This window comes from Elephas maximus, chromosome 19, assembly GCF_024166365.1.
Source record: "Elephas maximus indicus isolate mEleMax1 chromosome 19, mEleMax1 primary haplotype, whole genome shotgun sequence".
NCBI lineage: Eukaryota > Metazoa > Chordata > Mammalia > Proboscidea > Elephantidae > Elephas > Elephas maximus.
This window is the reverse complement of record NC_064837.1, coordinates 82,567,088-82,636,323: the sequence shown is the minus strand read 5'-3', so window position 1 is coordinate 82,636,323 and position 69,236 is coordinate 82,567,088.

Below are 69,236 nucleotides of genomic sequence, written 5' to 3'. Positions count from 1 at the left end.
GCTCTGCCAAGCCCTTCCAGCTCAAACTATGTCGTTGCTCCTCTGGAAGGATCCCTGCACCGCGGCGTAGTTTTTCCGAAGAAGCCCTGCGTTTGCAAGAGCAAATGAGGAATTCGTGGCAGGAAAGAGGAAGGAAAGAAAGTTTCTCTCCCTCTGCCTGCTTTGCTCACAGGACCGGATGAAGTCAGGGAGTTCTCCCTTTCACTGAGAAACGTGCGGGCTGCTGTTGCCTGGGCGCTCTCTTCTTTGCAAAAGAGTCTGCAGTTCCACGCTTTGAACCGTGGAAAGGCGCCGGGCTCTGCTAAGACTTCCCCTGCGCTTCGTTTGCCCTGGGCCAAAGCGAGCCTTCACAATAGCTGAACGCTAACACTGCATACTCGTCCCACTTCCAGAACAGGGCTACCGCGAGGCAGTTCTCCGGGGGAAAACGGCCCTTCGCGAAGGGCAGATCTGCCGAGCTCATTGCGGGAAAGCGAAAGCAAAGGACGCTTTTCTCCCTCTAACCGCTTTCGTCAGAGGAACGGGGGAAGTCACAGTGTTCTTTCTCTCCCTGAGATACACACAATCTGACGTTGCCTCTGAGCTCCGTTGCTGGCAAAGAACTGAAACTGACATACATTCCTGTGGGGAAACACAGGGCTTTGCTACGATTTCTCTAGGCAGTGTGTTTTCCCTGGGCCTCACTGTAGCAACACTATCTCGCCAGGGCAACACTGCATGACACTTCCTCTGCCAGGAGAGAGCTGCTGCTTTGTAGTTTGTGCTGGGAAACCTTGTTTTGGCAAGTGCGAATTGACCGCATTCAGGCAGAAAGAAAAGAGAATAGCAAGAGGCCTTTTCTCCCCGGCTGCTCTGCCAAGCCCTTCCAGCTCAAACTATGTCGTTGCTCCTCTGGAAGGATCCCTGCACCGCGGCGTAGTTTTTCCGAAGAAGCCCTGCGTTTGCAAGAGCAAATGAGGAATTCGTGGCAGGAAAGAGGAAGGAAAGAAAGTTTCTCTCCCTCTGCCTGCTTTGCTCAGAGGACCGGATGAAGTCAGGGAGTTCTCCCTTTCACTGAGAAACGTGCGGGCTGCTGTTGCCTGGGCGCTCTCTTCTTTGCAAAAGAGTCTGCAGTTCCACGCTTTGAACCATGGAAAGGCGCCGGGCTCTGCTAAGATTTCCCCCGGCGCTTCGTTTGCCCTGGGCCAAAGCGAGCCTTCACAATAGCTGAACGCTAACACTGCATACTCGTTCCACTTCCAGAACCGGGCTACGGCGAGGCAGTTCTCCGGGGGAAAACGGCCCTTCGCGAAGGGCAGATCTGCCGAGCTCATTGCGGGAAAGCGAAAGCAAAGGACGCTTTTCTCCCTCTAACCGCTTTGGTCAGAGGAACGGGGGAAGTCACAGTGTTCTTTCTCTCCCTGAGATACACACAATCTGACGTTGCCTCTGAGCTCCGTTGCTGGCAAAGAACTGAAAGTGACATACATTCCTGTGGGGAAACACAGGGCTTTGCTAGGATTTCTCTAGGCAGTGTGTTTTCCCTGGGCCTCACTGTAGCAACACTATCTCGCAAGGGCAGAACTGCATGGGATTTCCTCCGCCAGGAGAGAGCTGCTGCTTTGTAGTTTGTGCTGGGAAACCTTGCTTTGGCAAGTGCGAATTGACCGCATTCAGGCAGAAAGAAAAGAGAATAGCAAGAGGCCTTTTCTCCCCGGCTGCTCTGCCAAGCCCTTCCAGCTCAAACTATGTCGTTGCTCCTCTGGAAGGATCCCTGCACCGCGGCGTAGTTTTTCCGAAGAAGCCCTGCGTTTGCAAGAGCAAATGAGGAATTCGTGGCAGGAAAGAGGAAGGAAAGAAAGTTTCTCTCCCTCTGCCTGCTTTGCTCAGAGGACCGGATGAAGTCAGGGAGTTCTCCCTTTCACTGAGAAACGTGCGGGCTGCTGTTGCCTGGGCGCTCTCTTCTTTGCAAAAGAGTCTGCAGTTCCACGCTTTGAACCGTGGAAAGGCGCCGGGCTCTGCTAAGACTTCCCCTGCGCTTCGTTTGCCCTGGGCCAAAGCGAGCCTTCACAATAGCTGAACGCTAACACTGCATACTCGTCCCACTTCCAGAACAGGGCTACCGCGAGGCAGTTCTCCGGGGGAAAACGGCCCTTCGCGAAGGGCAGATCTGCCGAGCTCATTGCGGGAAAGCGAAAGCAAAGGACGCTTTTCTCCCTCTAACCGCTTTCGTCAGAGGAACGGGGGAAGTCACAGTGTTCTTTCTCTCCCTGAGATACACACAATCTGACGTTGCCTCTGAGCTCCGTTGCTGGCAAAGAACTGAAAGTGACATACATTCCTGTGGGGAAACACAGGGCTTTGCTAGGATTTCTCTAGGCAGTGTGTTTTCCCTGGGCCTCACTGTAGCAACACTATCTCGCCAGGGCAACACTGCATGACACTTCCTCTGCCAGGAGAGAGCTGCTGCTTTGTAGTTTGTGCTGGGAAACCTTGTTTTGGCAAGTGCGAATTGACCGCATTCAGGCAGAAAGAAAAGAGAATAGCAAGAGGCCTTTTCTCCCCGGCTGCTCTGCCAAGCCCTTCCAGCTCAAACTATGTCGTTGCTCCTCTGGAAGGATCCCTGCACCGCGGCGTAGTTTTTCCGAAGAAGCCCTGCGTTTGCAAGAGCAAATGAGGAATTCGTGGCAGGAAAGAGGAAGGAAAGAAAGTTTCTCTCCCTCTGCCTGCTTTGCTCAGAGGACCGGATGAAGTCAGGGAGTTCTCCCTTTCACTGAGAAACGTGCGGGCTGCTGTTGCCTGGGCGCTCTCTTCTTTGCAAAAGAGTCTGCAGTTCCACGCTTTGAACCATGGAAAGGCGCCGGGCTCTGCTAAGATTTCCCCCGGCGCTTCGTTTGCCCTGGGCCAAAGCGAGCCTTCACAATAGCTGAACGCTAACACTGCATACTCGTTCCACTTCCAGAACCGGGCTACGGCGAGGCAGTTCTCCGGGGGAAAACGGCCCTTCGCGAAGGGCAGATCTGCCGAGCTCATTGCGGGAAAGCGAAAGCAAAGGACGCTTTTCTCCCTCTAACCGCTTTGGTCAGAGGAACGGGGGAAGTCACAGTGTTCTTTCTCTCCCTGAGATACACACAATCTGACGTTGCCTCTGAGCTCCGTTGCTGGCAAAGAACTGAAAGTGACATACATTCCTGTGGGGAAACACAGGGCTTTGCTAGGATTTCTCTAGGCAGTGTGTTTTCCCTGGGCCTCACTGTAGCAACACTATCTCGCAAGGGCAGAACTGCATGGGATTTCCTCCGCCAGGAGAGAGCTGCTGCTTTGTAGTTTGTGCTGGGAAACCTTGCTTTGGCAAGTGCGAATTGACCGCATTCAGGCAGAAAGAAAAGAGAATAGCAAGAGGCCTTTTCTCCCCGGCTGCTCTGCCAAGCCCTTCCAGCTCAAACTATGTCGTTGCTCCTCTGGAAGGATCCCTGCACCGCGGCGTAGTTTTTCCGAAGAAGCCCTGCGTTTGCAAGAGCAAATGAGGAATTCGTGGCAGGAAAGAGGAAGGAAAGAAAGTTTCTCTCCCTCTGCCTGCTTTGCTCAGAGGACCGGATGAAGTCAGGGAGTTCTCCCTTTCACTGAGAAACGTGCGGGCTGCTGTTGCCTGGGCGCTCTCTTCTTTGCAAAAGAGTCTGCAGTTCCACGCTTTGAACCGTGGAAAGGCGCCGGGCTCTGCTAAGATTTCCCCCGGCGCTTCGTTTGCCCTGGGCCAAAGCGAGCCTTCACAATAGCTGAACGCTAACACTGCATACTCGTTCCACTTCCAGAACCGGGCTACGGCGAGGCAGTTCTCCGGGGGAAAACGGCCCTTCGCGAAGGGCAGATCTGCCGAGCTCATTGCGGGAAAGCGAAAGCAAAGGACGCTTTTCTCCCTCTAACCGCTTTCGTCAGAGGAACGGGGGAAGTCACAGTGTTCTTTCTCTCCCTGAGATACACACAATCTGACGTTGCCTCTGAGCTCCGTTGCTGGCAAAGAACTGAAAGTGACATACATTCCTGTGGGGAAACACAGGGCTTTGCTAGGATTTCTCTAGGCAGTGTGTTTTCCCTGGGCCTCACTGTAGCAACACTATCTCGCAAGGGCAGAACTGCATGGGATTTCCTCCGCCAGGAGAGAGCTGCTGCTTTGTAGTTTGTGCTGGGAAACCTTGCTTTGGCAAGTGCGAATTGACCGCATTCAGGCAGAAAGAAAAGAGAATAGCAAGAGGCCTTTTCTCCCCGGCTGCTCTGCCAAGCCCTTCCAGCTCAAACTATGTCGTTGCTCCTCTGGAAGGATCCCTGCACCGCGGCGTAGTTTTTCCGAAGAAGCCCTGCGTTTGCACGAGCAAATGAGGAATTCGTGGCAGGAAAGAGGAAGGAAAGAAAGTTTCTCTCCCTCTGCCTGCTTTGCTCAGAGGACCGGATGAAGTCAGGGAGTTCTCCCTTTCACTGAGAAACGTGCGGGCTGCTGTTGCCTGGGCGCTCTCTTCTTTGCAAAAGAGTCTGCAGTTCCACGCTTTGAACCGTGGAAAGGCGCCGGGCTCTGCTAAGACTTCCCCTGCGCTTCGTTTGCCCTGGGCCAAAGCGAGCCTTCACAATAGCTGAACGCTAACACTGCATACTCGTCCCACTTCCAGAACAGGGCTACCGCGAGGCAGTTCTCCGGGGGAAAACGGCCCTTCGCGAAGGGCAGATCTGCCGAGCTCATTGCGGGAAAGCGAAAGCAAAGGACGCTTTTCTCCCTCTAACCGCTTTCGTCAGAGGAACGGGGGAAGTCACAGTGTTCTTTCTCTCCCTGAGATACACACAATCTGACGTTGCCTCTGAGCTCCGTTGCTGGCAAAGAACTGAAACTGACATACATTCCTGTGGGGAAACACAGGGCTTTGCTACGATTTCTCTAGGCAGTGTGTTTTCCCTGGGCCTCACTGTAGCAACACTATCTCGCCAGGGCAACACTGCATGACACTTCCTCTGCCAGGAGAGAGCTGCTGCTTTGTAGTTTGTGCTGGGAAACCTTGTTTTGGCAAGTGCGAATTGACCGCATTCAGGCAGAAAGAAAAGAGAATAGCAAGAGGCCTTTTCTCCCCGGCTGCTCTGCCAAGCCCTTCCAGCTCAAACTATGTCGTTGCTCCTCTGGAAGGATCCCTGCACCGCGGCGTAGTTTTTCCGAAGAAGCCCTGCGTTTGCAAGAGCAAATGAGGAATTCGTGGCAGGAAAGAGGAAGGAAAGAAAGTTTCTCTCCCTCTGCCTGCTTTGCTCAGAGGACCGGATGAAGTCAGGGAGTTCTCCCTTTCACTGAGAAACGTGCGGGCTGCTGTTGCCTGGGCGCTCTCTTCTTTGCAAAAGAGTCTGCAGTTCCACGCTTTGAACCGTGGAAAGGCGCCGGGCTCTGCTAAGATTTCCCCCGGCGCTTCGTTTGCCCTGGGCCAAAGCGAGCCTTCACAATAGCTGAACGCTAACACTGCATACTCGTTCCACTTCCAGAACCGGGCTACGGCGAGGCAGTTCTCCGGGGGAAAACGGCCCTTCGCGAAGGGCAGATCTGCCGAGCTCATTGCGGGAAAGCGAAAGCAAAGGACGCTTTTCTCCCTCTAACCGCTTTCGTCAGAGGAACGGGGGAAGTCACAGTGTTCTTTCTCTCCCTGAGATACACACAATCTGACGTTGCCTCTGAGCTCCGTTGCTGGCAAAGAACTGAAAGTGACATACATTCCTGTGGGGAAACACAGGGCTTTGCTAGGATTTCTCTAGGCAGTGTGTTTTCCCTGGGCCTCACTGTAGCAACACTATCTCGCAAGGGCAGAACTGCATGGGATTTCCTCCGCCAGGAGAGAGCTGCTGCTTTGTAGTTTGTGCTGGGAAACCTTGCTTTGGCAAGTGCGAATTGACCGCATTCAGGCAGAAAGAAAAGAGAATAGCAAGAGGCCTTTTCTCCCCGGCTGCTCTGCCAAGCCCTTCCAGCTCAAACTATGTCGTTGCTCCTCTGGAAGGATCCCTGCACCGCGGCGTAGTTTTTCCGAAGAAGCCCTGCGTTTGCAAGAGCAAATGAGGAATTCGTGGCAGGAAAGAGGAAGGAAAGAAAGTTTCTCTCCCTCTGCCTGCTTTGCTCACAGGACCGGATGAAGTCAGGGAGTTCTCCCTTTCACTGAGAAACGTGCGGGCTGCTGTTGCCTGGGCGCTCTCTTCTTTGCAAAAGAGTCTGCAGTTCCACGCTTTGAACCGTGGAAAGGCGCCGGGCTCTGCTAAGACTTCCCCTGCGCTTCGTTTGCCCTGGGCCAAAGCGAGCCTTCACAATAGCTGAACGCTAACACTGCATACTCGTCCCACTTCCAGAACAGGGCTACCGCGAGGCAGTTCTCCGGGGGAAAACGGCCCTTCGCGAAGGGCAGATCTGCCGAGCTCATTGCGGGAAAGCGAAAGCAAAGGACGCTTTTCTCCCTCTAACCGCTTTGGTCAGAGGAACGGGGGAAGTCACAGTGTTCTTTCTCTCCCTGAGATACACACAATCTGACGTTGCCTCTGAGCTCCGTTGCTGGCAAAGAACTGAAACTGACATACATTCCTGTGGGGAAACACAGGGCTTTGCTACGATTTCTCTAGGCAGTGTGTTTTCCCTGGGCCTCACTGTAGCAACACTATCTCGCCAGGGCAACACTGCATGACACTTCCTCTGCCAGGAGAGAGCTGCTGCTTTGTAGTTTGTGCTGGGAAACCTTGTTTTGGCAAGTGCGAATTGACCGCATTCAGGCAGAAAGAAAAGAGAATAGCAAGAGGCCTTTTCTCCCCGGCTGCTCTGCCAAGCCCTTCCAGCTCAAACTATGTCGTTGCTCCTCTGGAAGGATCCCTGCACCGCGGCGTAGTTTTTCCGAAGAAGCCCTGCGTTTGCAAGAGCAAATGAGGAATTCGTGGCAGGAAAGAGGAAGGAAAGAAAGTTTCTCTCCCTCTGCCTGCTTTGCTCAGAGGACCGGATGAAGTCAGGGAGTTCTCCCTTTCACTGAGAAACGTGCGGGCTGCTGTTGCCTGGGCGCTCTCTTCTTTGCAAAAGAGTCTGCAGTTCCACGCTTTGAACCGTGGAAGGCGCCGGGCTCTGCTAAGATTTCCCCCGGCGCTTCGTTTGCCCTGGGCCAAAGCGAGCCTTCACAATAGCTGAACGCTAACACTGCATACTCGTTCCACTTCCAGAACCGGGCTACGGCGAGGCAGTTCTCCGGGGGAAAACGGCCCTTCGCGAAGGGCAGATCTGCCGAGCTCATTGCGGGAAAGCGAAAGCAAAGGACGCTTTTCTCCCTCTAACCGCTTTCGTCAGAGGAACGGGGGAAGTCACAGTGTTCTTTCTCTCCCTGATATACACACAATCTGACGTTGCCTCTGAGCTCCGTTGCTGGCAAAGAACTGAAACTGACATACATTCCTGTGGGGAAACACAGGGCTTTGCTAGGATTTCTCTAGGCAGTGTGTTTTCCCTGGGCTTCACTGTAGCAACACTATCTCGCAAGGGCAGAACTGCATGGGATTTCCTCCGCCAGGAGAGAGCTGCTGCTTTGTAGTTTGTGCTGGGAAACCTTGCTTTGGCAAGTGCGAATTGACCGCATTCAGGCAGAAAGAAAAGAGAATAGCAAGAGGCCTTTTCTCCCCGGCTGCTCTGCCAAGCCCTTCCAGCTCAAACTATGTCGTTGCTCCTCTGGAAGGATCCCTGCACCGCGGCGTAGTTTTTCCGAAGAAGCCCTGCGTTTGCAAGAGCAAATGAGGAATTCGTGGCAGGAAAGAGGAAGGAAAGAAAGTTTCTCTCCCTCTGCCTGCTTTGCTCAGAGGACCGGATGAAGTCAGGGAGTTCTCCCTTTCACTGAGAAACGTGCGGGCTGCTGTTGCCTGGGCGCTCTCTTCTTTGCAAAAGAGTCTGCAGTTCCACGCTTTGAACCGTGGAAAGGCGCTGGGCTCTGCTAAGATTTCCCCCGGCGCTTCGTTTGCCCTGGGCCAAAGCGAGCCTTCACAATAGCTGAACGCTAACACTGCATACTCGTTCCACTTCCAGAACCGGGCTACGGCGAGGCAGTTCTCCGGGGGAAAACGGCCCTTCGCGAAGGGCAGATCTGCCGAGCTCATTGCGGGAAAGCGAAAGCAAAGGACGCTTTTCTCCCTCTAACCGCTTTGGTCAGAGGAACGGGGGAAGTCACAGTGTTCTTTCTCTCCCTGAGATACACACAATCTGACGTTGCCTCTGAGCTCCGTTGCTGGCAAAGAACTGAAAGTGACATACATTCCTGTGGGGAAACACAGGGCTTTGCTAGGATTTCTCTAGGCAGTGTGTTTTCCCTGGGCCTCACTGTAGCAACACTATCTCGCAAGGGCAGAACTGCATGGGATTTCCTCCGCCAGGAGAGAGCTGCTGCTTTGTAGTTTGTGCTGGGAAACCTTGCTTTGGCAAGTGCGAATTGACCGCATTCAGGCAGAAAGAAAAGAGAATAGCAAGAGGCCTTTTCTCCCCGGCTGCTCTGCCAAGCCCTTCCAGCTCAAACTATGTCGTTGCTCCTCTGGAAGGATCCCTGCACCGCGGCGTAGTTTTTCCGAAGAAGCCCTGCGTTTGCAAGAGCAAATGAGGAATTCGTGGCAGGAAAGAGGAAGGAAAGAAAGTTTCTCTCCCTCTGCCTGCTTTGCTCACAGGACCGGATGAAGTCAGGGAGTTCTCCCTTTCACTGAGAAACGTGCGGGCTGCTGTTGCCTGGGCGCTCTCTTCTTTGCAAAAGAGTCTGCAGTTCCACGCTTTGAACCGTGGAAAGGCGCCGGGCTCTGCTAAGACTTCCCCTGCGCTTCGTTTGCCCTGGGCCAAAGCGAGCCTTCACAATAGCTGAACGCTAACACTGCATACTCGTCCCACTTCCAGAACAGGGCTACCGCGAGGCAGTTCTCCGGGGGAAAACGGCCCTTCGCGAAGGGCAGATCTGCCGAGCTCATTGCGGGAAAGCGAAAGCAAAGGACGCTTTTCTCCCTCTAACCGCTTTGGTCAGAGGAACGGGGGAAGTCACAGTGTTCTTTCTCTCCCTGAGATACACACAATCTGACGTTGCCTCTGAGCTCCGTTGCTGGCAAAGAACTGAAACTGACATACATTCCTGTGGGGAAACACAGGGCTTTGCTACGATTTCTCTAGGCAGTGTGTTTTCCCTGGGCCTCACTGTAGCAACACTATCTCGCCAGGGCAACACTGCATGACACTTCCTCTGCCAGGAGAGAGCTGCTGCTTTGTAGTTTGTGCTGGGAAACCTTGTTTTGGCAAGTGCGAATTGACCGCATTCAGGCAGAAAGAAAAGAGAATAGCAAGAGGCCTTTTCTCCCCGGCTGCTCTGCCAAGCCCTTCCAGCTCAAACTATGTCGTTGCTCCTCTGGAAGGATCCCTGCACCGCGGCGTAGTTTTTCCGAAGAAGCCCTGCGTTTGCAAGAGCAAATGAGGAATTCGTGGCAGGAAAGAGGAAGGAAAGAAAGTTTCTCTCCCTCTGCCTGCTTTGCTCACAGGACCGGATGAAGTCAGGGAGTTCTCCCTTTCACTGAGAAACGTGCGGGCTGCTGTTGCCTGGGCGCTCTCTTCTTTGCAAAAGAGTCTGCAGTTCCACGCTTTGAACCGTGGAAAGGCGCCGGGCTCTGCTAAGATTTCCCCCGGCGCTTCGTTTGCCCTGGGCCAAAGCGAGCCTTCACAATAGCTGAACGCTAACACTGCATACTCGTTCCACTTCCAGAACCGGGCTACGGCGAGGCAGTTCTCCGGGGGAAAACGGCCCTTCGCGAAGGGCAGATCTGCCGAGCTCATTGCGGGAAAGCGAAAGCAAAGGACGCTTTTCTCCCTCTAACCGCTTTGGTCAGAGGAACGGGGGAAGTCACAGTGTTCTTTCTCTCCCTGAGATACACGCAATCTGACGTTGCCTCTGAGCTCCGTTGCTGGCAAAGAACTGAAACTGACATACATTCCTGTGGGGAAACACAGGGCTTTGCTACGATTTCTCTAGGCAGTGTGTTTTCCCTGGGCCTCACTGTAGCAACACTATCTCGCCAGGGCAACACTGCATGACACTTCCTCCGCCAGGAGAGAGCTGCTGCTTTGTAGTTTGTGCTGGGAAACCTTGTTTTGGCAAGTGCGAATTGACCGCATTCAGGCAGAAAGAAAAGAGAATAGCAAGAGGCCTTTTCTCCCCGGCTGCTCTGCCAAGCCCTTCCAGCTCAAACTATGTCGTTGCTCCTCTGGAAGGATCCCTGCACCGCGGCGTAGTTTTTCCGAAGAAGCCCTGCGTTTGCAAGAGCAAATGAGGAATTCGTGGCAGGAAAGAGGAAGGAAAGAAAGTTTCTCTCCCTCTGCCTGCTTTGCTCACAGGACCGGATGAAGTCAGGGAGTTCTCCCTTTCACTGAGAAACGTGCGGGCTGCTGTTGCCTGGGCGCTCTCTTCTTTGCAAAAGAGTCTGCAGTTCCACGCTTTGAACCGTGGAAAGGCGCCGGGCTCTGCTAAGACTTCCCCTGCGCTTCGTTTGCCCTGGGCCAAAGCGAGCCTTCACAATAGCTGAACGCTAACACTGCATACTCGTCCCACTTCCAGAACAGGGCTACCGCGAGGCAGTTCTCCGGGGGAAAACGGCCCTTCGCGAAGGGCAGATCTGCCGAGCTCATTGCGGGAAAGCGAAAGCAAAGGACGCTTTTCTCCCTCTAACCGCTTTGGTCAGAGGAACGGGGGAAGTCACAGTGTTCTTTCTCTCCCTGAGATACACACAATCTGACGTTGCCTCTGAGCTCCGTTGCTGGCAAAGAACTGAAACTGACATACATTCCTGTGGGGAAACACAGGGCTTTGCTTCGATTTCTCTAGGCAGTGTGTTTTCCCTGGGCCTCACTGTAGCAACACTATCTCGCCAGGGCAACACTGCATGACACTTCCTCTGCCAGGAGAGAGCTGCTGCTTTGTAGTTTGTGCTGGGAAACCTTGTTTTGGCAAGTGCGAATTGACCGCATTCAGGCAGAAAGAAAAGAGAATAGCAAGAGGCCTTTTCTCCCCGGCTGCTCTGCCAAGCCCTTCCAGCTCAAACTATGTCGTTGCTCCTCTGGAAGGATCCCTGCACCGCGGCGTAGTTTTTCCGAAGAAGCCCTGCGTTTGCAAGAGCAAATGAGGAATTCGTGGCAGGAAAGAGGAAGGAAAGAAAGTTTCTCTCCCTCTGCCTGCTTTGCTCACAGGACCGGATGAAGTCAGGGAGTTCTCCCTTTCACTGAGAAACGTGCGGGCTGCTGTTGCCTGGGCGCTCTCTTCTTTGCAAAAGAGTCTGCAGTTCCACGCTTTGAACCGTGGAAAGGCGCCGGGCTCTGCTAAGATTTCCCCCGGCGCTTCGTTTGCCCTGGGCCAAAGCGAGCCTTCACAATAGCTGAACGCTAACACTGCATACTCGTTCCACTTCCAGAACCGGGCTACGGCGAGGCAGTTCTCCGGGGGAAAACGGCCCTTCGCGAAGGGCAGATCTGCCGAGCTCATTGCGGGAAAGCGAAAGCAAAGGACGCTTTTCTCCCTCTAACCGCTTTGGTCAGAGGAACGGGGGAAGTCACAGTGTTCTTTCTCTCCCTGAGATACACGCAATCTGACGTTGCCTCTGAGCTCCGTTGCTGGCAAAGAACTGAAACTGACATACATTCCTGTGGGGAAACACAGGGCTTTGCTACGATTTCTCTAGGCAGTGTGTTTTCCCTGGGCCTCACTGTAGCAACACTATCTCGCCAGGGCAACACTGCATGACACTTCCTCCGCCAGGAGAGAGCTGCTGCTTTGTAGTTTGTGCTGGGAAACCTTGTTTTGGCAAGTGCGAATTGACCGCATTCAGGCAGAAAGAAAAGAGAATAGCAAGAGGCCTTTTCTCCCCGGCTGCTCTGCCAAGCCCTTCCAGCTCAAACTATGTCGTTGCTCCTCTGGAAGGATCCCTGCACCGCGGCGTAGTTTTTCCGAAGAAGCCCTGCGTTTGCAAGAGCAAATGAGGAATTCGTGGCAGGAAAGAGGAAGGAAAGAAAGTTTCTCTCCCTCTGCCTGCTTTGCTCACAGGACCGGATGAAGTCAGGGAGTTCTCCCTTTCACTGAGAAACGTGCGGGCTGCTGTTGCCTGGGCGCTCTCTTCTTTGCAAAAGAGTCTGCAGTTCCACGCTTTGAACCGTGGAAAGGCGCCGGGCTCTGCTAAGATTTCCCCCGGCGCTTCGTTTGCCCTGGGCCAAAGCGAGCCTTCACAATAGCTGAACGCTAACACTGCATACTCGTCCCACTTCCAGAACCGGGCTACGGCGAGGCAGTTCTCCGGGGGAAAACGGCCCTTCGCGAAGGGCAGATCTGCCGAGCTCATTGCGGGAAAGCGAAAGCAAAGGACGCTTTTCTCCCTCTAACCGCTTTGGTCAGAGGAACGGGGGAAGTCACAGTGTTCTTTCTCTCCCTGAGATACACACAATCTGACGTTGCCTCTGAGCTCCGTTGCTGGCAAAGAACTGAAAGTGACATACATTCCTGTGGGGAAACACAGGGCTTTGCTAGGATTTCTCTAGGCAGTGTGTTTTCCCTGGGCCTCACTGTAGCAACACTATCTCGCAAGGGCAGAACTGCATGGGATTTCCTCCGCCAGGAGAGAGCTGCTGCTTTGTAGTTTGTGCTGGGAAACCTTGCTTTGGCAAGTGCGAATTGACCGCATTCAGGCAGAAAGAAAAGAGAATAGCAAGAGGCCTTTTCTCCCCGGCTGCTCTGCCAAGCCCTTCCAGCTCAAACTATGTCGTTGCTCCTCTGGAAGGATCCCTGCACCGCGGCGTAGTTTTTCCGAAGAAGCCCTGCGTTTGCAAGAGCAAATGAGGAATTCGTGGCAGGAAAGAGGAAGGAAAGAAAGTTTCTCTCCCTCTGCCTGCTTTGCTCACAGGACCGGATGAAGTCAGGGAGTTCTCCCTTTCACTGAGAAACGTGCGGGCTGCTGTTGCCTGGGCGCTCTCTTCTTTGCAAAAGAGTCTGCAGTTCCACGCTTTGAACCGTGGAAAGGCGCCGGGCTCTGCTAAGACTTCCCCTGCGCTTCGTTTGCCCTGGGCCAAAGCGAGCCTTCACAATAGCTGAACGCTAACACTGCATACTCGTCCCACTTCCAGAACAGGGCTACCGCGAGGCAGTTCTCCGGGGGAAAACGGCCCTTCGCGAAGGGCAGATCTGCCGAGCTCATTGCGGGAAAGCGAAAGCAAAGGACGCTTTTCTCCCTCTAACCGCTTTCGTCAGAGGAACGGGGGAAGTCACAGTGTTCTTTCTCTCCCTGAGATACACACAATCTGACGTTGCCTCTGAGCTCCGTTGCTGGCAAAGAACTGAAACTGACATACATTCCTGTGGGGAAACACAGGGCTTTGCTACGATTTCTCTAGGCAGTGTGTTTTCCCTGGGCCTCACTGTAGCAACACTATCTCGCCAGGGCAACACTGCATGACACTTCCTCTGCCAGGAGAGAGCTGCTGCTTTGTAGTTTGTGCTGGGAAACCTTGTTTTGGCAAGTGCGAATTGACCGCATTCAGGCAGAAAGAAAAGAGAATAGCAAGAGGCCTTTTCTCCCCGGCTGCTCTGCCAAGCCCTTCCAGCTCAAACTATGTCGTTGCTCCTCTGGAAGGATCCCTGCACCGCGGCGTAGTTTTTCCGAAGAAGCCCTGCGTTTGCAAGAGCAAATGAGGAATTCGTGGCAGGAAAGAGGAAGGAAAGAAAGTTTCTCTCCCTCTGCCTGCTTTGCTCACAGGACCGGATGAAGTCAGGGAGTTCTCCCTTTCACTGAGAAACGTGCGGGCTGCTGTTGCCTGGGCGCTCTCTTCTTTGCAAAAGAGTCTGCAGTTCTACGCTTTGAACCATGGAAAGGCGCCGGGCTCTGCTAAGATTTCCCCCGGCGCTTCGTTTGCCCTGGGCCAAAGCGAGCCTTCACAATAGCTGAACGCTAACACTGCATACTCGTTCCACTTCCAGAACCGGGCTACGGCGAGGCAGTTCTCCGGGGGAAAACGGCCCTTCGCGAAGGGCAGATCTGCCGAGCTCATTGCGGGAAAGCGAAAGCAAAGGACGCTTTTCTCCCTCTAACCGCTTTGGTCAGAGGAACGGGGGAAGTCACAGTGTTCTTTCTCTCCCTGAGATACACACAATCTGACGTTGCCTCTGAGCTCCGTTGCTGGCAAAGAACTGAAAGTGACATACATTCCTGTGGGGAAACACAGGGCTTTGCTAGGATTTCTCTAGGCAGTGTGTTTTCCCTGGGCCTCACTGTAGCAACACTATCTCGCAAGGGCAGAACTGCATGGGATTTCCTCCGCCAGGAGAGAGCTGCTGCTTTGTAGTTTGTGCTGGGAAACCTTGCTTTGGCAAGTGCGAATTGACCGCATTCAGGCAGAAAGAAAAGAGAATAGCAAGAGGCCTTTTCTCCCCGGCTGCTCTGCCAAGCCCTTCCAGCTCAAACTATGTCGTTGCTCCTCTGGAAGGATCCCTGCACCGCGGCGTAGTTTTTCCGAAGAAGCCCTGCGTTTGCAAGAGCAAATGAGGAATTCGTGGCAGGAAAGAGGAAGGAAAGAAAGTTTCTCTCCCTCTGCCTGCTTTGCTCACAGGACCGGATGAAGTCAGGGAGTTCTCCCTTTCACTGAGAAACGTGCGGGCTGCTGTTGCCTGGGCGCTCTCTTCTTTGCAAAAGAGTCTGCAGTTCCACGCTTTGAACCGTGGAAAGGCGCCGGGCTCTGCTAAGACTTCCCCTGCGCTTCGTTTGCCCTGGGCCAAAGCGAGCCTTCACAATAGCTGAACGCTAACACTGCATACTCGTCCCACTTCCAGAACAGGGCTACCGCGAGGCAGTTCTCCGGGGGAAAACGGCCCTTCGCGAAGGGCAGATCTGCCGAGCTCATTGCGGGAAAGCGAAAGCAAAGGACGCTTTTCTCCCTCTAACCGCTTTCGTCAGAGGAACGGGGGAAGTCACAGTGTTCTTTCTCTCCCTGAGATACACACAATCTGACGTTGCCTCTGAGCTCCGTTGCTGGCAAAGAACTGAAACTGACATACATTCCTGTGGGGAAACACAGGGCTTTGCTACGATTTCTCTAGGCAGTGTGTTTTCCCTGGGCCTCACTGTAGCAACACTATCTCGCCAGGGCAACACTGCATGACACTTCCTCTGCCAGGAGAGAGCTGCTGCTTTGTAGTTTGTGCTGGGAAACCTTGTTTTGGCAAGTGCGAATTGACCGCATTCAGGCAGAAAGAAAAGAGAATAGCAAGAGGCCTTTTCTCCCCGGCTGCTCTGCCAAGCCCTTCCAGCTCAAACTATGTCGTTGCTCCTCTGGAAGGATCCCTGCACCGCGGCGTAGTTTTTCCGAAGAAGCCCTGCGTTTGCAAGAGCAAATGAGGAATTCGTGGCAGGAAAGAGGAAGGAAAGAAAGTTTCTCTCCCTCTGCCTGCTTTGCTCACAGGACCGGATGAAGTCAGGGAGTTCTCCCTTTCACTGAGAAACGTGCGGGCTGCTGTTGCCTGGGCGCTCTCTTCTTTGCAAAAGAGTCTGCAGTTCCACGCTTTGAACCGTGGAAAGGCGCCGGGCTCTGCTAAGATTTCCCCCGGCGCTTCGTTTGCCCTGGGCCAAAGCGAGCCTTCACAATAGCTGAACGCTAACACTGCATACTCGTTCCACTTCCAGAACCGGGCTACGGCGAGGCAGTTCTCCGGGGGAAAACGGCCCTTCGCGAAGGGCAGATCTGCCGAGCTCATTGCGGGAAAGCGAAAGCAAAGGACGCTTTTCTCCCTCTAACCGCTTTGGTCAGAGGAACGGGGGAAGTCACAGTGTTCTTTCTCTCCCTGAGATACACACAATCTGACGTTGCCTCTGAGCTCCGTTGCTGGCAAAGAACTGAAACTGACATACATTCCTGTGGGGAAACACAGGGCTTTGCTACGATTTCTCTAGGCAGTGTGTTTTCCCTGGGCCTCACTGTAGCAACACTATCTCGCCAGGGCAACACTGCATGACACTTCCTCCGCCAGGAGAGAGCTGCTGCTTTGTAGTTTGTGCTGGGAAACCTTGTTTTGGCAAGTGCGAATTGACCGCATTCAGGCAGAAAGAAAAGAGAATAGCAAGAGGCCTTTTCTCCCCGGCTGCTCTGCCAAGCCCTTCCAGCTCAAACTATGTCGTTGCTCCTCTGGAAGGATCCCTGCACCGCGGCGTAGTTTTTCCGAAGAAGCCCTGCGTTTGCAAGAGCAAATGAGGAATTCGTGGCAGGAAAGAGGAAGGAAAGAAAGTTTCTCTCCCTCTGCCTGCTTTGCTCACAGGACCGGATGAAGTCAGGGAGTTCTCCCTTTCACTGAGAAACGTGCGGGCTGCTGTTGCCTGGGCGCTCTCTTCTTTGCAAAAGAGTCTGCAGTTCCACGCTTTGAACCGTGGAAAGGCGCCGGGCTCTGCTAAGATTTCCCCCGGCGCTTCGTTTGCCCTGGGCCAAAGCGAGCCTTCACAATAGCTGAACGCTAACACTGCATACTCGTTCCACTTCCAGAACCGGGCTACGGCGAGGCAGTTCTCCGGGGGAAAACGGCCCTTCGCGAAGGGCAGATCTGCCGAGCTCATTGCGGGAAAGCGAAAGCAAAGGACGCTTTTCTCCCTCTAACCGCTTTGGTCAGAGGAACGGGGGAAGTCACAGTGTTCTTTCTCTCCCTGAGATACACACAATCTGACGTTGCCTCTGAGCTCCGTTGCTGGCAAAGAACTGAAACTGACATACATTCCTGTGGGGAAACACAGGGCTTTGCTACGATTTCTCTAGGCAGTGTGTTTTCCCTGGGCCTCACTGTAGCAACACTATCTCGCCAGGGCAACACTGCATGACACTTCCTCCGCCAGGAGAGAGCTGCTGCTTTGTAGTTTGTGCTGGGAAACCTTGTTTTGGCAAGTGCGAATTGACCGCATTCAGGCAGAAAGAAAAGAGAATAGCAAGAGGCCTTTTCTCCCCGGCTGCTCTGCCAAGCCCTTCCAGCTCAAACTATGTCGTTGCTCCTCTGGAAGGATCCCTGCACCGCGGCGTAGTTTTTCCGAAGAAGCCCTGCGTTTGCAAGAGCAAATGAGGAATTCGTGGCAGGAAAGAGGAAGGAAAGAAAGTTTCTCTCCCTCTGCCTGCTTTGCTCACAGGACCGGATGAAGTCAGGGAGTTCTCCCTTTCACTGAGAAACGTGCGGGCTGCTGTTGCCTGGGCGCTCTCTTCTTTGCAAAAGAGTCTGCAGTTCCACGCTTTGAACCGTGGAAAGGCGCCGGGCTCTGCTAAGACTTCCCCTGCGCTTCGTTTGCCCTGGGCCAAAGCGAGCCTTCACAATAGCTGAACGCTAACACTGCATACTCGTCCCACTTCCAGAACAGGGCTACCGCGAGGCAGTTCTCCGGGGGAAAACGGCCCTTCGCGAAGGGCAGATCTGCCGAGCTCATTGCGGGAAAGCGAAAGCAAAGGACGCTTTTCTCCCTCTAACCGCTTTCGTCAGAGGAACGGGGGAAGTCACAGTGTTCTTTCTCTCCCTGAGATACACACAATCTGACGTTGCCTCTGAGCTCCGTTGCTGGCAAAGAACTGAAAGTGACATACATTCCTGTGGGGAAACACAGGGCTTTGCTACGATTTCTCTAGGCAGTGTGTTTTCCCTGGGCCTCACTGTAGCAACACTATCTCGCCAGGGCAACACTGCATGACACTTCCTCCGCCAGGAGAGAGCTGCTGCTTTGTAGTTTGTGCTGGGAAACCTTGTTTTGGCAAGTGCGAATTGACCGCATTCAGGCAGAAAGAAAAGAGAATAGCAAGAGGCCTTTTCTCCCCGGCTGCTCTGCCAAGCCCTTCCAGCTCAAACTATGTCGTTGCTCCTCTGGAAGGATCCCTGCACCGCGGCGTAGTTTTTCCGAAGAAGCCCTGCGTTTGCAAGAGCAAATGAGGAATTCGTGGCAGGAAAGAGGAAGGAAAGAAAGTTTCTCTCCCTCTGCCTGCTTTGCTCACAGGACCGGATGAAGTCAGGGAGTTCTCCCTTTCACTGAGAAACGTGCGGGCTGCTGTTGCCTGGGCGCTCTCTTCTTTGCAAAAGAGTCTGCAGTTCCACGCTTTGAACCGTGGAAAGGCGCCGGGCTCTGCTAAGATTTCCCCCGGCGCTTCGTTTGCCCTGGGCCAAAGCGAGCCTTCACAATAGCTGAACGCTAACACTGCATACTCGTTCCACTTCCAGAACCGGGCTACGGCGAGGCAGTTCTCCGGGGGAAAACGGCCCTTCGCGAAGGGCAGATCTGCCGAGCTCATTGCGGGAAAGCGAAAGCAAAGGACGCTTTTCTCCCTCTAACCGCTTTGGTCAGAGGAACGGGGGAAGTCACAGTGTTCTTTCTCTCCCTGAGATACACGCAATCTGACGTTGCCTCTGAGCTCCGTTGCTGGCAAAGAACTGAAACTGACATACATTCCTGTGGGGAAACACAGGGCTTTGCTACGATTTCTCTAGGCAGTGTGTTTTCCCTGGGCCTCACTGTAGCAACACTATCTCGCCAGGGCAACACTGCATGACACTTCCTCCGCCAGGAGAGAGCTGCTGCTTTGTAGTTTGTGCTGGGAAACCTTGTTTTGGCAAGTGCGAATTGACCGCATTCAGGCAGAAAGAAAAGAGAATAGCAAGAGGCCTTTTCTCCCCGGCTGCTCTGCCAAGCCCTTCCAGCTCAAACTATGTCGTTGCTCCTCTGGAAGGATCCCTGCACCGCGGCGTAGTTTTTCCGAAGAAGCCCTGCGTTTGCAAGAGCAAATGAGGAATTCGTGGCAGGAAAGAGGAAGGAAAGAAAGTTTCTCTCCCTCTGCCTGCTTTGCTCACAGGACCGGATGAAGTCAGGGAGTTCTCCCTTTCACTGAGAAACGTGCGGGCTGCTGTTGCCTGGGCGCTCTCTTCTTTGCAAAAGAGTCTGCAGTTCCACGCTTTGAACCGTGGAAAGGCGCCGGGCTCTGCTAAGATTTCCCCCGGCGCTTCGTTTGCCCTGGGCCAAAGCGAGCCTTCACAATAGCTGAACGCTAACACTGCATACTCGTCCCACTTCCAGAACCGGGCTACGGCGAGGCAGTTCTCCGGGGGAAAACGGCCCTTCGCGAAGGGCAGATCTGCCGAGCTCATTGCGGGAAAGCGAAAGCAAAGGACGCTTTTCTCCCTCTAACCGCTTTGGTCAGAGGAACGGGGGAAGTCACAGTGTTCTTTCTCTCCCTGAGATACACACAATCTGACGTTGCCTCTGAGCTCCGTTGCTGGCAAAGAACTGAAAGTGACATACATTCCTGTGGGGAAACACAGGGCTTTGCTACGATTTCTCTAGGCAGTGTGTTTTCCCTGGGCCTCACTGTAGCAACACTATCTCGCCAGGGCAACACTGCATGACACTTCCTCTGCCAGGAGAGAGCTGCTGCTTTGTAGTTTGTGCTGGGAAACCTTGTTTTGGCAAGTGCGAATTGACCGCATTCAGGCAGAAAGAAAAGAGAATAGCAAGAGGCCTTTTCTCCCCGGCTGCTCTGCCAAGCCCTTCCAGCTCAAACTATGTCGTTGCTCCTCTGGAAGGATCCCTGCACCGCGGCGTAGTTTTTCCGAAGAAGCCCTGCGTTTGCAAGAGCAAATGAGGAATTCGTGGCAGGAAAGAGGAAGGAAAGAAAGTTTCTCTCCCTCTGCCTGCTTTGCTCACAGGACCGGATGAAGTCAGGGAGTTCTCCCTTTCACTGAGAAACGTGCGGGCTGCTGTTGCCTGGGCGCTCTCTTCTTTGCAAAAGAGTCTGCAGTTCCACGCTTTGAACCGTGGAAAGGCGCCGGGCTCTGCTAAGATTTCCCCCGGCGCTTCGTTTGCCCTGGGCCAAAGCGAGCCTTCACAATAGCTGAACGCTAACACTGCATACTCGTTCCACTTCCAGAACCGGGCTACGGCGAGGCAGTTCTCCGGGGGAAAACGGCCCTTCGCGAAGGGCAGATCTGCCGAGCTCATTGCGGGAAAGCGAAAGCAAAGGACGCTTTTCTCCCTCTAACCGCTTTGGTCAGAGGAACGGGGGAAGTCACAGTGTTCTTTCTCTCCCTGAGATACACGCAATCTGACGTTGCCTCTGAGCTCCGTTGCTGGCAAAGAACTGAAACTGACATACATTCCTGTGGGGAAACACAGGGCTTTGCTACGATTTCTCTAGGCAGTGTGTTTTCCCTGGGCCTCACTGTAGCAACACTATCTCGCCAGGGCAACACTGCATGACACTTCCTCCGCCAGGAGAGAGCTGCTGCTTTGTAGTTTGTGCTGGGAAACCTTGTTTTGGCAAGTGCGAATTGACCGCATTCAGGCAGAAAGAAAAGAGAATAGCAAGAGGCCTTTTCTCCCCGGCTGCTCTGCCAAGCCCTTCCAGCTCAAACTATGTCGTTGCTCCTCTGGAAGGATCCCTGCACCGCGGCGTAGTTTTTCCGAAGAAGCCCTGCGTTTGCAAGAGCAAATGAGGAATTCGTGGCAGGAAAGAGGAAGGAAAGAAAGTTTCTCTCCCTCTGCCTGCTTTGCTCACAGGACCGGATGAAGTCAGGGAGTTCTCCCTTTCACTGAGAAACGTGCGGGCTGCTGTTGCCTGGGCGCTCTCTTCTTTGCAAAAGAGTCTGCAGTTCCACGCTTTGAACCGTGGAAAGGCGCCGGGCTCTGCTAAGATTTCCCCCGGCGCTTCGTTTGCCCTGGGCCAAAGCGAGCCTTCACAATAGCTGAACGCTAACACTGCATACTCGTCCCACTTCCAGAACCGGGCTACGGCGAGGCAGTTCTCCGGGGGAAAACGGCCCTTCGCGAAGGGCAGATCTGCCGAGCTCATTGCGGGAAAGCGAAAGCAAAGGACGCTTTTCTCCCTCTAACCGCTTTGGTCAGAGGAACGGGGGAAGTCACAGTGTTCTTTCTCTCCCTGAGATACACACAATCTGACGTTGCCTCTGAGCTCCGTTGCTGGCAAAGAACTGAAAGTGACATACATTCCTGTGGGGAAACACAGGGCTTTGCTAGGATTTCTCTAGGCAGTGTGTTTTCCCTGGGCCTCACTGTAGCAACACTATCTCGCAAGGGCAGAACTGCATGGGATTTCCTCCGCCAGGAGAGAGCTGCTGCTTTGTAGTTTGTGCTGGGAAACCTTGCTTTGGCAAGTGCGAATTGACCGCATTCAGGCAGAAAGAAAAGAGAATAGCAAGAGGCCTTTTCTCCCCGGCTGCTCTGCCAAGCCCTTCCAGCTCAAACTATGTCGTTGCTCCTCTGGAAGGATCCCTGCACCGCGGCGTAGTTTTTCCGAAGAAGCCCTGCGTTTGCAAGAGCAAATGAGGAATTCGTGGCAGGAAAGAGGAAGGAAAGAAAGTTTCTCTCCCTCTGCCTGCTTTGCTCACAGGACCGGATGAAGTCAGGGAGTTCTCCCTTTCACTGAGAAACGTGCGGGCTGCTGTTGCCTGGGCGCTCTCTTCTTTGCAAAAGAGTCTGCAGTTCCACGCTTTGAACCGTGGAAAGGCGCCGGGCTCTGCTAAGACTTCCCCTGCGCTTCGTTTGCCCTGGGCCAAAGCGAGCCTTCACAATAGCTGAACGCTAACACTGCATACTCGTCCCACTTCCAGAACAGGGCTACCGCGAGGCAGTTCTCCGGGGGAAAACGGCCCTTCGCGAAGGGCAGATCTGCCGAGCTCATTGCGGGAAAGCGAAAGCAAAGGACGCTTTTCTCCCTCTAACCGCTTTCGTCAGAGGAACGGGGGAAGTCACAGTGTTCTTTCTCTCCCTGAGATACACACAATCTGACGTTGCCTCTGAGCTCCGTTGCTGGCAAAGAACTGAAACTGACATACATTCCTGTGGGGAAACACAGGGCTTTGCTACGATTTCTCTAGGCAGTGTGTTTTCCCTGGGCCTCACTGTAGCAACACTATCTCGCCAGGGCAACACTGCATGACACTTCCTCTGCCAGGAGAGAGCTGCTGCTTTGTAGTTTGTGCTGGGAAACCTTGTTTTGGCAAGTGCGAATTGACCGCATTCAGGCAGAAAGAAAAGAGAATAGCAAGAGGCCTTTTCTCCCCGGCTGCTCTGCCAAGCCCTTCCAGCTCAAACTATGTCGTTGCTCCTCTGGAAGGATCCCTGCACCGCGGCGTAGTTTTTCCGAAGAAGCCCTGCGTTTGCAAGAGCAAATGAGGAATTCGTGGCAGGAAAGAGGAAGGAAAGAAAGTTTCTCTCCCTCTGCCTGCTTTGCTCAGAGGACCGGATGAAGTCAGGGAGTTCTCCCTTTCACTGAGAAACGTGCGGGCTGCTGTTGCCTGGGCGCTCTCTTCTTTGCAAAAGAGTCTGCAGTTCTACGCTTTGAACCATGGAAAGGCGCCGGGCTCTGCTAAGATTTCCCCCGGCGCTTCGTTTGCCCTGGGCCAAAGCGAGCCTTCACAATAGCTGAACGCTAACACTGCATACTCGTCCCACTTCCAGAACCGGGCTACGGCGAGGCAGTTCTCCGGGGGAAAACGGCCCTTCGCGAAGGGCAGATCTGCCGAGCTCATTGCGGGAAAGCGAAAGCAAAGGACGCTTTTCTCCCTCTAACCGCTTTGGTCAGAGGAACGGGGGAAGTCACAGTGTTCTTTCTCTCCCTGAGATACACACAATCTGACGTTGCCTCTGAGCTCCGTTGCTGGCAAAGAACTGAAAGTGACATACATTCCTGTGGGGAAACACAGGGCTTTGCTAGGATTTCTCTAGGCAGTGTGTTTTCCCTGGGCCTCACTGTAGCAACACTATCTCGCAAGGGCAGAACTGCATGGGATTTCCTCCGCCAGGAGAGAGCTGCTGCTTTGTAGTTTGTGCTGGGAAACCTTGCTTTGGCAAGTGCGAATTGACCGCATTCAGGCAGAAAGAAAAGAGAATAGCAAGAGGCCTTTTCTCCCCGGCTGCTCTGCCAAGCCCTTCCAGCTCAAACTATGTCGTTGCTCCTCTGGAAGGATCCCTGCACCGCGGCGTAGTTTTTCCGAAGAAGCCCTGCGTTTGCAAGAGCAAATGAGGAATTCGTGGCAGGAAAGAGGAAGGAAAGAAAGTTTCTCTCCCTCTGCCTGCTTTGCTCACAGGACCGGATGAAGTCAGGGAGTTCTCCCTTTCACTGAGAAACGTGCGGGCTGCTGTTGCCTGGGCGCTCTCTTCTTTGCAAAAGAGTCTGCAGTTCCACGCTTTGAACCGTGGAAAGGCGCCGGGCTCTGCTAAGACTTCCCCTGCGCTTCGTTTGCCCTGGGCCAAAGCGAGCCTTCACAATAGCTGAACGCTAACACTGCATACTCGTCCCACTTCCAGAACAGGGCTACCGCGAGGCAGTTCTCCGGGGGAAAACGGCCCTTCGCGAAGGGCAGATCTGCCGAGCTCATTGCGGGAAAGCGAAAGCAAAGGACGCTTTTCTCCCTCTAACCGCTTTCGTCAGAGGAACGGGGGAAGTCACAGTGTTCTTTCTCTCCCTGAGATACACACAATCTGACGTTGCCTCTGAGCTCCGTTGCTGGCAAAGAACTGAAAGTGACATACATTCCTGTGGGGAAACACAGGGCTTTGCTACGATTTCTCTAGGCAGTGTGTTTTCCCTGGGCCTCACTGTAGCAACACTATCTCGCCAGGGCAACACTGCATGACACTTCCTCTGCCAGGAGAGAGCTGCTGCTTTGTAGTTTGTGCTGGGAAACCTTGTTTTGGCAAGTGCGAATTGACCGCATTCAGGCAGAAAGAAAAGAGAATAGCAAGAGGCCTTTTCTCCCCGGCTGCTCTGCCAAGCCCTTCCAGCTCAAACTATGTCGTTGCTCCTCTGGAAGGATCCCTGCACCGCGGCGTAGTTTTTCCGAAGAAGCCCTGCGTTTGCAAGAGCAAATGAGGAATTCGTGGCAGGAAAGAGGAAGGAAAGAAAGTTTCTCTCCCTCTGCCTGCTTTGCTCACAGGACCGGATGAAGTCAGGGAGTTCTCCCTTTCACTGAGAAACGTGCGGGCTGCTGTTGCCTGGGCGCTCTCTTCTTTGCAAAAGAGTCTGCAGTTCCACGCTTTGAACCGAGGAAAGGCGCTGGGCTCTGCTAAGATTTCCCCCGGCGCTTCGTTTGCCCTGGGCCAAAGCGAGCCTTCACAATAGCTGAACGCTAACACTGCATACTCGTTCCACTTCCAGAACCGGGCTACGGCGAGGCAGTTCTCCGGGGGAAAACGGCCCTTCGCGAAGGGCAGATCTGCCGAGCTCATTGCGGGAAAGCGAAAGCAAAGGACGCTTTTCTCCCTCTAACCGCTTTGGTCAGAGGAACGGGGGAAGTCACAGTGTTCTTTCTCTCCCTGAGATACACACAATCTGACGTTGCCTCTGAGCTCCGTTGCTGGCAAAGAACTGAAAGTGACATACATTCCTGTGGGGAAACACAGGGCTTTGCTAGGATTTCTCTAGGCAGTGTGTTTTCCCTGGGCCTCACTGTAGCAACACTATCTCGCAAGGGCAGAACTGCATGGGATTTCCTCCGCCAGGAGAGAGCTGCTGCTTTGTAGTTTGTGCTGGGAAACCTTGCTTTGGCAAGTGCGAATTGACCGCATTCAGGCAGAAAGAAAAGAGAATAGCAAGAGGCCTTTTCTCCCCGGCTGCTCTGCCAAGCCCTTCCAGCTCAAACTATGTCGTTGCTCCTCTGGAAGGATCCCTGCACCGCGGCGTAGTTTTTCCGAAGAAGCCCTGCGTTTGCAAGAGCAAATGAGGAATTCGTGGCAGGAAAGAGGAAGGAAAGAAAGTTTCTCTCCCTCTGCCTGCTTTGCTCACAGGACCGGATGAAGTCAGGGAGTTCTCCCTTTCACTGAGAAACGTGCGGGCTGCTGTTGCCTGGGCGCTCTCTTCTTTGCAAAAGAGTCTGCAGTTCCACGCTTTGAACCGTGGAAAGGCGCCGGGCTCTGCTAAGACTTCCCCTGCGCTTCGTTTGCCCTGGGCCAAAGCGAGCCTTCACAATAGCTGAACGCTAACACTGCATACTCGTCCCACTTCCAGAACAGGGCTACCGCGAGGCAGTTCTCCGGGGGAAAACGGCCCTTCGCGAAGGGCAGATCTGCCGAGCTCATTGCGGGAAAGCGAAAGCAAAGGACGCTTTTCTCCCTCTAACCGCTTTCGTCAGAGGAACGGGGGAAGTCACAGTGTTCTTTCTCTCCCTGAGATACACACAATCTGACGTTGCCTCTGAGCTCCGTTGCTGGCAAAGAACTGAAACTGACATACATTCCTGTGGGGAAACACAGGGCTTTGCTACGATTTCTCTAGGCAGTGTGTTTTCCCTGGGCCTCACTGTAGCAACACTATCTCGCCAGGGCAACACTGCATGACACTTCCTCTGCCAGGAGAGAGCTGCTGCTTTGTAGTTTGTGCTGGGAAACCTTGTTTTGGCAAGTGCGAATTGACCGCATTCAGGCAGAAAGAAAAGAGAATAGCAAGAGGCCTTTTCTCCCCGGCTGCTCTGCCAAGCCCTTCCAGCTCAAACTATGTCGTTGCTCCTCTGGAAGGATCCCTGCACCGCGGCGTAGTTTTTCCGAAGAAGCCCTGCGTTTGCAAGAGCAAATGAGGAATTCGTGGCAGGAAAGAGGAAGGAAAGAAAGTTTCTCTCCCTCTGCCTGCTTTGCTCACAGGACCGGATGAAGTCAGGGAGTTCTCCCTTTCACTGAGAAACGTGCGGGCTGCTGTTGCCTGGGCGCTCTCTTCTTTGCAAAAGAGTCTGCAGTTCCACGCTTTGAACCGTGGAAAGGCGCCGGGCTCTGCTAAGATTTCCCCCGGCGCTTCGTTTGCCCTGGGCCAAAGCGAGCCTTCACAATAGCTGAACGCTAACACTGCATACTCGTTCCACTTCCAGAACCGGGCTACGGCGAGGCAGTTCTCCGGGGGAAAACGGCCCTTCGCGAAGGGCAGATCTGCCGAGCTCATTGCGGGAAAGCGAAAGCAAAGGACGCTTTTCTCCCTCTAACCGCTTTCGTCAGAGGAACGGGGGAAGTCACAGTGTTCTTTCTCTCCCTGAGATACACACAATCTGACGTTGCCTCTGAGCTCCGTTGCTGGCAAAGAACTGAAACTGACATACATTCCTGTGGGGAAACACAGGGCTTTGCTACGATTTCTCTAGGCAGTGTGTTTTCCCTGGGCCTCACTGTAGCAACACTATCTCGCCAGGGCAACACTGCATGACACTTCCTCCGCCAGGAGAGAGCTGCTGCTTTGTAGTTTGTGCTGGGAAACCTTGTTTTGGCAAGTGCGAATTGACCGCATTCAGGCAGAAAGAAAAGAGAATAGCAAGAGGCCTTTTCTCCCCGGCTGCTCTGCCAAGCCCTTCCAGCTCAAACTATGTCGTTGCTCCTCTGGAAGGATCCCTGCACCGCGGCGTAGTTTTTCCGAAGAAGCCCTGCGTTTGCAAGAGCAAATGAGGAATTCGTGGCAGGAAAGAGGAAGGAAAGAAAGTTTCTCTCCCTCTGCCTGCTTTGCTCACAGGACCGGATGAAGTCAGGGAGTTCTCCCTTTCACTGAGAAACGTGCGGGCTGCTGTTGCCTGGGCGCTCTCTTCTTTGCAAAAGAGTCTGCAGTTCCACGCTTTGAACCGTGGAAAGGCGCCGGGCTCTGCTAAGATTTCCCCCGGCGCTTCGTTTGCCCTGGGCCAAAGCGAGCCTTCACAATAGCTGAACGCTAACACTGCATACTCGTTCCACTTCCAGAACCGGGCTACGGCGAGGCAGTTCTCCGGGGGAAAACGGCCCTTCGCGAAGGGCAGATCTGCCGAGCTCATTGCGGGAAAGCGAAAGCAAAGGACGCTTTTCTCCCTCTAACCGCTTTGGTCAGAGGAACGGGGGAAGTCACAGTGTTCTTTCTCTCCCTGAGATACACACAATCTGACGTTGCCTCTGAGCTCCGTTGCTGGCAAAGAACTGAAACTGACATACATTCCTGTGGGGAAACACAGGGCTTTGCTACGATTTCTCTAGGCAGTGTGTTTTCCCTGGGCCTCACTGTAGCAACACTATCTCGCCAGGGCAACACTGCATGACACTTCCTCCGCCAGGAGAGAGCTGCTGCTTTGTAGTTTGTGCTGGGAAACCTTGTTTTGGCAAGTGCGAATTGACCGCATTCAGGCAGAAAGAAAAGAGAATAGCAAGAGGCCTTTTCTCCCCGGCTGCTCTGCCAAGCCCTTCCAGCTCAAACTATGTCGTTGCTCCTCTGGAAGGATCCCTGCACCGCGGCGTAGTTTTTCCGAAGAAGCCCTGCGTTTGCAAGAGCAAATGAGGAATTCGTGGCAGGAAAGAGGAAGGAAAGAAAGTTTCTCTCCCTCTGCCTGCTTTGCTCACAGGACCGGATGAAGTCAGGGAGTTCTCCCTTTCACTGAGAAACGTGCGGGCTGCTGTTGCCTGGGCGCTCTCTTCTTTGCAAAAGAGTCTGCAGTTCCACGCTTTGAACCGTGGAAAGGCGCCGGGCTCTGCTAAGACTTCCCCTGCGCTTCGTTTGCCCTGGGCCAAAGCGAGCCTTCACAATAGCTGAACGCTAACACTGCATACTCGTCCCACTTCCAGAACAGGGCTACCGCGAGGCAGTTCTCCGGGGGAAAACGGCCCTTCGCGAAGGGCAGATCTGCCGAGCTCATTGCGGGAAAGCGAAAGCAAAGGACGCTTTTCTCCCTCTAACCGCTTTCGTCAGAGGAACGGGGGAAGTCACAGTGTTCTTTCTCTCCCTGAGATACACACAATCTGACGTTGCCTCTGAGCTCCGTTGCTGGCAAAGAACTGAAAGTGACATACATTCCTGTGGGGAAACACAGGGCTTTGCTACGATTTCTCTAGGCAGTGTGTTTTCCCTGGGCCTCACTGTAGCAACACTATCTCGCCAGGGCAACACTGCATGACACTTCCTCTGCCAGGAGAGAGCTGCTGCTTTGTAGTTTGTGCTGGGAAACCTTGTTTTGGCAAGTGCGAATTGACCGCATTCAGGCAGAAAGAAAAGAGAATAGCAAGAGGCCTTTTCTCCCCGGCTGCTCTGCCAAGCCCTTCCAGCTCAAACTATGTCGTTGCTCCTCTGGAAGGATCCCTGCACCGCGGCGTAGTTTTTCCGAAGAAGCCCTGCGTTTGCAAGAGCAAATGAGGAATTCGTGGCAGGAAAGAGGAAGGAAAGAAAGTTTCTCTCCCTCTGCCTGCTTTGCTCAGAGGACCGGATGAAGTCAGGGAGTTCTCCCTTTCACTGAGAAACGTGCGGGCTGCTGTTGCCTGGGCGCTCTCTTCTTTGCAAAAGAGTCTGCAGTTCTACGCTTTGAACCATGGAAAGGCGCCGGGCTCTGCTAAGATTTCCCCCGGCGCTTCGTTTGCCCTGGGCCAAAGCGAGCCTTCACAATAGCTGAACGCTAACACTGCATACTCGTTCCACTTCCAGAACCGGGCTACGGCGAGGCAGTTCTCCGGGGGAAAACGGCCCTTCGCGAAGGGCAGATCTGCCGAGCTCATTGCGGGAAAGCGAAAGCAAAGGACGCTTTTCTCCCTCTAACCGCTTTGGTCAGAGGAACGGGGGAAGTCACAGTGTTCTTTCTCTCCCTGAGATACACACAATCTGACGTTGCCTCTGAGCTCCGTTGCTGGCAAAGAACTGAAAGTGACATACATTCCTGTGGGGAAACACAGGGCTTTGCTAGGATTTCTCTAGGCAGTGTGTTTTCCCTGGGCCTCACTGTAGCAACACTATCTCGCAAGGGCAGAACTGCATGGGATTTCCTCCGCCAGGAGAGAGCTGCTGCTTTGTAGTTTGTGCTGGGAAACCTTGCTTTGGCAAGTGCGAATTGACCGCATTCAGGCAGAAAGAAAAGAGAATAGCAAGAGGCCTTTTCTCCCCGGCTGCTCTGCCAAGCCCTTCCAGCTCAAACTATGTCGTTGCTCCTCTGGAAGGATCCCTGCACCGCGGCGTAGTTTTTCCGAAGAAGCCCTGCGTTTGCAAGAGCAAATGAGGAATTCGTGGCAGGAAAGAGGAAGGAAAGAAAGTTTCTCTCCCTCTGCCTGCTTTGCTCAGAGGACCGGATGAAGTCAGGGAGTTCTCCCTTTCACTGAGAAACGTGCGGGCTGCTGTTGCCTGGGCGCTCTCTTCTTTGCAAAAGAGTCTGCAGTTCCACGCTTTGAACCGTGGAAAGGCGCCGGGCTCTGCTAAGACTTCCCCTGCGCTTCGTTTGCCCTGGGCCAAAGCGAGCCTTCACAATAGCTGAACGCTAACACTGCATACTCGTCCCACTTCCAGAACAGGGCTACCGCGAGGCAGTTCTCCGGGGGAAAACGGCCCTTCGCGAAGGGCAGATCTGCCGAGCTCATTGCGGGAAAGCGAAAGCAAAGGACGCTTTTCTCCCTCTAACCGCTTTCGTCAGAGGAACGGGGGAAGTCACAGTGTTCTTTCTCTCCCTGAGATACACACAATCTGACGTTGCCTCTGAGCTCCGTTGCTGGCAAAGAACTGAAAGTGACATACATTCCTGTGGGGAAACACAGGGCTTTGCTACGATTTCTCTAGGCAGTGTGTTTTCCCTGGGCCTCACTGTAGCAACACTATCTCGCCAGGGCAACACTGCATGACACTTCCTCTGCCAGGAGAGAGCTGCTGCTTTGTAGTTTGTGCTGGGAAACCTTGTTTTGGCAAGTGCGAATTGACCGCATTCAGGCAGAAAGAAAAGAGAATAGCAAGAGGCCTTTTCTCCCCGGCTGCTCTGCCAAGCCCTTCCAGCTCAAACTATGTCGTTGCTCCTCTGGAAGGATCCCTGCACCGCGGCGTAGTTTTTCCGAAGAAGCCCTGCGTTTGCAAGAGCAAATGAGGAATTCGTGGCAGGAAAGAGGAAGGAAAGAAAGTTTCTCTCCCTCTGCCTGCTTTGCTCACAGGACCGGATGAAGTCAGGGAGTTCTCCCTTTCACTGAGAAACGTGCGGGCTGCTGTTGCCTGGGCGCTCTCTTCTTTGCAAAAGAGTCTGCAGTTCCACGCTTTGAACCGAGGAAAGGCGCTGGGCTCTGCTAAGATTTCCCCCGGCGCTTCGTTTGCCCTGGGCCAAAGCGAGCCTTCACAATAGCTGAACGCTAACACTGCATACTCGTTCCACTTCCAGAACCGGGCTACGGCGAGGCAGTTCTCCGGGGGAAAACGGCCCTTCGCGAAGGGCAGATCTGCCGAGCTCATTGCGGGAAAGCGAAAGCAAAGGACGCTTTTCTCCCTCTAACCGCTTTGGTCAGAGGAACGGGGGAAGTCACAGTGTTCTTTCTCTCCCTGAGATACACACAATCTGACGTTGCCTCTGAGCTCCGTTGCTGGCAAAGAACTGAAAGTGACATACATTCCTGTGGGGAAACACAGGGCTTTGCTAGGATTTCTCTAGGCAGTGTGTTTTCCCTGGGCCTCACTGTAGCAACACTATCTCGCAAGGGCAGAACTGCATGGGATTTCCTCCGCCAGGAGAGAGCTGCTGCTTTGTAGTTTGTGCTGGGAAACCTTGCTTTGGCAAGTGCGAATTGACCGCATTCAGGCAGAAAGAAAAGAGAATAGCAAGAGGCCTTTTCTCCCCGGCTGCTCTGCCAAGCCCTTCCAGCTCAAACTATGTCGTTGCTCCTCTGGAAGGATCCCTGCACCGCGGCGTAGTTTTTCCGAAGAAGCCCTGCGTTTGCAAGAGCAAATGAGGAATTCGTGGCAGGAAAGAGGAAGGAAAGAAAGTTTCTCTCCCTCTGCCTGCTTTGCTCACAGGACCGGATGAAGTCAGGGAGTTCTCCCTTTCACTGAGAAACGTGCGGACTGCTGTTGCCTGGGCGCTCTCTTCTTTGCAAAAGAGTCTGCAGTTCCACGCTTTGAACCGTGGAAAGGCGCCGGGCTCTGCTAAGACTTCCCCTGCGCTTCGTTTGCCCTGGGCCAAAGCGAGCCTTCACAATAGCTGAACGCTAACACTGCATACTCGTCCCACTTCCAGAACAGGGCTACCGCGAGGCAGTTCTCCGGGGGAAAACGGCCCTTCGCGAAGGGCAGATCTGCCGAGCTCATTGCGGGAAAGCGAAAGCAAAGGACGCTTTTCTCCCTCTAACCGCTTTCGTCAGAGGAACGGGGGAAGTCACAGTGTTCTTTCTCTCCCTGAGATACACACAATCTGACGTTGCCTCTGAGCTCCGTTGCTGGCAAAGAACTGAAACTGACATACATTCCTGTGGGGAAACACAGGGCTTTGCTACGATTTCTCTAGGCAGTGTGTTTTCCCTGGGCCTCACTGTAGCAACACTATCTCGCCAGGGCAACACTGCATGACACTTCCTCTGCCAGGAGAGAGCTGCTGCTTTGTAGTTTGTGCTGGGAAACCTTGTTTTGGCAAGTGCGAATTGACCGCATTCAGGCAGAAAGAAAAGAGAATAGCAAGAGGCCTTTTCTCCCCGGCTGCTCTGCCAAGCCCTTCCAGCTCAAACTATGTCGTTGCTCCTCTGGAAGGATCCCTGCACCGCGGCGTAGTTTTTCCGAAGAAGCCCTGCGTTTGCAAGAGCAAATGAGGAATTCGTGGCAGGAAAGAGGAAGGAAAGAAAGTTTCTCTCCCTCTGCCTGCTTTGCTCACAGGACCGGATGAAGTCAGGGAGTTCTCCCTTTCACTGAGAAACGTGCGGGCTGCTGTTGCCTGGGCGCTCTCTTCTTTGCAAAAGAGTCTGCAGTTCCACGCTTTGAACCGTGGAAAGGCGCCGGGCTCTGCTAAGATTTCCCCCGGCGCTTCGTTTGCCCTGGGCCAAAGCGAGCCTTCACAATAGCTGAACGCTAACACTGCATACTCGTTCCACTTCCAGAACCGGGCTACGGCGAGGCAGTTCTCCGGGGGAAAACGGCCCTTCGCGAAGGGCAGATCTGCCGAGCTCATTGCGGGAAAGCGAAAGCAAAGGACGCTTTTCTCCCTCTAACCGCTTTGGTCAGAGGAACGGGGGAAGTCACAGTGTTCTTTCTCTCCCTGAGATACACACAATCTGACGTTGCCTCTGAGCTCCGTTGCTGGCAAAGAACTGAAACTGACATACATTCCTGTGGGGAAACACAGGGCTTTGCTACGATTTCTCTAGGCAGTGTGTTTTCCCTGGGCCTCACTGTAGCAACACTATCTCGCCAGGGCAACACTGCATGACACTTCCTCCGCCAGGAGAGAGCTGCTGCTTTGTAGTTTGTGCTGGGAAACCTTGTTTTGGCAAGTGCGAATTGACCGCATTCAGGCAGAAAGAAAAGAGAATAGCAAGAGGCCTTTTCTCCCCGGCTGCTCTGCCAAGCCCTTCCAGCTCAAACTATGTCGTTGCTCCTCTGGAAGGATCCCTGCACCGCGGCGTAGTTTTTCCGAAGAAGCCCTGCGTTTGCAAGAGCAAATGAGGAATTCGTGGCAGGAAAGAGGAAGGAAAGAAAGTTTCTCTCCCTCTGCCTGCTTTGCTCAGAGGACCGGATGAAGTCAGGGAGTTCTCCCTTTCACTGAGAAACGTGCGGGCTGCTGTTGCCTGGGCGCTCTCTTCTTTGCAAAAGAGTCTGCAGTTCCACGCTTTGAACCGTGGAAAGGCGCCGGGCTCTGCTAAGATTTCCCCCGGCGCTTCGTTTGCCCTGGGCCAAAGCGAGCCTTCACAATAGCTGAACGCTAACACTGCATACTCGTTCCACTTCCAGAACCGGGCTACGGCGAGGCAGTTCTCCGGGGGAAAACGGCCCTTCGCGAAGGGCAGATCTGCCGAGCTCATTGCGGGAAAGCGAAAGCAAAGGACGCTTTTCTCCCTCTAACCGCTTTGGTCAGAGGAACGGGGGAAGTCACAGTGTTCTTTCTCTCCCTGAGATACACACAATCTGACGTTGCCTCTGAGCTCCGTTGCTGGCAAAGAACTGAAACTGACATACATTCCTGTGGGGAAACACAGGGCTTTGCTACGATTTCTCTAGGCAGTGTGTTTTCCCTGGGCCTCACTGTAGCAACACTATCTCGCCAGGGCAACACTGCATGACACTTCCTCCGCCAGGAGAGAGCTGCTGCTTTGTAGTTTGTGCTGGGAAACCTTGTTTTGGCAAGTGCGAATTGACCGCATTCAGGCAGAAAGAAAAGAGAATAGCAAGAGGCCTTTTCTCCCCGGCTGCTCTGCCAAGCCCTTCCAGCTCAAACTATGTCGTTGCTCCTCTGGAAGGATCCCTGCACCGCGGCGTAGTTTTTCCGAAGAAGCCCTGCGTTTGCAAGAGCAAATGAGGAATTCGTGGCAGGAAAGAGGAAGGAAAGAAAGTTTCTCTCCCTCTGCCTGCTTTGCTCACAGGACCGGATGAAGTCAGGGAGTTCTCCCTTTCACTGAGAAACGTGCGGGCTGCTGTTGCCTGGGCGCTCTCTTCTTTGCAAAAGAGTCTGCAGTTCCACGCTTTGAACCGTGGAAAGGCGCCGGGCTCTGCTAAGATTTCCCCCGGCGCTTCGTTTGCCCTGGGCCAAAGCGAGCCTTCACAATAGCTGAACGCTAACACTGCATACTCGTCCCACTTCCAGAACCGGGCTACGGCGAGGCAGTTCTCCGGGGGAAAACGGCCCTTCGCGAAGGGCAGATCTGCCGAGCTCATTGCGGGAAAGCGAAAGCAAAGGACGCTTTTCTCCCTCTAACCGCTTTGGTCAGAGGAACGGGGGAAGTCACAGTGTTCTTTCTCTCCCTGAGATACACACAATCTGACGTTGCCTCTGAGCTCCGTTGCTGGCAAAGAACTGAAAGTGACATACATTCCTGTGGGGAAACACAGGGCTTTGCTAGGATTTCTCTAGGCAGTGTGTTTTCCCTGGGCCTCACTGTAGCAACACTATCTCGCAAGGGCAGAACTGCATGGGATTTCCTCCGCCAGGAGAGAGCTGCTGCTTTGTAGTTTGTGCTGGGAAACCTTGCTTTGGCAAGTGCGAATTGACCGCATTCAGGCAGAAAGAAAAGAGAATAGCAAGAGGCCTTTTCTCCCCGGCTGCTCTGCCAAGCCCTTCCAGCTCAAACTATGTCGTTGCTCCTCTGGAAGGATCCCTGCACCGCGGCGTAGTTTTTCCGAAGAAGCCCTGCGTTTGCAAGAGCAAATGAGGAATTCGTGGCAGGAAAGAGGAAGGAAAGAAAGTTTCTCTCCCTCTGCCTGCTTTGCTCACAGGACCGGATGAAGTCAGGGAGTTCTCCCTTTCACTGAGAAACGTGCGGGCTGCTGTTGCCTGGGCGCTCTCTTCTTTGCAAAAGAGTCTGCAGTTCCACGCTTTGAACCGTGGAAAGGCGCCGGGCTCTGCTAAGACTTCCCCTGCGCTTCGTTTGCCCTGGGCCAAAGCGAGCCTTCACAATAGCTGAACGCTAACACTGCATACTCGTCCCACTTCCAGAACAGGGCTACCGCGAGGCAGTTCTCCGGGGGAAAACGGCCCTTCGCGAAGGGCAGATCTGCCGAGCTCATTGCGGGAAAGCGAAAGCAAAGGACGCTTTTCTCCCTCTAACCGCTTTCGTCAGAGGAACGGGGGAAGTCACAGTGTTCTTTCTCTCCCTGAGATACACACAATCTGACGTTGCCTCTGAGCTCCGTTGCTGGCAAAGAACTGAAACTGACATACATTCCTGTGGGGAAACACAGGGCTTTGCTACGATTTCTCTAGGCAGTGTGTTTTCCCTGGGCCTCACTGTAGCAACACTATCTCGCCAGGGCAACACTGCATGACACTTCCTCTGCCAGGAGAGAGCTGCTGCTTTGTAGTTTGTGCTGGGAAACCTTGTTTTGGCAAGTGCGAATTGACCGCATTCAGGCAGAAAGAAAAGAGAATAGCAAGAGGCCTTTTCTCCCCGGCTGCTCTGCCAAGCCCTTCCAGCTCAAACTATGTCGTTGCTCCTCTGGAAGGATCCCTGCACCGCGGCGTAGTTTTTCCGAAGAAGCCCTGCGTTTGCAAGAGCAAATGAGGAATTCGTGGCAGGAAAGAGGAAGGAAAGAAAGTTTCTCTCCCTCTGCCTGCTTTGCTCAGAGGACCGGATGAAGTCAGGGAGTTCTCCCTTTCACTGAGAAACGTGCGGGCTGCTGTTGCCTGGGCGCTCTCTTCTTTGCAAAAGAGTCTGCAGTTCTACGCTTTGAACCATGGAAAGGCGCCGGGCTCTGCTAAGATTTCCCCCGGCGCTTCGTTTGCCCTGGGCCAAAGCGAGCCTTCACAATAGCTGAACGCTAACACTGCATACTCGTTCCACTTCCAGAACCGGGCTACGGCGAGGCAGTTCTCCGGGGGAAAACGGCCCTTCGCGAAGGGCAGATCTGCCGAGCTCATTGCGGGAAAGCGAAAGCAAAGGACGCTTTTCTCCCTCTAACCGCTTTGGTCAGAGGAACGGGGGAAGTCACAGTGTTCTTTCTCTCCCTGAGATACACACAATCTGACGTTGCCTCTGAGCTCCGTTGCTGGCAAAGAACTGAAAGTGACATACATTCCTGTGGGGAAACACAGGGCTTTGCTAGGATTTCTCTAGGCAGTGTGTTTTCCCTGGGCCTCACTGTAGCAACACTATCTCGCAAGGGCAGAACTGCATGGGATTTCCTCCGCCAGGAGAGAGCTGCTGCTTTGTAGTTTGTGCTGGGAAACCTTGCTTTGGCAAGTGCGAATTGACCGCATTCAGGCAGAAAGAAAAGAGAATAGCAAGAGGCCTTTTCTCCCCGGCTGCTCTGCCAAGCCCTTCCAGCTCAAACTATGTCGTTGCTCCTCTGGAAGGATCCCTGCACCGCGGCGTAGTTTTTCCGAAGAAGCCCTGCGTTTGCAAGAGCAAATGAGGAATTCGTGGCAGGAAAGAGGAAGGAAAGAAAGTTTCTCTCCCTCTGCCTGCTTTGCTCAGAGGACCGGATGAAGTCAGGGAGTTCTCCCTTTCACTGAGAAACGTGCGGGCTGCTGTTGCCTGGGCGCTCTCTTCTTTGCAAAAGAGTCTGCAGTTCCACGCTTTGAACCGTGGAAAGGCGCCGGGCTCTGCTAAGACTTCCCCTGCGCTTCGTTTGCCCTGGGCCAAAGCGAGCCTTCACAATAGCTGAACGCTAACACTGCATACTCGTCCCACTTCCAGAACAGGGCTACCGCGAGGCAGTTCTCCGGGGGAAAACGGCCCTTCGCGAAGGGCAGATCTGCCGAGCTCATTGCGGGAAAGCGAAAGCAAAGGACGCTTTTCTCCCTCTAACCGCTTTCGTCAGAGGAACGGGGGAAGTCACAGTGTTCTTTCTCTCCCTGAGATACACACAATCTGACGTTGCCTCTGAGCTCCGTTGCTGGCAAAGAACTGAAAGTGACATACATTCCTGTGGGGAAACACAGGGCTTTGCTACGATTTCTCTAGGCAGTGTGTTTTCCCTGGGCCTCACTGTAGCAACACTATCTCGCCAGGGCAACACTGCATGACACTTCCTCTGCCAGGAGAGAGCTGCTGCTTTGTAGTTTGTGCTGGGAAACCTTGTTTTGGCAAGTGCGAATTGACCGCATTCAGGCAGAAAGAAAAGAGAATAGCAAGAGGCCTTTTCTCCCCGGCTGCTCTGCCAAGCCCTTCCAGCTCAAACTATGTCGTTGCTCCTCTGGAAGGATCCCTGCACCGCGGCGTAGTTTTTCCGAAGAAGCCCTGCGTTTGCAAGAGCAAATGAGGAATTCGTGGCAGGAAAGAGGAAGGAAAGAAAGTTTCTCTCCCTCTGCCTGCTTTGCTCACAGGACCGGATGAAGTCAGGGAGTTCTCCCTTTCACTGAGAAACGTGCGGGCTGCTGTTGCCTGGGCGCTCTCTTCTTTGCAAAAGAGTCTGCAGTTCCACGCTTTGAACCGAGGAAAGGCGCTGGGCTCTGCTAAGATTTCCCCCGGCGCTTCGTTTGCCCTGGGCCAAAGCGAGCCTTCACAATAGCTGAACGCTAACACTGCATACTCGTTCCACTTCCAGAACCGGGCTACGGCGAGGCAGTTCTCCGGGGGAAAACGGCCCTTCGCGAAGGGCAGATCTGCCGAGCTCATTGCGGGAAAGCGAAAGCAAAGGACGCTTTTCTCCCTCTAACCGCTTTGGTCAGAGGAACGGGGGAAGTCACAGTGTTCTTTCTCTCCCTGAGATACACATAATCTGACGTTGCCTCTGAGCTCCGTTGCTGGCAAAGAACTGAAAGTGACATACATTCCTGTGGGGAAACACAGGGCTTTGCTAGGATTTCTCTAGGCAGTGTGTTTTCCCTGGGCCTCACTGTAGCAACACTATCTCGCAAGGGCAGAACTGCATGGGATTTCCTCCGCCAGGAGAGAGCTGCTGCTTTGTAGTTTGTGCTGGGAAACCTTGCTTTGGCAAGTGCGAATTGACCGCATTCAGGCAGAAAGAAAAGAGAATAGCAAGAGGCCTTTTCTCCCCGGCTGCTCTGCCAAGCCCTTCCAGCTCAAACTATGTCGTTGCTCCTCTGGAAGGATCCCTGCACCGCGGCGTAGTTTTTCCGAAGAAGCCCTGCGTTTGCAAGAGCAAATGAGGAATTCGTGGCAGGAAAGAGGAAGGAAAGAAAGTTTCTCTCCCTCTGCCTGCTTTGCTCACAGGACCGGATGAAGTCAGGGAGTTCTCCCTTTCACTGAGAAACGTGCGGGCTGCTGTTGCCTGGGCGCTCTCTTCTTTGCAAAAGAGTCTGCAGTTCCACGCTTTGAACCGTGGAAAGGCGCCGGGCTCTGCTAAGACTTCCCCTGCGCTTCGTTTGCCCTGGGCCAAAGCGAGCCTTCACAATAGCTGAACGCTAACACTGCATACTCGTCCCACTTCCAGAACAGGGCTACCGCGAGGCAGTTCTCCGGGGGAAAACGGCCCTTCGCGAAGGGCAGATCTGCCGAGCTCATTGCGGGAAAGCGAAAGCAAAGGACGCTTTTCTCCCTCTAACCGCTTTCGTCAGAGGAACGGGGGAAGTCACAGTGTTCTTTCTCTCCCTGAGATACACACAATCTGACGTTGCCTCTGAGCTCCGTTGCTGGCAAAGAACTGAAACTGACATACATTCCTGTGGGGAAACACAGGGCTTTGCTACGATTTCTCTAGGCAGTGTGTTTTCCCTGGGCCTCACTGTAGCAACACTATCTCGCCAGGGCAACACTGCATGACACTTCCTCTGCCAGGAGAGAGCTGCTGCTTTGTAGTTTGTGCTGGGAAACCTTGTTTTGGCAAGTGCGAATTGACCGCATTCAGGCAGAAAGAAAAGAGAATAGCAAGAGGCCTTTTCTCCCCGGCTGCTCTGCCAAGCCCTTCCAGCTCAAACTATGTCGTTGCTCCTCTGGAAGGATCCCTGCACCGCGGCGTAGTTTTTCCGAAGAAGCCCTGCGTTTGCAAGAGCAAATGAGGAATTCGTGGCAGGAAAGAGGAAGGAAAGAAAGTTTCTCTCCCTCTGCCTGCTTTGCTCAGAGGACCGGATGAAGTCAGGGAGTTCTCCCTTTCACTGAGAAACGTGCGGGCTGCTGTTGCCTGGGCGCTCTCTTCTTTGCAAAAGAGTCTGCAGTTCTACGCTTTGAACCATGGAAAGGCGCCGGGCTCTGCTAAGATTTCCCCCGGCGCTTCGTTTGCCCTGGGCCAAAGCGAGCCTTCACAATAGCTGAACGCTAACACTGCATACTCGTTCCACTTCCAGAACCGGGCTACGGCGAGGCAGTTCTCCGGGGGAAAACGGCCCTTCGCGAAGGGCAGATCTGCCGAGCTCATTGCGGGAAAGCGAAAGCAAAGGACGCTTTTCTCCCTCTAACCGCTTTGGTCAGAGGAACGGGGGAAGTCACAGTGTTCTTTCTCTCCCTGAGATACACACAATCTGACGTTGCCTCTGAGCTCCGTTGCTGGCAAAGAACTGAAAGTGACATACATTCCTGTGGGGAAACACAGGGCTTTGCTACGATTTCTCTAGGCAGTGTGTTTTCCCTGGGCCTCACTGTAGCAACACTATCTCGCAAGGGCAGAACTGCATGGGATTTCCTCCGCCAGGAGAGAGCTGCTGCTTTGTAGTTTGTGCTGGGAAACCTTGCTTTGGCAAGTGCGAATTGACCGCATTCAGGCAGAAAGAAAAGAGAATAGCAAGAGGCCTTTTCTCCCCGGCTGCTCTGCCAAGCCCTTCCAGCTCAAACTATGTCGTTGCTCCTCTGGAAGGATCCCTGCACCGCGGCGTAGTTTTTCCGAAGAAGCCCTGCGTTTGCAAGAGCAAATGAGGAATTCGTGGCAGGAAAGAGGAAGGAAAGAAAGTTTCTCTCCCTCTGCCTGCTTTGCTCAGAGGACCGGATGAAGTCAGGGAGTTCTCCCTTTCACTGAGAAACGTGCGGGCTGCTGTTGCCTGGGCGCTCTCTTCTTTGCAAAAGAGTCTGCAGTTCCACGCTTTGAACCGTGGAAAGGCGCCGGGCTCTGCTAAGACTTCCCCTGCGCTTCGTTTGCCCTGGGCCAAAGCGAGCCTTCACAATAGCTGAACGCTAACACTGCATACTCGTCCCACTTCCAGAACAGGGCTACCGCGAGGCAGTTCTCCGGGGGAAAACGGCCCTTCGCGAAGGGCAGATCTGCCGAGCTCATTGCGGGAAAGCGAAAGCAAAGGACGCTTTTCTCCCTCTAACCGCTTTCGTCAGAGGAACGGGGGAAGTCACAGTGTTCTTTCTCTCCCTGAGATACACACAATCTGACGTTGCCTCTGAGCTCCGTTGCTGGCAAAGAACTGAAAGTGACATACATTCCTGTGGGGAAACACAGGGCTTTGCTACGATTTCTCTAGGCAGTGTGTTTTCCCTGGGCCTCACTGTAGCAACACTATCTCGCCAGGGCAACACTGCATGACACTTCCTCTGCCAGGAGAGAGCTGCTGCTTTGTAGTTTGTGCTGGGAAACCTTGTTTTGGCAAGTGCGAATTGACCGCATTCAGGCAGAAAGAAAAGAGAATAGCAAGAGGCCTTTTCTCCCCGGCTGCTCTGCCAAGCCCTTCCAGCTCAAACTATGTCGTTGCTCCTCTGGAAGGATCCCTGCACCGCGGCGTAGTTTTTCCGAAGAAGCCCTGCGTTTGCAAGAGCAAATGAGGAATTCGTGGCAGGAAAGAGGAAGGAAAGAAAGTTTCTCTCCCTCTGCCTGCTTTGCTCACAGGACCGGATGAAGTCAGGGAGTTCTCCCTTTCACTGAGAAACGTGCGGGCTGCTGTTGCCTGGGCGCTCTCTTCTTTGCAAAAGAGTCTGCAGTTCCACGCTTTGAACCGAGGAAAGGCGCTGGGCTCTGCTAAGATTTCCCCCGGCGCTTCGTTTGCCCTGGGCCAAAGCGAGCCTTCACAATAGCTGAACGCTAACACTGCATACTCGTTCCACTTCCAGAACCGGGCTACGGCGAGGCAGTTCTCCGGGGGAAAACGGCCCTTCGCGAAGGGCAGATCTGCCGAGCTCATTGCGGGAAAGCGAAAGCAAAGGACGCTTTTCTCCCTCTAACCGCTTTGGTCAGAGGAACGGGGGAAGTCACAGTGTTCTTTCTCTCCCTGAGATACACATAATCTGACGTTGCCTCTGAGCTCCGTTGCTGGCAAAGAACTGAAAGTGACATACATTCCTGTGGGGAAACACAGGGCTTTGCTAGGATTTCTCTAGGCAGTGTGTTTTCCCTGGGCCTCACTGTAGCAACACTATCTCGCAAGGGCAGAACTGCATGGGATTTCCTCCGCCAGGAGAGAGCTGCTGCTTTGTAGTTTGTGCTGGGAAACCTTGCTTTGGCAAGTGCGAATTGACCGCATTCAGGCAGAAAGAAAAGAGAATAGCAAGAGGCCTTTTCTCCCCGGCTGCTCTGCCAAGCCCTTCCAGCTCAAACTATGTCGTTGCTCCTCTGGAAGGATCCCTGCACCGCGGCGTAGTTTTTCCGAAGAAGCCCTGCGTTTGCAAGAGCAAATGAGGAATTCGTGGCAGGAAAGAGGAAGGAAAGAAAGTTTCTCTCCCTCTGCCTGCTTTGCTCACAGGACCGGATGAAGTCAGGGAGTTCTCCCTTTCACTGAGAAACGTGCGGGCTGCTGTTGCCTGGGCGCTCTCTTCTTTGCAAAAGAGTCTGCAGTTCCACGCTTTGAACCGTGGAAAGGCGCCGGGCTCTGCTAAGACTTCCCCTGCGCTTCGTTTGCCCTGGGCCAAAGCGAGCCTTCACAATAGCTGAACGCTAACACTGCATACTCGTCCCACTTCCAGAACAGGGCTACCGCGAGGCAGTTCTCCGGGGGAAAACGGCCCTTCGCGAAGGGCAGATCTGCCGAGCTCATTGCGGGAAAGCGAAAGCAAAGGACGCTTTTCTCCCTCTAACCGCTTTCGTCAGAGGAACGGGGGAAGTCACAGTGTTCTTTCTCTCCCTGAGATACACACAATCTGACGTTGCCTCTGAGCTCCGTTGCTGGCAAAGAACTGAAAGTGACATACATTCCTGTGGGGAAACACAGGGCTTTGCTACGATTTCTCTAGGCAGTGTGTTTTCCCTGGGCCTCACTGTAGCAACACTATCTCGCCAGGGCAACACTGCATGACACTTCCTCTGCCAGGAGAGAGCTGCTGCTTTGTAGTTTGTGCTGGGAAACCTTGTTTTGGCAAGTGCGAATTGACCGCATTCAGGCAGAAAGAAAAGAGAATAGCAAGAGGCCTTTTCTCCCCGGCTGCTCTGCCAAGCCCTTCCAGCTCAAACTATGTCGTTGCTCCTCTGGAAGGATCCCTGCACCGCGGCGTAGTTTTTCCGAAGAAGCCCTGCGTTTGCAAGAGCAAATGAGGAATTCGTGGCAGGAAAGAGGAAGGAAAGAAAGTTTCTCTCCCTCTGCCTGCTTTGCTCACAGGACCGGATGAAGTCAGGGAGTTCTCCCTTTCACTGAGAAACGTGCGGGCTGCTGTTGCCTGGGCGCTCTCTTCTTTGCAAAAGAGTCTGCAGTTCCACGCTTTGAACCGTGGAAAGGCGCCGGGCTCTGCTAAGATTTCCCCCGGCGCTTCGTTTGCCCTGGGCCAAAGCGAGCCTTCACAATAGCTGAACGCTAACACTGCATACTCGTTCCACTTCCAGAACCGGGCTACGGCGAGGCAGTTCTCCGGGGGAAAACGGCCCTTCGCGAAGGGCAGATCTGCCGAGCTCATTGCGGGAAAGCGAAAGCAAAGGACGCTTTTCTCCCTCTAACCGCTTTGGTCAGAGGAACGGGGGAAGTCACAGTGTTCTTTCTCTCCCTGAGATACACACAATCTGACGTTGCCTCTGAGCTCCGTTGCTGGCAAAGAACTGAAACTGACATACATTCCTGTGGGGAAACACAGGGCTTTGCTACGATTTCTCTAGGCAGTGTGTTTTCCCTGGGCCTCACTGTAGCAACACTATCTCGCCAGGGCAACACTGCATGACACTTCCTCCGCCAGGAGAGAGCTGCTGCTTTGTAGTTTGTGCTGGGAAACCTTGTTTTGGCAAGTGCGAATTGACCGCATTCAGGCAGAAAGAAAAGAGAATAGCAAGAGGCCTTTTCTCCCCGGCTGCTCTGCCAAGCCCTTCCAGCTCAAACTATGTCGTTGCTCCTCTGGAAGGATCCCTGCACCGCGGCGTAGTTTTTCCGAAGAAGCCCTGCGTTTGCAAGAGCAAATGAGGAATTCGTGGCAGGAAAGAGGAAGGAAAGAAAGTTTCTCTCCCTCTGCCTGCTTTGCTCACAGGACCGGATGAAGTCAGGGAGTTCTCCCTTTCACTGAGAAACGTGCGGGCTGCTGTTGCCTGGGCGCTCTCTTCTTTGCAAAAGAGTCTGCAGTTCCACGCTTTGAACCGTGGAAAGGCGCCGGGCTCTACTAAGATTTCCCCCGGCGCTTCGTTTGCCCTGGGCCAAAGCGAGCCTTCACAATAGCTGAACGCTAACACTGCATACTCGTCCCACTTCCAGAACCGGGCTACGGCGAGGCAGTTCTCCGGGGGAAAACGGCCCTTCGCGAAGGGCAGATCTGCCGAGCTCATTGCGGGAAAGCGAAAGCAAAGGACGCTTTTCTCCCTCTAACCGCTTTGGTCAGAGGAACGGGGGAAGTCACAGTGTTCTTTCTCTCCCTGAGATACACACAATCTGACGTTGCCTCTGAGCTCCGTTGCTGGCAAAGAACTGAAAGTGACATACATTCCTGTGGGGAAACACAGGGCTTTGCTAGGATTTCTCTAGGCAGTGTGTTTTCCCTGGGCCTCACTGTTGCAACACTATCTCGCAAGGGCAGAACTGCATGGGATTTCCTCCGCCAGGAGAGAGCTGCTGCTTTGTAGTTTGTGCTGGGAAACCTTGTTTTGGCAAGTGCGAATTGACCGCATTCAGGCAGAAAGAAAAGAGAATAGCAAGAGGCCTTTTCTCCCCGGCTGCTCTGCCAAGCCCTTCCAGCTCAAACTATGTCGTTGCTCCTCTGGAAGGATCCCTGCACCGCGGCGTAGTTTTTCCGAAGAAGCCCTGCGTTTGCAAGAGCAAATGAGGAATTCGTGGCAGGAAAGAGGAAGGAAAGAAAGTTTCTCTCCCTCTGCCTGCTTTGCTCACAGGACCGGATGAAGTCAGGGAGTTCTCCCTTTCACTGAGAAACGTGCGGGCTGCTGTTGCCTGGGCGCTCTCTTCTTTGCAAAAGAGTCTGCAGTTCCACGCTTTGAACCGTGGAAAGGCGCTGGGCTCTGCTAAGATTTCCCCCGGCGCTTCGTTTGCCCTGGGCCAAAGCGAGCCTTCACAATAGCTGAACGCTAACACTGCATACTCGTTCCACTTCCAGAACCGGGCTACGGCGAGGCAGTTCTCCGGGGGAAAACGGCCCTTCGCGAAGGGCAGATCTGCCGAGCTCATTGCGGGAAAGCGAAAGCAAAGGACGCTTTTCTCCCTCTAACCGCTTTGGTCAGAGGAACGGGGGAAGTCACAGTGTTCTTTCTCTCCCTGAGATACACACAATCTGACGTTGCCTCTGAGCTCCGTTGCTGGCAAAGAACTGAAAGTGACATACATTCCTGTGGGGAAACACAGGGCTTTGCTAGGATTTCTCTAGGCAGTGTGTTTTCCCTGGGCCTCACTGTAGCAACACTATCTCGCAAGGGCAGAACTGCATGGGATTTCCTCCGCCAGGAGAGAGCTGCTGCTTTGTAGTTTGTGCTGGGAAACCTTGCTTTGGCAAGTGCGAATTGACCGCATTCAGGCAGAAAGAAAAGAGAATAGCAAGAGGCCTTTTCTCCCCGGCTGCTCTGCCAAGCCCTTCCAGCTCAAACTATGTCGTTGCTCCTCTGGAAGGATCCCTGCACCGCGGCGTAGTTTTTCCGAAGAAGCCCTGCGTTTGCAAGAGCAAATGAGGAATTCGTGGCAGGAAAGAGGAAGGAAAGAAAGTTTCTCTCCCTCTGCCTGCTTTGCTCACAGGACCGGATGAAGTCAGGGAGTTCTCCCTTTCACTGAGAAACGTGCGGGCTGCTGTTGCCTGGGCGCTCTCTTCTTTGCAAAAGAGTCTGCAGTTCCACGCTTTGAACCGTGGAAAGGCGCCGGGCTCTGCTAAGACTTCCCCTGCGCTTCGTTTGCCCTGGGCCAAAGCGAGCCTTCACAATAGCTGAACGCTAACACTGCATACTCGTCCCACTTCCAGAACAGGGCTACCGCGAGGCAGTTCTCCGGGGGAAAACGGCCCTTCGCGAAGGGCAGATCTGCCGAGCTCATTGCGGGAAAGCGAAAGCAAAGGACGCTTTTCTCCCTCTAACCGCTTTCGTCAGAGGAACGGGGGAAGTCACAGTGTTCTTTCTCTCCCTGAGATACACACAATCTGACGTTGCCTCTGAGCTCCGTTGCTGGCAAAGAACTGAAACTGACATACATTCCTGTGGGGAAACACAGGGCTTTGCTACGATTTCTCTAGGCAGTGTGTTTTCCCTGGGCCTCACTGTAGCAACACTATCTCGCCAGGGCAACACTGCATGACACTTCCTCTGCCAGGAGAGAGCTGCTGCTTTGTAGTTTGTGCTGGGAAACCTTGTTTTGGCAAGTGCGAATTGACCGCATTCAGGCAGAAAGAAAAGAGAATAGCAAGAGGCCTTTTCTCCCCGGCTGCTCTGCCAAGCCCTTCCAGCTCAAACTATGTCGTTGCTCCTCTGGAAGGATCCCTGCACCGCGGCGTAGTTTTTCCGAAGAAGCCCTGCGTTTGCAAGAGCAAATGAGGAATTCGTGGCAGGAAAGAGGAAGGAAAGAAAGTTTCTCTCCCTCTGCCTGCTTTGCTCAGAGGACCGGATGAAGTCAGGGAGTTCTCCCTTTCACTGAGAAACGTGCGGGCTGCTGTTGCCTGGGCGCTCTCTTCTTTGCAAAAGAGTCTGCAGTTCCACGCTTTGAACCGTGGAAAGGCGCCGGGCTCTGCTAAGATTTCCCCCGGCGCTTCGTTTGCCCTGGGCCAAAGCGAGCCTTCACAATAGCTGAACGCTAACACTGCATACTCGTTCCACTTCCAGAACCGGGCTACGGCGAGGCAGTTCTCCGGGGGAAAACGGCCCTTCGCGAAGGGCAGATCTGCCGAGCTCATTGCGGGAAAGCGAAAGCAAAGGACGCTTTTCTCCCTCTAACCGCTTTGGTCAGAGGAACGGGGGAAGTCACAGTGTTCTTTCTCTCCCTGAGATACACACAATCTGACGTTGCCTCTGAGCTCCGTTGCTGGCAAAGAACTGAAAGTGACATACATTCCTGTGGGGAAACACAGGGCTTTGCTAGGATTTCTCTAGGCAGTGTGTTTTCCCTGGGCCTCACTGTAGCAACACTATCTCGCAAGGGCAGAACTGCATGGGATTTCCTCCGCCAGGAGAGAGCTGCTGCTTTGTAGTTTGTGCTGGGAAACCTTGCTTTGGCAAGTGCGAATTGACCGCATTCAGGCAGAAAGAAAAGAGAATAGCAAGAGGCCTTTTCTCCCCGGCTGCTCTGCCAAGCCCTTCCAGCTCAAACTATGTCGTTGCTCCTCTGGAAGGATCCCTGCACCGCGGCGTAGTTTTTCCGAAGAAGCCCTGCGTTTGCAAGAGCAAATGAGGAATTCGTGGCAGGAAAGAGGAAGGAAAGAAAGTTTCTCTCCCTCTGCCTGCTTTGCTCAGAGGACCGGATGAAGTCAGGGAGTTCTCCCTTTCACTGAGAAACGTGCGGGCTGCTGTTGCCTGGGCGCTCTCTTCTTTGCAAAAGAGTCTGCAGTTCCACGCTTTGAACCGTGGAAAGGCGCCGGGCTCTGCTAAGACTTCCCCTGCGCTTCGTTTGCCCTGGGCCAAAGCGAGCCTTCACAATAGCTGAACGCTAACACTGCATACTCGTCCCACTTCCAGAACAGGGCTACCGCGAGGCAGTTCTCCGGGGGAAAACGGCCCTTCGCGAAGGGCAGATCTGCCGAGCTCATTGCGGGAAAGCGAAAGCAAAGGACGCTTTTCTCCCTCTAACCGCTTTCGTCAGAGGAACGGGGGAAGTCACAGTGTTCTTTCTCTCCCTGAGATACACACAATCTGACGTTGCCTCTGAGCTCCGTTGCTGGCAAAGAACTGAAAGTGACATACATTCCTGTGGGGAAACACAGGGCTTTGCTACGATTTCTCTAGGCAGTGTGTTTTCCCTGGGCCTCACTGTAGCAACACTATCTCGCCAGGGCAACACTGCATGACACTTCCTCTGCCAGGAGAGAGCTGCTGCTTTGTAGTTTGTGCTGGGAAACCTTGTTTTGGCAAGTGCGAATTGACCGCATTCAGGCAGAAAGAAAAGAGAATAGCAAGAGGCCTTTTCTCCCCGGCTGCTCTGCCAAGCCCTTCCAGCTCAAACTATGTCGTTGCTCCTCTGGAAGGATCCCTGCACCGCGGCGTAGTTTTTCCGAAGAAGCCCTGCGTTTGCAAGAGCAAATGAGGAATTCGTGGCAGGAAAGAGGAAGGAAAGAAAGTTTCTCTCCCTCTGCCTGCTTTGCTCACAGGACCGGATGAAGTCAGGGAGTTCTCCCTTTCACTGAGAAACGTGCGGGCTGCTGTTGCCTGGGCGCTCTCTTCTTTGCAAAAGAGTCTGCAGTTCCACGCTTTGAACCGTGGAAAGGCGCCGGGCTCTGCTAAGACTTCCCCTGCGCTTCGTTTGCCCTGGGCCAAAGCGAGCCTTCACAATAGCTGAACGCTAACACTGCATACTCGTCCCACTTCCAGAACAGGGCTACCGCGAGGCAGTTCTCCGGGGGAAAACGGCCCTTCGCGAAGGGCAGATCTGCCGAGCTCATTGCGGGAAAGCGAAAGCAAAGGACGCTTTTCTCCCTCTAACCGCTTTCGTCAGAGGAACGGGGGAAGTCACAGTGTTCTTTCTCTCCCTGAGATACACACAATCTGACGTTGCCTCTGAGCTCCGTTGCTGGCAAAGAACTGAAACTGACATACATTCCTGTGGGGAAACACAGGGCTTTGCTACGATTTCTCTAGGCAGTGTGTTTTCCCTGGGCCTCACTGTAGCAACACTATCTCGCCAGGGCAACACTGCATGACACTTCCTCTGCCAGGAGAGAGCTGCTGCTTTGTAGTTTGTGCTGGGAAACCTTGTTTTGGCAAGTGCGAATTGACCGCATTCAGGCAGAAAGAAAAGAGAATAGCAAGAGGCCTTTTCTCCCCGGCTGCTCTGCCAAGCCCTTCCAGCTCAAACTATGTCGTTGCTCCTCTGGAAGGATCCCTGCACCGCGGCGTAGTTTTTCCGAAGAAGCCCTGCGTTTGCAAGAGCAAATGAGGAATTCGTGGCAGGAAAGAGGAAGGAAAGAAAGTTTCTCTCCCTCTGCCTGCTTTGCTCACAGGACCGGATGAAGTCAGGGAGTTCTCCCTTTCACTGAGAAACGTGCGGGCTGCTGTTGCCTGGGCGCTCTCTTCTTTGCAAAAGAGTCTGCAGTTCCACGCTTTGAACCGTGGAAAGGCGCCGGGCTCTGCTAAGATTTCCCCCGGCGCTTCGTTTGCCCTGGGCCAAAGCGAGCCTTCACAATAGCTGAACGCTAACACTGCATACTCGTTCCACTTCCAGAACCGGGCTACGGCGAGGCAGTTCTCCGGGGGAAAACGGCCCTTCGCGAAGGGCAGATCTGCCGAGCTCATTGCGGGAAAGCGAAAGCAAAGGACGCTTTTCTCCCTCTAACCGCTTTGGTCAGAGGAACGGGGGAAGTCACAGTGTTCTTTCTCTCCCTGAGATACACACAATCTGACGTTGCCTCTGAGCTCCGTTGCTGGCAAAGAACTGAAACTGACATACATTCCTGTGGGGAAACACAGGGCTTTGCTACGATTTCTCTAGGCAGTGTGTTTTCCCTGGGCCTCACTGTAGCAACACTATCTCGCCAGGGCAACACTGCATGACACTTCCTCCGCCAGGAGAGAGCTGCTGCTTTGTAGTTTGTGCTGGGAAACCTTGTTTTGGCAAGTGCGAATTGACCGCATTCAGGCAGAAAGAAAAGAGAATAGCCAGAGGCCTTTTCTCCCCGGCTGCTCTGCCAAGCCCTTCCAGCTCAAACTATGTCGTTGCTCCTCTGGAAGGATCCCTGCACCGCGGCGTAGTTTTTCCGAAGAAGCCCTGCGTTTGCAAGAGCAAATGAGGAATTCGTGGCAGGAAAGAGGAAGGAAAGAAAGTTTCTCTCCCTCTGCCTGCTTTGCTCACAGGACCGGATGAAGTCAGGGAGTTCTCCCTTTCACTGAGAAACGTGCGGGCTGCTGTTGCCTGGGCGCTCTCTTCTTTGCAAAAGAGTCTGCAGTTCCACGCTTTGAACCGTGGAAAGGCGCCGGGCTCTGCTAAGACTTCCCCTGCGCTTCGTTTGCCCTGGGCCAAAGCGAGCCTTCACAATAGCTGAACGCTAACACTGCATACTCGTCCCACTTCCAGAACAGGGCTACCGCGAGGCAGTTCTCCGGGGGAAAATGGCCCTTCGCGAAGGGCAGATCTGCCGAGCTCATTGCGGGAAAGCGAAAGCAAAGGACGCTTTTCTCCCTCTAACCGCTTTCGTCAGAGGAACGGGGGAAGTCACAGTGTTCTTTCTCTCCCTGAGATACACACAATCTGACGTTGCCTCTGAGCTCCGTTGCTGGCAAAGAACTGAAACTGACATACATTCCTGTGGGGAAACACAGGGCTTTGCTACGATTTCTCTAGGCAGTGTGTTTTCCCTGGGCCTCACTGTAGCAACACTATCTCGCCAGGGCAACACTGCATGACACTTCCTCTGCCAGGAGAGAGCTGCTGCTTTGTAGTTTGTGCTGGGAAACCTTGTTTTGGCAAGTGCGAATTGACCGCATTCAGGCAGAAAGAAAAGAGAATAGCAAGAGGCCTTTTCTCCCCGGCTGCTCTGCCAAGCCCTTCCAGCTCAAACTATGTCGTTGCTCCTCTGGAAGGATCCCTGCACCGCGGCGTAGTTTTTCCGAAGAAGCCCTGCGTTTGCAAGAGCAAATGAGGAATTCGTGGCAGGAAAGAGGAAGGAAAGAAAGTTTCTCTCCCTCTGCCTGCTTTGCTCACAGGACCGGATGAAGTCAGGGAGTTCTCCCTTTCACTGAGAAACGTGCGGGCTGCTGTTGCCTGGGCGCTCTCTTCTTTGCAAAAGAGTCTGCAGTTCCACGCTTTGAACCGTGGAAAGGCGCCGGGCTCTGCTAAGATTTCCCCCGGCGCTTCGTTTGCCCTGGGCCAAAGCGAGCCTTCACAATAGCTGAACGCTAACACTGCATACTCGTCCCACTTCCAGAACCGGGCTACGGCGAGGCAGTTCTCCGGGGGAAAACGGCCCTTCGCGAAGGGCAGATCTGCCGAGCTCATTGCGGGAAAGCGAAAGCAAAGGACGCTTTTCTCCCTCTAACCGCTTTGGTCAGAGGAACGGGGGAAGTCACAGTGTTCTTTCTCTCCCTGAGATACACACAATCTGTCGTTGCCTCTGAGCTCCGTTGCTGGCAAAGAACTGAAAGTGACATACATTCCTGTGGGGAAACACAGGGCTTTGCTAGGATTTCTCTAGGCAGTGTGTTTTCCCTGGGCCTCACTGTAGCAACACTATCTCGCAAGGGCAGAACTGCATGGGATTTCCTCCGCCAGGAGAGAGCTGCTGCTTTGTAGTTTGTGCTGGGAAACCTTGCTTTGGCAAGTGCGAATTGACCGCATTCAGGCAGAAAGAAAAGAGAATAGCAAGAGGCCTTTTCTCCCCGGCTGCTCTGCCAAGCCCTTCCAGCTCAAACTATGTCGTTGCTCCTCTGGAAGGATCCCTGCACCGCGGCGTAGTTTTTCCGAAGAAGCCCTGCGTTTGCAAGAGCAAATGAGGAATTCGTGGCAGGAAAGAGGAAGGAAAGAAAGTTTCTCTCCCTCTGCCTGCTTTGCTCACAGGACCGGATGAAGTCAGGGAGTTCTCCCTTTCACTGAGAAACGTGCGGGCTGCTGTTGCCTGGGCGCTCTCTTCTTTGCAAAAGAGTCTGCAGTTCCACGCTTTGAACCGTGGAAAGGCGCCGGGCTCTGCTAAGACTTCCCCTGCGCTTCGTTTGCCCTGGGCCAAAGCGAGCCTTCACAATAGCTGAACGCTAACACTGCATACTCGTCCCACTTCCAGAACAGGGCTACCGCGAGGCAGTTCTCCGGGGGAAAACGGCCCTTCGCGAAGGGCAGATCTGCCGAGCTCATTGCGGGAAAGCGAAAGCAAAGGACGCTTTTCTCCCTCTAACCGCTTTCGTCAGAGGAACGGGGGAAGTCACAGTGTTCTTTCTCTCCCTGAGATACACACAATCTGACGTTGCCTCTGAGCTCCGTTGCTGGCAAAGAACTGAAACTGACATACATTCCTGTGGGGAAACACAGGGCTTTGCTACGATTTCTCTAGGCAGTGTGTTTTCCCTGGGCCTCACTGTAGCAACACTATCTCGCCAGGGCAACACTGCATGACACTTCCTCTGCCAGGAGAGAGCTGCTGCTTTGTAGTTTGTGCTGGGAAACCTTGTTTTGGCAAGTGCGAATTGACCGCATTCAGGCAGAAAGAAAAGAGAATAGCAAGAGGCCTTTTCTCCCCGGCTGCTCTGCCAAGCCCTTCCAGCTCAAACTATGTCGTTGCTCCTCTGGAAGGATCCCTGCACCGCGGCGTAGTTTTTCCGAAGAAGCCCTGCGTTTGCAAGAGCAAATGAGGAATTCGTGGCAGGAAAGAGGAAGGAAAGAAAGTTTCTCTCCCTCTGCCTGCTTTGCTCACAGGACCGGATGAAGTCAGGGAGTTCTCCCTTTCACTGAGAAACGTGCGGGCTGCTGTTGCCTGGGCGCTCTCTTCTTTGCAAAAGAGTCTGCAGTTCCACGCTTTGAACCGTGGAAAGGCGCCGGGCTCTGCTAAGATTTCCCCCGGCGCTTCGTTTGCCCTGGGCCAAAGCGAGCCTTCACAATAGCTGAACGCTAACACTGCATACTCGTTCCACTTCCAGAACCGGGCTACGGCGAGGCAGTTCTCCGGGGGAAAACGGCCCTTCGCGAAGGGCAGATCTGCCGAGCTCATTGCGGGAAAGCGAAAGCAAAGGACGCTTTTCTCCCTCTAACCGCTTTGGTCAGAGGAACGGGGGAAGTCACAGTGTTCTTTCTCTCCCTGAGATACACACAATCTGACGTTGCCTCTGAGCTCCGTTGCTGGCAAAGAACTGAAACTGACATACATTCCTGTGGGGAAACACAGGGCTTTGCTACGATTTCTCTAGGCAGTGTGTTTTCCCTGGGCCTCACTGTAGCAACACTATCTCGCCAGGGCAACACTGCATGACACTTCCTCCGCCAGGAGAGAGCTGCTGCTTTGTAGTTTGTGCTGGGAAACCTTGTTTTGGCAAGTGCGAATTGACCGCATTCAGGCAGAAAGAAAAGAGAATAGCCAGAGGCCTTTTCTCCCCGGCTGCTCTGCCAAGCCCTTCCAGCTCAAACTATGTCGTTGCTCCTCTGGAAGGATCCCTGCACCGCGGCGTAGTTTTTCCGAAGAAGCCCTGCGTTTGCAAGAGCAAATGAGGAATTCGTGGCAGGAAAGAGGAAGGAAAGAAAGTTTCTCTCCCTCTGCCTGCTTTGCTCACAGGACCGGATGAAGTCAGGGAGTTCTCCCTTTCACTGAGAAACGTGCGGGCTGCTGTTGCCTGGGCGCTCTCTTCTTTGCAAAAGAGTCTGCAGTTCCACGCTTTGAACCGTGGAAAGGCGCCGGGCTCTGCTAAGACTTCCCCTGCGCTTCGTTTGCCCTGGGCCAAAGCGAGCCTTCACAATAGCTGAACGCTAACACTGCATACTCGTCCCACTTCCAGAACAGGGCTACCGCGAGGCAGTTCTCCGGGGGAAAATGGCCCTTCGCGAAGGGCAGATCTGCCGAGCTCATTGCGGGAAAGCGAAAGCAAAGGACGCTTTTCTCCCTCTAACCGCTTTCGTCAGAGGAACGGGGGAAGTCACAGTGTTCTTTCTCTCCCTGAGATACACACAATCTGACGTTGCCTCTGAGCTCCGTTGCTGGCAAAGAACTGAAACTGACATACATTCCTGTGGGGAAACACAGGGCTTTGCTACGATTTCTCTAGGCAGTGTGTTTTCCCTGGGCCTCACTGTAGCAACACTATCTCGCCAGGGCAACACTGCATGACACTTCCTCTGCCAGGAGAGAGCTGCTGCTTTGTAGTTTGTGCTGGGAAACCTTGTTTTGGCAAGTGCGAATTGACCGCATTCAGGCAGAAAGAAAAGAGAATAGCAAGAGGCCTTTTCTCCCCGGCTGCTCTGCCAAGCCCTTCCAGCTCAAACTATGTCGTTGCTCCTCTGGAAGGATCCCTGCACCGCGGCGTAGTTTTTCCGAAGAAGCCCTGCGTTTGCAAGAGCAAATGAGGAATTCGTGGCAGGAAAGAGGAAGGAAAGAAAGTTTCTCTCCCTCTGCCTGCTTTGCTCACAGGACCGGATGAAGTCAGGGAGTTCTCCCTTTCACTGAGAAACGTGCGGGCTGCTGTTGCCTGGGCGCTCTCTTCTTTGCAAAAGAGTCTGCAGTTCCACGCTTTGAACCGTGGAAAGGCGCCGGGCTCTGCTAAGATTTCCCCCGGCGCTTCGTTTGCCCTGGGCCAAAGCGAGCCTTCACAATAGCTGAACGCTAACACTGCATACTCGTCCCACTTCCAGAACCGGGCTACGGCGAGGCAGTTCTCCGGGGGAAAACGGCCCTTCGCGAAGGGCAGATCTGCCGAGCTCATTGCGGGAAAGCGAAAGCAAAGGACGCTTTTCTCCCTCTAACCGCTTTGGTCAGAGGAACGGGGGAAGTCACAGTGTTCTTTCTCTCCCTGAGATACACACAATCTGTCGTTGCCTCTGAGCTCCGTTGCTGGCAAAGAACTGAAAGTGACATACATTCCTGTGGGGAAACACAGGGCTTTGCTAGGATTTCTCTAGGCAGTGTGTTTTCCCTGGGCCTCACTGTAGCAACACTATCTCGCAAGGGCAGAACTGCATGGGATTTCCTCCGCCAGGAGAGAGCTGCTGCTTTGTAGTTTGTGCTGGGAAACCTTGCTTTGGCAAGTGCGAATTGACCGCATTCAGGCAGAAAGAAAAGAGAATAGCAAGAGGCCTTTTCTCCCCGGCTGCTCTGCCAAGCCCTTCCAGCTCAAACTATGTCGTTGCTCCTCTGGAAGGATCCCTGCACCGCGGCGTAGTTTTTCCGAAGAAGCCATGCGTTTGCAAGAGCAAATGAGGAATTCGTGGCAGGAAAGAGGAAGGAAAGAAAGTTTCTCTCCCTCTGCCTGCTTTGCTCACAGGACCGGATGAAGTCAGGGAGTTCTCCCTTTCACTGAGAAACGTGCGGGCTGCTGTTGCCTGGGCGCTCTCTTCTTTGCAAAAGAGTCTGCAGTTCCACGCTTTGAACCGTGGAAAGGCGCCGGGCTCTGCTAAGACTTCCCCTGCGCTTCGTTTGCCCTGGGCCAAAGCGAGCCTTCACAATAGCTGAACGCTAACACTGCATACTCGTCCCACTTCCAGAACAGGGCTACCGCGAGGCAGTTCTCCGGGGGAAAACGGCCCTTCGCGAAGGGCAGATCTGCCGAGCTCATTGCGGGAAAGCGAAAGCAAAGGACGCTTTTCTCCCTCTAACCGCTTTCGTCAGAGGAACGGGGGAAGTCACAGTGTTCTTTCTCTCCCTGAGATACACACACTCTGACGTTGCCTCTGAGCTCCGTTGCTGGCAAAGAACTGAAACTGACATACATTCCTGTGGGGAAACACAGGGCTTTGCTACGATTCCTCTAGGCAGTGTGTTTTCCCTGGGCCTCACTGTAGCAACACTATCTCGCCAGGGCAACACTGCATGACACTTCCTCTGCCAGGAGAGAGCTGCTGCTTTGTAGTTTGTGCTGGGAAACCTTGTTTTGGCAAGTGCGAATTGACCGCATTCAGGCAGAAAGAAAAGAGAATAGCAAGAGGCCTTTTCTCCCCGGCTGCTCTGCCAAGCCCTTCCAGCTCAAACTATGTCGTTGCTCCTCTGGAAGGATCCCTGCACCGCGGCGTAGTTTTTCCGAAGAAGCCCTGCGTTTGCAAGAGCAAATGAGGAATTCGTGGCAGGAAAGAGGAAGGAAAGAAAGTTTCTCTCCCTCTGCCTGCTTTGCTCACAGGACCGGATGAAGTCAGGGAGTTCTCCCTTTCACTGAGAAACGTGCTGGCTGCTGTTGCCTGGGCGCTCTCTTCTTTGCAAAAGAGTCTGCAGTTCCACGCTTTGAACCGTGGAAAGGCGCCGGGCTCTGCTAAGATTTCCCCCGGCGCTTCGTTTGCCCTGGGCCAAAGCGAGCCTTCACAATAGCTGAACGCTAACACTGCATACTCGTCCCACTTCCAGAACCGGGCTACGGCGAGGCAGTTCTCCGGGGGAAAACGGCCCTTCGCGAAGGGCAGATCTGCCGAGCTCATTGCGGGAAAGCGAAAGCAAAGGACGCTTTTCTCCCTCTAACCGCTTTGGTCAGAGGAACGGGGGAAGTCACAGTGTTCTTTCTCTCCCTGAGATACACACAATCTGACGTTGCCTCTGAGCTCCGTTGCTGGCAAAGAACTGAAAGTGACATACATTCCTGTGGGGAAACACAGGGCTTTGCTAGGATTTCTCTAGGCAGTGTGTTTTCCCTGGGCCTCACTGTAGCAACACTATCTCGCAAGGGCAGAACTGCATGGGATTTCCTCCGCCAGGAGAGAGCTGCTGCTTTGTAGTTTGTGCTGGGAAACCTTGCTTTGGCAAGTGCGAATTGACCGCATTCAGGCAGAAAGAAAAGAGAATAGCAAGAGGCCTTTTCTCCCCGGCTGCTCTGCCAAGCCCTTCCAGCTCAAACTATGTCGTTGCTCCTCTGGAAGGATCCCTGCACCGCGGCGTAGTTTTTCCGAAGAAGCCCTGCGTTTGCAAGAGCAAATGAGGAATTCGTGGCAGGAAAGAGGAAGGAAAGAAAGTTTCTCTCCCTCTGCCTGCTTTGCTCACAGGACCGGATGAAGTCAGGGAGTTCTCCCTTTCACTGAGAAACGTGCGGGCTGCTGTTGCCTGGGCGCTCTCTTCTTTGCAAAAGAGTCTGCAGTTCCACGCTTTGAACCGTGGAAAGGCGCCGGGCTCTGCTAAGACTTCCCCTGCGCTTCGTTTGCCCTGGGCCAAAGCGAGCCTTCACAATAGCTGAACGCTAACACTGCATACTCGTCCCACTTCCAGAACAGGGCTACCGCGAGGCAGTTCTCCGGGGGAAAACGGCCCTTCGCGAAGGGCAGATCTGCCGAGCTCATTGCGGGAAAGCGAAAGCAAAGGACGCTTTTCTCCCTCTAACCGCTTTCGTCAGAGGAACGGGGGAAGTCACAGTGTTCTTTCTCTCCCTGAGATACACACAATCTGACGTTGCCTCTGAGCTCCGTTGCTGGCAAAGAACTGAAACTGACATACATTCCTGTGGGGAAACACAGGGCTTTGCTACGATTTCTCTAGGCAGTGTGTTTTCCCTGGGCCTCACTGTAGCAACACTATCTCGCCAGGGCAACACTGCATGACACTTCCTCTGCCAGGAGAGAGCTGCTGCTTTGTAGTTTGTGCTGGGAAACCTTGTTTTGGCAAGTGCGAATTGACCGCATTCAGGCAGAAAGAAAAGAGAATAGCAAGAGGCCTTTTCTCCCCGGCTGCTCTGCCAAGCCCTTCCAGCTCAAACTATGTCGTTGCTCCTCTGGAAGGATCCCTGCACCGCGGCGTAGTTTTTCCGAAGAAGCCCTGCGTTTGCAAGAGCAAATGAGGAATTCGTGGCAGGAAAGAGGAAGGAAAGAAAGTTTCTCTCCCTCTGCCTGCTTTGCTCACAGGACCGGATGAAGTCAGGGAGTTCTCCCTTTCACTGAGAAACGTGCGGGCTGCTGTTGCCTGGGCGCTCTCTTCTTTGCAAAAGAGTCTGCAGGTCCACGCTTTGAACCGTGGAAAGGCGCCGGGCTCTGCTAAGATTTCCCCCGGCGCTTCGTTTGCCCTGGGCCAAAGCGAGCCTTCACAATAGCTGAACGCTAACACTGCATACTCGTTCCACTTCCAGAACCGGGCTACGGCGAGGCAGTTCTCCGGGGGAAAACGGCCCTTCGCGAAGGGCAGATCTGCCGAGCTCATTGCGGGAAAGCGAAAGCAAAGGACGCTTTTCTCCCTCTAACCGCTTTGGTCAGAGGAACGGGGGAAGTCACAGTGTTCTTTCTCTCCCTGAGATACACACAATCTGACGTTGCCTCTGAGCTCCGTTGCTGGCAAAGAACTGAAACTGACATACATTCCTGTGGGGAAACACAGGGCTTTGCTACGATTTCTCTAGGCAGTGTGTTTTCCCTGGGCCTCACTGTAGCAACACTATCTCGCCAGGGCAACACTGCATGACACTTCCTCCGCCAGGAGAGAGCTGCTGCTTTGTAGTTTGTGCTGGGAAACCTTGTTTTGGCAAGTGCGAATTGACCGCATTCAGGCAGAAAGAAAAGAGAATAGCCAGAGGCCTTTTCTCCCCGGCTGCTCTGCCAAGCCCTTCCAGCTCAAACTATGTCGTTGCTCCTCTGGAAGGATCCCTGCACCGCGGCGTAGTTTTTCCGAAGAAGCCCTGCGTTTGCAAGAGCAAATGAGGAATTCGTGGCAGGAAAGAGGAAGGAAAGAAAGTTTCTCTCCCTCTGCCTGCTTTGCTCACAGGACCGGATGAAGTCAGGGAGTTCTCCCTTTCACTGAGAAACGTGCGGGCTGCTGTTGCCTGGGCGCTCTCTTCTTTGCAAAAGAGTCTGCAGTTCCACGCTTTGAACCGTGGAAAGGCGCCGGGCTCTGCTAAGACTTCCCCTGCGCTTCGTTTGCCCTGGGCCAAAGCGAGCCTTCACAATAGCTGAACGCTAACACTGCATACTCGTCCCACTTCCAGAACAGGGCTACCGCGAGGCAGTTCTCCGGGGGAAAATGGCCCTTCGCGAAGGGCAGATCTGCCGAGCTCATTGCGGGAAAGCGAAAGCAAAGGACGCTTTTCTCCCTCTAACCGCTTTCGTCAGAGGAACGGGGGAAGTCACAGTGTTCTTTCTCTCCCTGAGATACACACAATCTGACGTTGCCTCTGAGCTCCGTTGCTGGCAAAGAACTGAAACTGACATACATTCCTGTGGGGAAACACAGGGCTTTGCTACGATTTCTCTAGGCAGTGTGTTTTCCCTGGGCCTCACTGTAGCAACACTATCTCGCCAGGGCAACACTGCATGACACTTCCTCTGCCAGGAGAGAGCTGCTGCTTTGTAGTTTGTGCTGGGAAACCTTGTTTTGGCAAGTGCGAATTGACCGCATTCAGGCAGAAAGAAAAGAGAATAGCAAGAGGCCTTTTCTCCCCGGCTGCTCTGCCAAGCCCTTCCAGCTCAAACTATGTCGTTGCTCCTCTGGAAGGATCCCTGCACCGCGGCGTAGTTTTTCCGAAGAAGCCCTGCGTTTGCAAGAGCAAATGAGGAATTCGTGGCAGGAAAGAGGAAGGAAAGAAAGTTTCTCTCCCTCTGCCTGCTTTGCTCACAGGACCGGATGAAGTCAGGGAGTTCTCCCTTTCACTGAGAAACGTGCGGGCTGCTGTTGCCTGGGCGCTCTCTTCTTTGCAAAAGAGTCTGCAGTTCCACGCTTTGAACCGTGGAAAGGCGCCGGGCTCTGCTAAGATTTCCCCCGGCGCTTCGTTTGCCCTGGGCCAAAGCGAGCCTTCACAATAGCTGAACGCTAACACTGCATACTCGTCCCACTTCCAGAACCGGGCTACGGCGAGGCAGTTCTCCGGGGGAAAACGGCCCTTCGCGAAGGGCAGATCTGCCGAGCTCATTGCGGGAAAGCGAAAGCAAAGGACGCTTTTCTCCCTCTAACCGCTTTGGTCAGAGGAACGGGGGAAGTCACAGTGTTCTTTCTCTCCCTGAGATACACACAATCTGTCGTTGCCTCTGAGCTCCGTTGCTGGCAAAGAACTGAAAGTGACATACATTCCTGTGGGGAAACACAGGGCTTTGCTAGGATTTCTCTAGGCAGTGTGTTTTCCCTGGGCCTCACTGTAGCAACACTATCTCGCAAGGGCAGAACTGCATGGGATTTCCTCCGCCAGGAGAGAGCTGCTGCTTTGTAGTTTGTGCTGGGAAACCTTGCTTTGGCAAGTGCGAATTGACCGCATTCAGGCAGAAAGAAAAGAGAATAGCAAGAGGCCTTTTCTCCCCGGCTGCTCTGCCAAGCCCTTCCAGCTCAAACTATGTCGTTGCTCCTCTGGAAGGATCCCTGCACCGCGGCGTAGTTTTTCCGAAGAAGCCCTGCGTTTGCAAGAGCAAATGAGGAATTCGTGGCAGGAAAGAGGAAGGAAAGAAAGTTTCTCTCCCTCTGCCTGCTTTGCTCACAGGACCGGATGAAGTCAGGGAGTTCTCCCTTTCACTGAGAAACGTGCGGGCTGCTGTTGCCTGGGCGCTCTCTTCTTTGCAAAAGAGTCTGCAGTTCCACGCTTTGAACCGTGGAAAGGCGCCGGGCTCTGCTAAGACTTCCCCTGCGCTTCGTTTGCCCTGGGCCAAAGCGAGCCTTCACAATAGCTGAACGCTAACACTGCATACTCGTCCCACTTCCAGAACAGGGCTACCGCGAGGCAGTTCTCCGGGGGAAAACGGCCCTTCGCGAAGGGCAGATCTGCCGAGCTCATTGCGGGAAAGCGAAAGCAAAGGACGCTTTTCTCCCTCTAACCGCTTTCGTCAGAGGAACGGGGGAAGTCACAGTGTTCTTTCTCTCCCTGAGATACACACACTCTGACGTTGCCTCTGAGCTCCGTTGCTGGCAAAGAACTGAAACTGACATACATTCCTGTGGGGAAACACAGGGCTTTGCTACGATTCCTCTAGGCAGTGTGTTTTCCCTGGGCCTCACTGTAGCAACACTATCTCGCCAGGGCAACACTGCATGACACTTCCTCTGCCAGGAGAGAGCTGCTGCTTTGTAGTTTGTGCTGGGAAACCTTGTTTTGGCAAGTGCGAATTGACCGCATTCAGGCAGAAAGAAAAGAGAATAGCAAGAGGCCTTTTCTCCCCGGCTGCTCTGCCAAGCCCTTCCAGCTCAAACTATGTCGTTGCTCCTCTGGAAGGATCCCTGCACCGCGGCGTAGTTTTTCCGAAGAAGCCCTGCGTTTGCAAGAGCAAATGAGGAATTCGTGGCAGGAAAGAGGAAGGAAAGAAAGTTTCTCTCCCTCTGCCTGCTTTGCTCACAGGACCGGATGAAGTCAGGGAGTTCTCCCTTTCACTGAGAAACGTGCTGGCTGCTGTTGCCTGGGCGCTCTCTTCTTTGCAAAAGAGTCTGCAGTTCCACGCTTTGAACCGTGGAAAGGCGCCGGGCTCTGCTAAGATTTCCCCCGGCGCTTCGTTTGCCCTGGGCCAAAGCGAGCCTTCACAATAGCTGAACGCTAACACTGCATACTCGTCCCACTTCCAGAACCGGGCTACGGCGAGGCAGTTCTCCGGGGGAAAACGGCCCTTCGCGAAGGGCAGATCTGCCGAGCTCATTGCGGGAAAGCGAAAGCAAAGGACGCTTTTCTCCCTCTAACCGCTTTGGTCAGAGGAACGGGGGAAGTCACAGTGTTCTTTCTCTCCCTGAGATACACACAATCTGACGTTGCCTCTGAGCTCCGTTGCTGGCAAAGAACTGAAAGTGACATACATTCCTGTGGGGAAACACAGGGCTTTGCTAGGATTTCTCTAGGCAGTGTGTTTTCCCTGGGCCTCACTGTAGCAACACTATCTCGCAAGGGCAGAACTGCATGGGATTTCCTCCGCCAGGAGAGAGCTGCTGCTTTGTAGTTTGTGCTGGGAAACCTTGCTTTGGCAAGTGCGAATTGACCGCATTCAGGCAGAAAGAAAAGAGAATAGCAAGAGGCCTTTTCTCCCCGGCTGCTCTGCCAAGCCCTTCCAGCTCAAACTATGTCGTTGCTCCTCTGGAAGGATCCCTGCACCGCGGCGTAGTTTTTCCGAAGAAGCCCTGCGTTTGCAAGAGCAAATGAGGAATTCGTGGCAGGAAAGAGGAAGGAAAGAAAGTTTCTCTCCCTCTGCCTGCTTTGCTCACAGGACCGGATGAAGTCAGGGAGTTCTCCCTTTCACTGAGAAACGTGCGGGCTGCTGTTGCCTGGGCGCTCTCTTCTTTGCAAAAGAGTCTGCAGTTCCACGCTTTGAACCGTGGAAAGGCGCCGGGCTCTGCTAAGACTTCCCCTGCGCTTCGTTTGCCCTGGGCCAAAGCGAGCCTTCACAATAGCTGAACGCTAACACTGCATACTCGTCCCACTTCCAGAACAGGGCTACCGCGAGGCAGTTCTCCGGGGGAAAACGGCCCTTCGCGAAGGGCAGATCTGCCGAGCTCATTGCGGGAAAGCGAAAGCAAAGGACGCTTTTCTCCCTCTAACCGCTTTCGTCAGAGGAACGGGGGAAGTCACAGTGTTCTTTCTCTCCCTGAGATACACACAATCTGACGTTGCCTCTGAGCTCCGTTGCTGGCAAAGAACTGAAACTGACATACATTCCTGTGGGGAAACACAGGGCTTTGCTACGATTTCTCTAGGCAGTGTGTTTTCCCTGGGCCTCACTGTAGCAACACTATCTCGCCAGGGCAACACTGCATGACACTTCCTCTGCCAGGAGAGAGCTGCTGCTTTGTAGTTTGTGCTGGGAAACCTTGTTTTGGCAAGTGCGAATTGACCGCATTCAGGCAGAAAGAAAAGAGAATAGCAAGAGGCCTTTTCTCCCCGGCTGCTCTGCCAAGCCCTTCCAGCTCAAACTATGTCGTTGCTCCTCTGGAAGGATCCCTGCACCGCGGCGTAGTTTTTCCGAAGAAGCCCTGCGTTTGCAAGAGCAAATGAGGAATTCGTGGCAGGAAAGAGGAAGGAAAGAAAGTTTCTCTCCCTCTGCCTGCTTTGCTCAGAGGACCGGATGAAGTCAGGGAGTTCTCCCTTTCACTGAGAAACGTGCGGGCTGCTGTTGCCTGGGCGCTCTCTTCTTTGCAAAAGAGTCTGCAGGTCCACGCTTTGAACCGTGGAAAGGCGCCGGGCTCTGCTAAGATTTCCCCCGGCGCTTCGTTTGCCCTGGGCCAAAGCGAGCCTTCACAATAGCTGAACGCTAACACTGCATACTCGTTCCACTTCCAGAACCGGGCTACGGCGAGGCAGTTCTCCGGGGGAAAACGGCCCTTCGCGAAGGGCAGATCTGCCGAGCTCATTGCGGGAAAGCGAAAGCAAAGGACGCTTTTCTCCCTCTAACCGCTTTGGTCAGAGGAACGGGGGAAGTCACAGTGTTCTTTCTCTCCCTGAGATACACACAATCTGACGTTGCCTCTGAGCTCCGTTGCTGGCAAAGAACTGAAAGTGACATACATTCCTGTGGGGAAACACAGGGCTTTGCTAGGATTTCTCTAGGCAGTGTGTTTTCCCTGGGCCTCACTGTAGCAACACTATCTCGCAAGGGCAGAACTGCATGGGATTTCCTCCGCCAGGAGAGAGCTGCTGCTTTGTAGTTTGTGCTGGGAAACCTTGCTTTGGCAAGTGCGAATTGACCGCATTCAGGCAGAAAGAAAAGAGAATAGCAAGAGGCCTTTTCTCCCCGGCTGCTCTGCCAAGCCCTTCCAGCTCAAACTATGTCGTTGCTCCTCTGGAAGGATCCCTGCACCGCGGCGTAGTTTTTCCGAAGAAGCCCTGCGTTTGCAAGAGCAAATGAGGAATTCGTGGCAGGAAAGAGGAAGGAAAGAAAGTTTCTCTCCCTCTGCCTGCTTTGCTCACAGGACCGGATGAAGTCAGGGAGTTCTCCCTTTCACTGAGAAACGTGCGGGCTGCTGTTGCCTGGGCGCTCTCTTCTTTGCAAAAGAGTCTGCAGTTCCACGCTTTGAACCGTGGAAAGGCGCCGGGCTCTGCTAAGACTTCCCCTGCGCTTCGTTTGCCCTGGGCCAAAGCGAGCCTTCACAATAGCTGAACGCTAACACTGCATACTCGTCCCACTTCCAGAACAGGGCTACCGCGAGGCAGTTCTCCGGGGGAAAACGGCCCTTCGCGAAGGGCAGATCTGCCGAGCTCATTGCGGGAAAGCGAAAGCAAAGGACGCTTTTCTCCCTCTAACCGCTTTCGTCAGAGGAACGGGGGAAGTCACAGTGTTCTTTCTCTCCCTGAGATACACACAATCTGACGTTGCCTCTGAGCTCCGTTGCTGGCAAAGAACTGAAACTGACATACATTCCTGTGGGGAAACACAGGGCTTTGCTACGATTTCTCTAGGCAGTGTGTTTTCCCTGGGCCTCACTGTAGCAACACTATCTCGCCAGGGCAACACTGCATGACACTTCCTCTGCCAGGAGAGAGCTGCTGCTTTGTAGTTTGTGCTGGGAAACCTTGTTTTGGCAAGTGCGAATTGACCGCATTCAGGCAGAAAGAAAAGAGAATAGCAAGAGGCCTTTTCTCCCCGGCTGCTCTGCCAAGCCCTTCCAGCTCAAACTATGTCGTTGCTCCTCTGGAAGGATCCCTGCACCGCGGCGTAGTTTTTCCGAAGAAGCCCTGCGTTTGCAAGAGCAAATGAGGAATTCGTGGCAGGAAAGAGGAAGGAAAGAAAGTTTCTCTCCCTCTGCCTGCTTTGCTCAGAGGACCGGATGAAGTCAGGGAGTTCTCCCTTTCACTGAGAAACGTGCGGGCTGCTGTTGCCTGGGCGCTCTCTTCTTTGCAAAAGAGTCTGCAGGTCCACGCTTTGAACCGTGGAAAGGCGCCGGGCTCTGCTAAGATTTCCCCCGGCGCTTCGTTTGCCCTGGGCCAAAGCGAGCCTTCACAATAGCTGAACGCTAACACTGCATACTCGTTCCACTTCCAGAACCGGGCTACGGCGAGGCAGTTCTCCGGGGGAAAACGGCCCTTCGCGAAGGGCAGATCTGCCGAGCTCATTGCGGGAAAGCGAAAGCAAAGGACGCTTTTCTCCCTCTAACCGCTTTGGTCAGAGGAACGGGGGAAGTCACAGTGTTCTTTCTCTCCCTGAGATACACACAATCTGACGTTGCCTCTGAGCTCCGTTGCTGGCAAAGAACTGAAAGTGACATACATTCCTGTGGGGAAACACAGGGCTTTGCTAGGATTTCTCTAGGCAGTGTGTTTTCCCTGGGCCTCACTGTAGCAACACTATCTCGCAAGGGCAGAACTGCATGGGATTTCCTCCGCCAGGAGAGAGCTGCTGCTTTGTAGTTTGTGCTGGGAAACCTTGCTTTGGCAAGTGCGAATTGACCGCATTCAGGCAGAAAGAAAAGAGAATAGCAAGAGGCCTTTTCTCCCCGGCTGCTCTGCCAAGCCCTTCCAGCTCAAACTATGTCGTTGCTCCTCTGGAAGGATCCCTGCACCGCGGCGTAGTTTTTCCGAAGAAGCCCTGCGTTTGCAAGAGCAAATGAGGAATTCGTGGCAGGAAAGAGGAAGGAAAGAAAGTTTCTCTCCCTCTGCCTGCTTTGCTCAGAGGACCGGATGAAGTCAGGGAGTTCTCCCTTTCACTGAGAAACGTGCGGGCTGCTGTTGCCTGGGCGCTCTCTTCTTTGCAAAAGAGTCTGCAGTTCCACGCTTTGAACCGTGGAAAGGCGCCGGGCTCTGCTAAGACTTCCCCTGCGCTTCGTTTGCCCTGGGCCAAAGCGAGCCTTCACAATAGCTGAACGCTAACACTGCATACTCGTCCCACTTCCAGAACAGGGCTACCGCGAGGCAGTTCTCCGGGGGAAAACGGCCCTTCGCGAAGGGCAGATCTGCCGAGCTCATTGCGGGAAAGCGAAAGCAAAGGACGCTTTTCTCCCTCTAACCGCTTTCGTCAGAGGAACGGGGGAAGTCACAGTGTTCTTTCTCTCCCTGAGATACACACAATCTGACGTTGCCTCTGAGCTCCGTTGCTGGCAAAGAACTGAAACTGACATACATTCCTGTGGGGAAACACAGGGCTTTGCTACGATTTCTCTAGGCAGTGTGTTTTCCCTGGGCCTCACTGTAGCAACACTATCTCGCCAGGGCAACACTGCATGACACTTCCTCTGCCAGGAGAGAGCTGCTGCTTTGTAGTTTGTGCTGGGAAACCTTGTTTTGGCAAGTGCGAATTGACCGCATTCAGGCAGAAAGAAAAGAGAATAGCAAGAGGCCTTTTCTCCCCGGCTGCTCTGCCAAGCCCTTCCAGCTCAAACTATGTCGTTGCTCCTCTGGAAGGATCCCTGCACCGCGGCGTAGTTTTTCCGAAGAAGCCCTGCGTTTGCAAGAGCAAATGAGGAATTCGTGGCAGGAAAGAGGAAGGAAAGAAAGTTTCTCTCCCTCTGCCTGCTTTGCTCACAGGACCGGATGAAGTCAGGGAGTTCTCCCTTTCACTGAGAAACGTGCGGGCTGCTGTTGCCTGGGCGCTCTCTTCTTTGCAAAAGAGTCTGCAGTTCCACGCTTTGAACCGTGGAAAGGCGCTGGGCTCTGCTAAGATTTCCCCCGGCGCTTCGTTTGCCCTGGGCCAAAGCGAGCCTTCACAATAGCTGAACGCTAACACTGCATACTCGTTCCACTTCCAGAACCGGGCTACGGCGAGGCAGTTCTCCGGGGGAAAACGGCCCTTCGCGAAGGGCAGATCTGCCGAGCTCATTGCGGGAAAGCGAAAGCAAAGGACGCTTTTCTCCCTCTAACCGCTTTGGTCAGAGGAACGGGGGAAGTCACAGTGTTCTTTCTCTCCCTGAGATACACACAATCTGACGTTGCCTCTGAGCTCCGTTGCTGGCAAAGAACTGAAAGTGACATACATTCCTGTGGGGAAACACAGGGCTTTGCTAGGATTTCTCTAGGCAGTGTGTTTTCCCTGGGCCTCACTGTAGCAACACTATCTCGCAAGGGCAGAACTGCATGGGATTTCCTCCGCCAGGAGAGAGCTGCTGCTTTGTAGTTTGTGCTGGGAAACCTTGCTTTGGCAAGTGCGAATTGACCGCATTCAGGCAGAAAGAAAAGAGAATAGCAAGAGGCCTTTTCTCCCCGGCTGCTCTGCCAAGCCCTTCCAGCTCAAACTATGTCGTTGCTCCTCTGGAAGGATCCCTGCACCGCGGCGTAGTTTTTCCGAAGAAGCCCTGCGTTTGCAAGAGCAAATGAGGAATTCGTGGCAGGAAAGAGGAAGGAAAGAAAGTTTCTCTCCCTCTGCCTGCTTTGCTCACAGGACCGGATGAAGTCAGGGAGTTCTCCCTTTCACTGAGAAACGTGCGGGCTGCTGTTGCCTGGGCGCTCTCTTCTTTGCAAAAGAGTCTGCAGTTCCACGCTTTGAACCGTGGAAAGGCGCCGGGCTCTGCTAAGACTTCCCCTGCGCTTCGTTTGCCCTGGGCCAAAGCGAGCCTTCACAATAGCTGAACGCTAACACTGCATACTCGTCCCACTTCCAGAACAGGGCTACCGCGAGGCAGTTCTCCGGGGGAAAACGGCCCTTCGCGAAGGGCAGATCTGCCGAGCTCATTGCGGGAAAGCGAAAGCAAAGGACGCTTTTCTCCCTCTAACCGCTTTCGTCAGAGGAACGGGGGAAGTCACAGTGTTCTTTCTCTCCCTGAGATACACACAATCTGACGTTGCCTCTGAGCTCCGTTGCTGGCAAAGAACTGAAACTGACATACATTCCTGTGGGGAAACACAGGGCTTTGCTACGATTTCTCTAGGCAGTGTGTTTTCCCTGGGCCTCACTGTAGCAACACTATCTCGCCAGGGCAACACTGCATGACACTTCCTCTGCCAGGAGAGAGCTGCTGCTTTGTAGTTTGTGCTGGGAAACCTTGTTTTGGCAAGTGCGAATTGACCGCATTCAGGCAGAAAGAAAAGAGAATAGCAAGAGGCCTTTTCTCCCCGGCTGCTCTGCCAAGCCCTTCCAGCTCAAACTATGTCGTTGCTCCTCTGGAAGGATCCCTGCACCGCGGCGTAGTTTTTCCGAAGAAGCCCTGCGTTTGCAAGAGCAAATGAGGAATTCGTGGCAGGAAAGAGGAAGGAAAGAAAGTTTCTCTCCCTCTGCCTGCTTTGCTCACAGGACCGGATGAAGTCAGGGAGTTCTCCCTTTCACTGAGAAACGTGCGGGCTGCTGTTGCCTGGGCGCTCTCTTCTTTGCAAAAGAGTCTGCAGTTCCACGCTTTGAACCGTGGAAAGGCGCCGGGCTCTGCTAAGATTTCCCCCGGCGCTTCGTTTGCCCTGGGCCAAAGCGAGCCTTCACAATAGCTGAACGCTAACACTGCATACTCGTTCCACTTCCAGAACCGGGCTACGGCGAGGCAGTTCTCCGGGGGAAAACGGCCCTTCGCGAAGGGCAGATCTGCCGAGCTCATTGCGGGAAAGCGAAAGCAAAGGACGCTTTTCTCCCTCTAACCGCTTTGGTCAGAGGAACGGGGGAAGTCACAGTGTTCTTTCTCTCCCTGAGATACACACAATCTGACGTTGCCTCTGAGCTCCGTTGCTGGCAAAGAACTGAAACTGACATACATTCCTGTGGGGAAACACAGGGCTTTGCTACGATTTCTCTAGGCAGTGTGTTTTCCCTGGGCCTCACTGTAGCAACACTATCTCGCCAGGGCAACACTGCATGACACTTCCTCCGCCAGGAGAGAGCTGCTGCTTTGTAGTTTGTGCTGGGAAACCTTGCTTTGGCAAGTGCGAATTGACCGCATTCAGGCAGAAAGAAAAGAGAATAGCAAGAGGCCTTTTCTCCCCGGCTGCTCTGCCAAGCCCTTCCAGCTCAAACTATGTCGTTGCTCCTCTGGAAGGATCCCTGCACCGCGGCGTAGTTTTTCCGAAGAAGCCCTGCGTTTGCAAGAGCAAATGAGGAATTCGTGGCAGGAAAGAGGAAGGAAAGAAAGTTTCTCTCCCTCTGCCTGCTTTGCTCACAGGACCGGATGAAGTCAGGGAGTTCTCCCTTTCACTGAGAAACGTGCGGGCTGCTGTTGCCTGGGCGCTCTCTTCTTTGCAAAAGAGTCTGCAGTTCCACGCTTTGAACCGTGGAAAGGCGCCGGGCTCTGCTAAGACTTCCCCTGCGCTTCGTTTGCCCTGGGCCAAAGCGAGCCTTCACAATAGCTGAACGCTAACACTGCATACTCGTCCCACTTCCAGAACAGGGCTACCGCGAGGCAGTTCTCCGGGGGAAAATGGCCCTTCGCGAAGGGCAGATCTGCCGAGCTCATTGCGGGAAAGCGAAAGCAAAGGACGCTTTTCTCCCTCTAACCGCTTTCGTCAGAGGAACGGGGGAAGTCACAGTGTTCTTTCTCTCCCTGAGATACACACAATCTGACGTTGCCTCTGAGCTCCGTTGCTGGCAAAGAACTGAAACTGACATACATTCCTGTGGGGAAACACAGGGCTTTGCTACGATTTCTCTAGGCAGTGTGTTTTCCCTGGGCCTCACTGTAGCAACACTATCTCGCCAGGGCAACACTGCATGACACTTCCTCTGCCAGGAGAGAGCTGCTGCTTTGTAGTTTGTGCTGGGAAACCTTGTTTTGGCAAGTGCGAATTGACCGCATTCAGGCAGAAAGAAAAGAGAATAGCAAGAGGCCTTTTCTCCCCGGCTGCTCTGCCAAGCCCTTCCAGCTCAAACTATGTCGTTGCTCCTCTGGAAGGATCCCTGCACCGCGGCGTAGTTTTTCCGAAGAAGCCCTGCGTTTGCAAGAGCAAATGAGGAATTCGTGGCAGGAAAGAGGAAGGAAAGAAAGTTTCTCTCCCTCTGCCTGCTTTGCTCACAGGACCGGATGAAGTCAGGGAGTTCTCCCTTTCACTGAGAAACGTGCGGGCTGCTGTTGCCTGGGCGCTCTCTTCTTTGCAAAAGAGTCTGCAGTTCCACGCTTTGAACCGTGGAAAGGCGCCGGGCTCTGCTAAGATTTCCCCCGGCGCTTCGTTTGCCCTGGGCCAAAGCGAGCCTTCACAATAGCTGAACGCTAACACTGCATACTCGTCCCACTTCCAGAACCGGGCTACGGCGAGGCAGTTCTCCGGGGGAAAACGGCCCTTCGCGAAGGGCAGATCTGCCGAGCTCATTGCGGGAAAGCGAAAGCAAAGGACGCTTTTCTCCCTCTAACCGCTTTGGTCAGAGGAACGGGGGAAGTCACAGTGTTCTTTCTCTCCCTGAGATACACACAATCTGTCGTTGCCTCTGAGCTCCGTTGCTGGCAAAGAACTGAAAGTGACATACATTCCTGTGGGGAAACACAGGGCTTTGCTAGGATTTCTCTAGGCAGTGTGTTTTCCCTGGGCCTCACTGTAGCAACACTATCTCGCAAGGGCAGAACTGCATGGGATTTCCTCCGCCAGGAGAGAGCTGCTGCTTTGTAGTTTGTGCTGGGAAACCTTGCTTTGGCAAGTGCGAATTGACCGCATTCAGGCAGAAAGAAAAGAGAATAGCAAGAGGCCTTTTCTCCCCGGCTGCTCTGCCAAGCCCTTCCAGCTCAAACTATGTCGTTGCTCCTCTGGAAGGATCCCTGCACCGCGGCGTAGTTTTTCCGAAGAAGCCCTGCGTTTGCAAGAGCAAATGAGGAATTCGTGGCAGGAAAGAGGAAGGAAAGAAAGTTTCTCTCCCTCTGCCTGCTTTGCTCACAGGACCGGATGAAGTCAGGGAGTTCTCCCTTTCACTGAGAAACGTGCGGGCTGCTGTTGCCTGGGCGCTCTCTTCTTTGCAAAAGAGTCTGCAGTTCCACGCTTTGAACCGTGGAAAGGCGCCGGGCTCTGCTAAGACTTCCCCTGCGCTTCGTTTGCCCTGGGCCAAAGCGAGCCTTCACAATAGCTGAACGCTAACACTGCATACTCGTCCCACTTCCAGAACAGGGCTACCGCGAGGCAGTTCTCCGGG